The following is a 72,089-nucleotide window of genomic DNA, read 5'->3' as shown; positions in this document are numbered from 1 at the left end:
CTTTCATGTGTCCTTTGGAGTTAACTTGAGTATTTATAATAGTCAAGGTGACCTGGTCACTCAGACTTATCCTCCAAATAATATTGCTGTTCCTGTCTACAATGTTCTCTTGGCTCTGCTCATTTCACTCTTCATTATTTCATGCCAGTCTTTCCATCATTCTCTAATATCACTGAGTTCATCATTTCTTATAACACAGATGTGTCCATCATGATCATATATCACAACTTGTTCAGCCATTCCCCAAGTGTTGGGCATTCCCTCAACTTCTGGTTCTTTGCAACCATAAAAAAAGCTGCTATAAATATTTTAGAACATATAGGTTCTTTTGTTCTTTCCATCATCGTCTTTGGAAATAGACCTAATAGGGATATTGCTGAGTCAAAGGGTATAAGCAGTTTAATAACTCTTTGGGCATAATTCCAGATTGCTCTACAAAAGCATTGGATCTGTTCACAATTCCATCAACAGAGATGAGTGTCCCAATTTTTCCACATCATCTCCAATATTCATTTCTTTTCCCTTCAAATATTTTAGCCAATCTGATAGGTGTAAAATGACATCTCAAGGTTGTTTTAGTTTTCATTTCTCTAATTAATAATGATTCAGAGCATATTTTCATATTACTATGGATTGTTTTGGTTTCTTCATTGAAAAACTGCCTGTTCATATCCTATGACTATTTATCACTTGGGAATGACTCATATTCTTATAGATTTGACAAAGTTCTTCATGCATTTGAGATATGAGACCTTTGTCCAAGAAACCGTCTATTATTTTTCTTAATTTATTTATTTATTCTCTAAATATAGGCTGCCCCAAGTATCTTAGAACATTTATAAGCTTAGAATATATATGTAGATATAGATATACAAGAGATAGATCTGGAGATAAGGATATATCTATCTGTATCTATTAACCTATCTCACTGTATCTCCTCAGACATCTTCCCCTTTAGAATGCAAGTCCTTGTGGATAGGGAGTCTCTTTTTGTGTCTCTGTCTCTCTGTCTCTGTTTCTCAATGCGTAGTACAGTACCTAACACACAGTAGGTGCTAAATAAATATGTGTTCTTTGACTGAATGATATGTTGACTGAATGTTGTTACTTAGGTAGAATCAGAAATGAATGCCTGCTCAGTTCCTCAGAGCACTCACAAGTCACTGGATGAAGAATGAGACTCCCCGGGGCACGGGCCAGTTGGTTTGGTTTGGTTGTGTATCTTCAGCCCCTGACATGGCACATGTTGACAAACTGGAGCATTAATAAACGTTGGTTCCATTGAATTAAATTCTAAATGTAACTGAATTTTCTCTTCCCTCCTTTCCAGACTGCATTCCTGACTCTTCAGGTGTTCTCTGTGATATCACAGAAACCTCTTAAGCCTGGAGGATCACGTCACCTCTAGACTCCTCACACTGGAAGTGCCCCCTTCTTCGTTTCCTCTTTCTCTGCAAGATTCCTCCCAGAACCTGCATTTTAAAAGCACGTTCTGCCTAGTCATGCCTCCATTCTTCTCCAGGTGTCACTCATGACTCAGGACTTTCTTTGCCCTGTCCCTGCCCTAGAATACCCTTCCTATTGGCCCTGGAGAAAGCAAATTCCTTGGAGAAGGAACAGTCTTCTTTTGTAATTTTATTTGTATTACTGAACCCAGCACAGTTCCTGGAACATGGTAGCTATTAACCAATCAATCAATAAACATTTATTAAATACCTAACATGTGCCAGGCACTGGGGATACAAAAAGGGGTGAAAGATAGCCCCTGACTTCAAGCAGTTTGCAGGCTAATTGGGGACAGAAAATGCAAACAAATATATACAAGCAGGATAAATAAGAAATAATTAACAGAGGAAAGATAACCTGAGCAGAGGAAAGGCCCTAGAATTTAAAGGGGCTGGGGAAAGTTTCCTGGAGAAAGTGGGGTTTTAGTTGGGACTTAAAATCAGAGAGGTCAGTAGTCAGAGTGGAGGTAGATGATTGTTCTGTCTGTGGGGGACAACCAGAGAGAATGCCTAGAACAGAGAGGTGGAGTGCCCTGTGTAAAGATCAGGAGGCCAGTGTCACTTCATCCAAAAGCCCATGTCAGGGTATAAGATGGAAGAAGACTGGAAAGCTAAGAGGGAGTGTGTTATGAAGGGCTTTGAATGTTATATGGAGCATTTTGCATTTGACAGGAGAGAGCCCATGGAGCACATTGAGTCTGATATGATCAGATGGGAACTTCAGGAAAACTACTTTGAATGAAGAATGGATCAGAGTGCAGAGAGACTGCTGACCAACCAGCAGACCATTACATTACTGGTGTGATGGGATGAGGATCTGCCCCAAGGTGGAAATGATGTCACTGGACAGCAGGAGATGTATTCAAGTGATGCTGCAGAGGTGAAATTGACAGGCCTTGGCAATAGCTGGGATGTGAAAGGTGAGAGATAGTGGGAAATCCTGGATGACTCCTGGGTTGCTTAGTAAATACTCATTGATTGGCTAACTTGATTTCAGTTTCATTAAGTTGAACAACCACTCAGAATCAGCAGAACAAAAGACTTGGGGGAAAGAGACTTAATAGTCCCCCTTGGATAACTTAAGGTTGTCATTCCCCGAGAGGGTAGAGTCAAGAGCAAAGGGGAGAAGCTACTGTTGTAAGTTGAGGCTGAATGTGGGGGAAAACTTCCCCCTAATCCCAAAGTTGACTGGGTTATCTCAGGAAGTGGTGGCCTTCCTCTCCTTGAAGTTCTTCATAGAGAGACTGGACAGTCACTTGTTAGGAATGTTGTAATAAGGATGGTATGTAGTAACTCAGATATGGATTGGACTCAGTGGCTTCCAAGGAATTCTCCAGCTCTTGTATTCTGTACCTGAAGAGTTCTGCCTCCTCTTCCCCCATAACACAAAGACCACATTGTTCAAAGCCTTGGCAAAGCCAAGACGTGGAGCAGAAGATTTTCATGGCTGATCTTACTCCTCTGTTCAAAACATCCACAAATAAGGCAAGGAGAGGGAAAAGGCCCCCTGACACCTGCCTTGTCCTGTGCATCTCTGCTGAAGACATGGAAGCCTATACACTTTCAACCACAGAACAGGGACTCCTGCTCCAATGAACCACTAGTAGATCCCCTAAGCTGAGCCTGGACAGCCTGGGCAAGTTGACTGTGCAGCCTCAGGTGATATCCTGCCCACAATCCCAAATAATAAAAGAAAATAAGCAGAAAAACCTGATGCTCTTAGGGGGAGAGGTAGGAGTTATAGATAGTGGTTAGCATTCTTATCAGGCATCACTACCCTTGACGTAGTATTAATAATGTAGTTCTGCCCCCAAAAGTAGAGTAGGTGGTTAAAATAAGCTGAGGCAAGTAAGATTTTTATCAGGGTCCTTCGATCCTGCTTCCACCACACCAAGCCACCAACATCCTCTTTCTAACAGAACAGGATGTGTTGCTTCTCCCTTCCCATCTAAACAGGAAACTGAGCAGATGCTCTTGGAATAGAAGAGTTCAACGTCAAGATGCACTCCAGAGCATCCCATTTCCCCAAACTTCCTGGATCTCCAGGGAGCAGCATACACACACACACAAACACACACACACACACACACGCACACACGCACACACGCACACATGCACGCACGCACGCACGCACGATGGTGTTGCTCTTTACATTACCTGGGAAACAAAGTTCAGACTTCCTGGCCCAGGGCTCACATGCCCTGAGGTTACTGCCTGGCATGGATTTCAACCACAATTTCGCCATTTGTTTTCTGTGACCTTGGGCAAATCACTTTACCTCCCTAGCCTTCAGTTTCCTCATCTGTTCAATGAAGGATCTGGACTAAATGATCTCTGAGGTCTTTTCCAACTCTAAATCAATGAACCTTCATAAATTTCATTTATATATAATACTTACATATGTAGCATGATAGGTAGATAGACAAATAGGTGATAGAGAGTGGATATATGGATGGATGGGTGGGCAAATAGATGGTAGAGATTAGATAGATTTTGTTTTGTTGCTGTTCAGTGATATTCAGCTCTTGGCAGATACTGAAGTGGTTGGCCATTTCCTTCTCCAACTCATGTTAAAAATGAGGAACTGTAAAACAGCGTCTTTAAAGTAACTTGCCCAGGGTCACACAACTAGCAAGTATCTGAGGCCAGATTTGAACTCAGAAAGATGAATCTTCCTGACTTCAGATCTAGTGCTCTAATCTACTGTGCCACCTCACTGCTCGGATGGATGGATGGATGGATGGATGGATGGATGGATGGATGGATGGATAGATGGATGGACACACAGGTAGACAGACAGACAGATAGATGATAGATAGATAGATAGATAGATAGATAGATAGATAGATAGATAGATAGATAGATAGATAGATATTGTATCTTACATTTCTGGTATTCTTGCACTTTTCTCCTCTCTACATACTTACAATCCAACGTCACTGACCTTCTTGTGGTTTCTTGAAGTTCTCCCCTTCTCACTGGCTACTCCCATGCATAGAATGTTCTCCCTCATTGTCTGCCTCCCAGCTTTCCTTACATTCAAGACTTAGCTGAAATTATACCTTCTATAGGAGGCCTTTCCTGGCCCCCACCACAACAATAATGACTTTTCTCAAAAATTATTTTCCATCTACTCTGTATATGCCTTGTACTCACCTAGTTATTTACATGTTTTCTCTCCCATTAGAATGGGAGCCTCTTGAGGGTAGAGACTATGTGTGTGCATGTGTTTTTTTCCAGCCTTTCTGTGTATCCTCAGCACTTAGCATATTGCCTAACCCATAGGATGGTCTTAATAAACGGTAGTTCTTACTTGATGGCCATGAACTGTGTTAGGCATGAAGACTATAGAGAGAAAAGGAAAACACTTTCTGCCAGAGAAATTCAGAGCTGGAAGGAAGCTCAGAGATCATCCCTTATTTTGTAGATAAAGAAACTGAGGGAAGCTAGGAGAGAATGAGTGAATTTTCCAAGGTCATGTGATTTCATACCTGTGAACCCAAATGCTGTCAATGTAATGTACACAGATAAGTACACATCAAATATATTCAGAATAAGGACCTGGAGGAAGAGGCATCCCAACTGATCCCCGAAGGCAGGTAGAGATCTCACGGCTACAAGGATGGGGGAAATTATTCCAGACATCATTTCTTAGGGGGCTGGGCTGGTGCCTAGGATGTTCACATAGAGAACACCAGTGAATAGGATGGTAGAGCCTTCACACCAAGGCCAGAGATGTACATGGACACTCTCCTGCCTCCTCACACAGGCACTAGGTCATTAGTCACTGGAATTCTATGATTCAAAGCCCAAGGTCAGGATCCAGAAGATGAAGTGAGGAACAGGGATGAGGGAAGGGGAGAGAAATATAGTTAGAGGTAGAGAGACAGAAAGCTACATTCATACATATAGAAATACATAGATAATAGATACATGCATAAATGCATAGAGAGATGGAGTTAGATACATAGGTACAGAGACATCTAGACAGCAAGACCTTAAGACACATAGATATCCATTGCAAATAGAGGCATAGAGGTTGATGCATATGTAGAAAGCTACATAGAAAAATCATAGATGCATAGGTGCAAAGATATAATTAGATACATAAAAGTACACCTAAGCACATAGATACATAGATAGATGCATAGAATATTTATTAAATGCTTATCACACACCAGGCATTGTATTGAGGGCTATGGATACAAATAAGACAAGGCACCAAGAAATCCCTTAACTTCCTGGGGCTTGTATTCTAGTGGGAAAAGACAACATACAAAAGCAAGTCAGGAAGGAAGAGTTAGAGGAGACCAGGACAAATCGAGGCTGTTCAGAGTCCTGAGGGTGGGTGTGGGGGCTCATTGTGGGTAACATAAAGTGTAAGTTCACTGATCAGGGCAAGGAGAACACCAATGGGGTCTAAGTTACTCCTGGGGAGGCAGTGGAGATGATGGTTTCTCTCTCATGCCAGGTCTTCTTTACGTACAGCTTTTATCATGCTCCTCCTCTATTGAAAATCTTGCAATAGTTCCCACTTTCAAGTGAAATTTGGACTGTGAACATAGCCCTTCAAAGTTCTCCATAATCTGGTAACCTTTCCTACATTTTCAGCTTTGACTCCTCTTAATGCACTTCCATATACCATTCATTTAACAAGCTTTAAGCCTTCACTATGAGCCAGACACTTCTGGTAGACATGAGGAACACAAAGAAATGCTCCCATCCCAAAGTAGTCCTTGACCTTGAGGAGTTTGCATCCTACTGAGGACATTGCCATAATACAGGTAAGTTGACATAATTAATTTAGAACTGGAAGAAATGTCAGAGGTCACCTAATTCAACTGTCTGATTAACCACTGAGGAACTGGGACCCATGGGGGCAAGTAACTGGCCAAAAGTCACAAAGGATTGGGTGTGTGTGGGTGTGTATGTATGTTGGGGAGGGTGTATGCCTGTTTTCAGCAAAGGTGTGGAAAGTCAAGCTGCAGCAGGAACTATGATCTTCCCATGGTCGATCTGGATGAAACCATCCAAAGAGATGGGAAAATTAACTTTCCAAACAGCCATTTTTCCTGGGGGGATTTGAAGAACTGGATAGCAGACCAATGCCAAAGCTCTCTTATATCTCTTTGCCAAAAAGAAAGATAGATTTGAGGGTTTTATAGAAACAAACTGAGTGAAGGAGTGAAGTGAAACCTTATTTCCAGTATTTCTAACGCCTAGCACATAGTTGCTTGATTCTACTTGCAAATTGGACAAGAAGGATCCTGGTCATGTTCCCAGTTCTGGGCAATGTGGAGTAGAATCCTTCCACTGCTGACTCACATGGTTTTTGAGAGGAAGGCAAGAGTGACTGACCCTGTGCTTCATTAAGAGAGATGAGGAATCTCCTTCTGCCAATGCAAACTAGCTCCTTTTCTACAAGTTGCAGGCTTGGAAGTTATCAAGAAGATTAAAAATTTGGAGAGAGAACTAGAACTATGCCCAAAGTTATAAATTACAAATTATGTCCAAAGAGCTATAAAACTGGGTATATACCCTTTGACCCAGCAACACACTACTAAGTCTGTTTCCAAGATGATCAGGGGAAAAGGAGAAGGACCTCTATGTTCTAAAACAATGAAAGCAGCTCTGTTTGTGGTGGCAAAGAATTGAAAATGCCAGGAACGCCCATGAAATGGGGCGTGGCTGAAGCTGTGGTCTATGATCGCGATGCAGTACTACTGGCCTGTAAGAAATGGTGAACTCAGTGAACTTGGAAAAATATGGAAAGACTTCCATGAAAAAATGAAGAGCAGAATGGGAAAAAGCAAGTGAACATTGTCTATAGTAACAACAATATTGCCTTAAGGACAATTTTGAGCCAATAAGTCATTGTGACTGTTATAAATACCCAAATTAACTACAGAGGATCTATGAAGGAAAAAGCTATCTGCATTCAGAGGGGAAAAACCCTGATAAATAGAAGGAGATATAGAATAGATTTACATACATATGTGGGTGAGTGTGTGTGTCTAATGGTAGCCATCTGTAGGGTGTGGGGGGAGGGAAAAACAAAATTAAGTGATAATTTCATTATAAATTTAAAAGGAAAAGCAAGTTGCACGTAATAGATTTGCAGTTTCATGTGCAATTCTCTTTTTCTATTCTAATTTTTCTCTTCTTCTTAAGTTCAGAATAATACAAAACAGAAACAAAATCTTAATTTTAATTTTAACAATCCTGCAGAAGGAGAAAGAATAAGAAAACTGAAAGGTTATGATGGACTTAGGGTTAAACTGCCTCAGGACTTGATGCCAAGTCATCTTGACTCTGGGAGTCACTCTCCATCCATTCTCCATGTTAATTCTCAATTAGATTAAAGTTTTAAATAAATATACAATATTCTTATTTAGAGCACTCAATGCCGGAGGAGACCAGGACACATCCTAAGGGTTTTTGGGGTGAAGAGGAGTAGAAGTGAGTCAAGGAAACATCTCCATACCTTCATCTTTGGGCAAAGGAAATGGGAAGGACAATCACCACTGACATCACCAAAGCTGCCACTACCACTCCACCACCACCACCCCCACCATGGAGAGAACCTTGGTCTGTACCTCTTTGAAAGGTCACAAGGTTTGAGCAGCTCACTTCCTTTCCTGACACCACAACAGGCTGCCTCTGGACACTCTTTCCACCATCCTGATCTCTCCATCCATCACTCCCCTTATTCCTTGGGTTCTCCTCTGGCCAAAACTGGCACAACCAGAATGAATCTCTGCCAAGTGCTTGCTGTGGCTGCCTTCTGGGCCTGTGAGTTAACTTCTCCTCCTCTTCAGATCAGGTGAGAAATGGAAAAAATTCTCAAAAGGACCTTCTCATGTTCCCATGTTCTCTTCTTTTATTTCCAGTTGGACATGCAGCTGTACAACTGACACAGTCTCAGGTCTCCATCTCCAAAGAGCCAGGAAAAACAGCACGTGTGACTTGTCAAGTGTCTAACTTTACAGACTGTTACTCTGGGTACATATACTGGTACCAACAGAAACAAAACCAGTCTTTACACCATCTGCTCTCCGTGCAATCAACCAGCATCCCCAGTAAAATACCCTTAGGTGATGTAAGCAACAAATTTGTGGCAGAAAAGAACGAAAACAGAAGAACTTCATTCCTAGCAATTAATTCCATAACACATGAAGATGAGGCCACCTACTACTGTGCATGCTGGAAAGACCACAGCAATCAAAACCCAATGACAACACCTACAAGAATCCTACCCTCCTCCCTCCCTCCCACATCCTCTTCCCTGGGGGCCACCTCCTCATTTCTCACTCCCATCCACAGCCTACCTGCAGCACTTCCTGCATTTCTTCTCAAGGCCATGTGGCCCATGTCTATACCATGCCCCATTCCTGCTCCAACTCACACAGGTTCCAAGCTCCCTCCATCAGCATCTTAATCACTCACATCTCTACAGGGCTGTAAGGTTTCCATTGGTTTTATGGGTCGGACGAGACAGCTTCTGAGGTCTGTTCCAGTTTTCAAATTCTGTCTTTCACCTTTTTGGCAGAGCCTTACACTATATCATGTTGTCTCACCATCTTCTCCACCCTGTGGAATAGGTTCTCTTTCCATTCCCAGAGGGTGAGATGCTGTGAGATGACTTAAGTGGCTTACCCAGAATCACCAGAGGCAGAATTTAAACCAAATCTGCCACACTCCATGTCTGGCCTCCGGTCCATGGCTCATGCACCAAAGTTGGCACTTGGATCCAATATTCCTCAGGGGAGAATAGGAGAAACATGACACTAATATCATGTCTAAATTCCTTAGATCTCTGAGGAGAGGAGAGGAAAGGAGAGGAGAGTATAGGAGAGGAAAGGAGAGGAGAGTATAGGAGAGGAGAGAAGAGGAGAGGAGAGGAGAGGAGAGGAAAGGAGGGGAGAGGAGGGGAGAGGAGGGGAGGGGAGGTCAGGACTGTGAGAAAGATGAGAGGAGCCCAAGACACGGTTCCCTTTAAGAAACTGCCAAAAGCAATGATTGCTTCAAAGCAATAAGAAGAAAGCAAAACTAGTCCAATAACTTCCCTGAAGTTGTCTCTAACGGCTTTATCACCTGCAGGAATTCCACCAAAAACACCCTATCTGTCTTTACTTCTTATTCTAAAAAATAATAAATATATTATACAATAAAATAATAATACCTATAATATAATAAATGATAATTATGATGTATAATAAATAATATATTATAATCCTCCTTAAGATTGAAGTTTTTTAAAGCCCTTTGTTCATTACTACTCAGCTGCAGAGTCAGATTCCAGCTTGGTGTCCGTCAAAGCATCAGGATCACCAGAGCAGGCCAAGAGTGGAAGGGGCAGGCTCAGGGGATGGGCCACCCACAAGGTAGAGGTCTTCGAGAAAAGGCTGGCCAACCACCCACTGGGCTCAGCCCAGTGGGGATCTGTAATCAGGAATGGGACACACTAGATGACTCCTGAATGCCTGGCCTGCTGGGAGATTCTGTGGTTCATTACAATACTGTGTGGCTTTCTGGAGGACTGCCTCTACACATTTCTGGGCTCTTCAGGACCCAGTGCTTTCCTATAACCAATAATAGCTCTCGACTCTCTTAGAGCTATGTGATCACTTCAAGGCTGAAAGTCCATCAAAGGCACATAAGGGCGATTCATTTTATAAGTTCCATTGTTCCTACCTGAGTCCAAAGGAGAGGATGAGAGTGTGGGCCCTGGTGATACCCTGTAAAAGAGACAGGTCTGGGCATGTGAGTCAACCTTCCTGCAACCCCAAAGCAGCCCACTGCCATGAATTCTGTCAATGGCAGGGATCTCTGGTCATTTTCACATGCCCTCCCTCAAATTATATATGGCAATGACTATCCAGGCACAGGTTGACATAACTAATTTAGGGCTTTAGGAGATGTCAGAGGTCACCTATTTAAACTATGTGATTGACCATGGAGGAACTGGGACCCATGGAGTTCACGTAACTGGTAAAGGTCACACAGGAGTGGGAGGAGGGTGTGGGTGTGTGCACTCTCACATATATATGTGCAACAGAGGCTGACAAAGTTGAGCTGCAGCAGGAACTATGACCTTCCCAGGTTCTCTCTACATGAAACCTTACAAAGAGATGGGAAAATTAACTCTCCAAATGCCCATTTTTGTGGTGGGATTTGAAGAGCAGGAGAGCAGATCAGTGCCAGAGCTCATTTGTTTCTTTTTGCCAAAGGGAAAAAAACGTTCAGGGGTCCTATAGAAACAGTGTGAGTGAAAGACAACACAGAGTGAAAGGTCATCATCATCCCATCACCACTGGGAGACTAACTAATACTTGGGAGTAGCCTGGAGTAAGGAGACAGGGCACTGGACTAGAAGTCAGAGAGACCTGGGTTGAAAGTCAAGTCTTGTCTCCTGTGCTTCTACTGCCTGGCACTTAGTAGGTGTTGAAGTGGCTTTCCTGGCAGCAAATGAGGAGTGATTTTTAACTCTGATATTCCTGACTCCATGTCTGGTCACCCGGCCAAGGTTCATGCACCAAAGATGGCCATTGGATCCAATATTCCTTTTGAGAAAATAAGAGACACAGAAAGAAAGGCAACATTAACATCCTCTCTTATTTCCTTAGTTCTCTGAACCAACACAAATGGTTTTTGGGGTCACATTTGGACTAAGTGACCAGGGCCATGCCTTCCAACACTGAGATGCAATTTCTCATTATTTCTGGTGGTTCCCTATCTTTTTCAGTCAAAAGTGTTGATACACGTGGAGTGTGCCCAGTGCTGTGGGAAAGATGAAAGGAGCCCAAAATATGGTTCCCTTCAAAAGAAATGCTAACCGCCCTGCAGAAATGCTGTGACCAGCCATGAAAAAGAACATGTGTCTGTGGATCAGTGCTTCTTAAGCCATGGGTTGTGACCCCAAATGGGGTCATATAACTGAATGTGGGGGTCAACAGAAATTTGGTAACAGTAAAAGATTCATGAAAATGCAAGGATTAATTAATTCAAAATCAAATATGTAATGAATCTGAGGTGTTTCTGGCAGCAATTGCCCATGTTGCATCACTCAACTTCATTGCAGCCTTGGTTCTGAACACACAGCAATTTGCCAAGTTATCAAGTGACATAGGTTTAAATCTTGAGTTTCCTCAAGAATCATTAAATGAATTTTCCCTTGGGATTAGGACAGAATTTCCAACAATTTCTGAAATGGCCCAAAGTATACTTCTGTCATTCTGTATTACATATTTGTGTGAAGTGTCATTCTCAGCCTTGATGATTATCAAATCAAAATACTGATCAGCTCTGAAAAATGCGAAGATGCTTTATGTACTGCAGAATCAAACATCCCATCAAGATTTAATTCTTTATGTAAAAATAAGCAAGCACATCCATCTCGTGAGTAGGTAAATTTGCTTTCATCTTTAATAAATGGTGAAATCATACGTATACCAAAGAATTGTTTTAAAATAAATTTCTTCATGAGTTGCTATTAATAAATGGTTGAGTGGTATATTGTATACACCTGTATACCCGGGTCTCATGAAAATTTCTCAGGCAATAAAGTGTTGTGAGTGGAAAAAGTTTAAGAAGTCCTGTTATAGAAGACCAGGACCTGAAGTAGGGGCAGGGAGGGAGGAAGATCCATGCTCCTGGGGGCTGGGATGGGCCACTAAGAGTGCTTCATGGAGGGAAAATCCAAGCAAAATGAATGATTTCAGGAGCCAAAGTTAAAATGATAAAAGGATGGGAATTCTATAAATCCTTCCCTTTTTTGTAGAACAGATGTAACTGAAATATTTAAGAATTAAGGAACTTCCTTGAGAAAATGTTCTGTTAGTATTTTCTGTGCAAAATCAGGCTCCAAAAATGATCATCTGTTCTTTTCAAAAGCATTTCTCTAAATTACAAATTTACACAGTTTCCATCTATCAGTAACCATTCATTAGGCATCTTCTGTGCAAATTCTCTCATCCTCTCATTGTCCCAGGTAATGACCTACAATCATAAGTTTCAGAATATGTTCATCTACACTAGTTGAGGGTCTTCTTCACAGGGAGATCCCTACAACAATGACCTCACAGGTCCAGTAGGAAGAAAGTGCCTTCCAGGCATTGGTCTGAGAGATGCAAGAAATAAAAACGTCTCTCCTTTCAATGACCATATGTTTTATAGGTGAAGCAATATGAACACATATATAAGAAAGTCAAAACTATGTCTAAAATATGAGAGGGAAATGAGACTTGTGGTTTCAGTTCTATCAGGAATTCCCAGGTTTGGAAATTCCTTCTATCGACAGAGGCCAGAGCCTTCTCTCAACTTATAGGCTCAGAGGGGTTTTTGAATCACTGAGAACTTCAATCAATTCCCCTGAGTCACATTTTCAAACCCTTGACTTAAACTTGGGCTCTCCTGATTTGAGGTTACCTCTCTATCTCTCACCCAAGCTTCCTTTCCTAAAAAGGAAAAACAACCTAATTTAGGTGGTGGAGGGGAGAGAAAGACTCTGGCAGTGGGAGGGAATTCCTGAAAGCCTGTCAATAGTACAATACAGACAATACCTAGATTACTGAAGAAGGTTAGGAATTCCTAGGGGATCAGGGTGAGAGGGGGTGGTGTTTTCCTCTCATGGCAAACACCTCTGGGATCAAATAGAATATCTTTTCTTTGGTGTTCAAAGCCCTTCCTAAGCTGGATCCTTCCTACCATGCCAGCCATCTTCTATCTTCCATCGTTCTTGACACAGAAACACAAAAACACATCTACATACATACTGACATACAGACAAATGCACATGCACATACACATGCACATAAACATACATGCATGCACACAAACACACACAGACACACATATGCATGTGACTGAAAACAACTGAGCAGAAAGTGTTCATAGACTGTTTTGACTTGTTCCTTTACTTCCTCTGACTCATGAAGACAAAGCTTCTGAAGTATCACATCTCAGTTCCTTCCATCCATCTCAATGGTTCTGATTTTCTACCTTTTAGCCTGTCCTCCCCGGCTCTCTGCTTTGTCCCATTAAAAACATGAGCATCAAATGGGAGCCGCTGTGTGTGGTAGGCCTCATTTGGTGCTCAAAGTCCAGACTCCTGTTCCTGCTCCCTGCCTTTGCCTTGCTATTTTTAAGACAGCCATAGTCAGTCTCTAGTTATACGGCTCCCCTTCTAAAGCCTCCCTTCTAAAACATTCCGGGAGCTGGCTGCCTTTAGACAATCATGCAGCGCTTCTTGGGGGACAGATGGTGTCCAGGAAGGCACAACCTTAGGCAGCCTCCTAAAGTGCAGATCTCCCAAGATGTAATAACAATGGTGATACTACTGATGATGATGATGATGATGATGATGATGATGATGATGATGATGATGATGAGGATGATGATGATGACATACCTGCTATGTGCCAGGCACCATGCTAGTCACTTTACATAGATCTCACTTCTTCCTCATGATGATGCTGAGATGTATCCTACTATTGTCCTCATTTTACAGTTGAATAAACTGAGGCAAACAGAGTTAAGTGACTTGCCCAAGGTCACCCAACTAGGACATGTCTGAGATCACATTCAAGCACAAGTCTTTCTGATTCCAGGTCCAGCCTGGAATCTCCCTGTTGCCACCAAGCTTCCTTGTCCACTAAAAGGTCCCTGTCTCTTAGCACAGATATAAATCTTTTCTCCCTCTGGAATGTGCTTTAGTGGTACCAACAAAGATGCACTTCTTAGAGGAACAACTCCACCTTGAGGTGCCATTCTGGCCCTCGACTCAATTTTTTAGCCTGGAAGAATCTGTTCCCCACGGACTTGGTGGTAGCCAAGCAGCTGCTTCCCTCTGTCCCTCTTCTCCCCCTCCCCATCCATGTCATCTCCCACATTGCTATTCTCACCCCCAACACAGAGCAGCTCACTAATATGGCCTCAGGAGGTTTAGTTCCCTGATTGTCAGGGCTGTCCTTCCCACTGCTTCTCTTCAAATTATTTAAGTTCCCATTAAATATTTAGGTTTTTGAGGGTTTGGTTTTTGTCTTGTGCTCCTTGTTGATCCATCTTTGCTCTATTTAGCCCCATATCTAAGAAGAGGGCGATCAAGTGAGTTAAATTCTGAAGAGAGGCCAATTAGGCTGAGGACTGAGAGGAAAATCCTGAGTTTCACAGCAGAAACATCATTGGTAACATCTAAGAGATAGGTGACAGTAAAGTAGGGGTGGGGTGCGCAATTTGGGGTGAGGGAGCATGTGAGCACTTGCCTTGTGCAATGAGAAACCAAGCAGCCCACATGCATCAGAATTTTGTTCCAGATGTGCTATATTACAAGGCAGATGTTATACCCATGTTCACAATTTCCTGTAAAACTTAGGGACCCATTACAGGAAACTCTCTTTCTTTATAAGAACCCCCTGTTCTAAGGAAGGGCACCTGTGTACAAGGATGCTGTTTGTAAATACCTAAACGATTGAATTCAATGAACTATCACCAATGAATTAACCTAGATCTCTTTCCCCTGTGGGTGGCTGTGCATCTATGGCCAAAAGTACATTTTCTCTGATTAGCTTCCTTCTGGTTAGTCATTTCCTTCCTCTCCAACACAGGTATCACTTCCCTTCTGAAGAAGGTCTTCTGTCTCTCTCCCAGTACGTTATGGGGACCACCAGAGTTTTACTGGTTTGCTTTCTGATCCTGACTTTTCTTGGGACTTGTGAGTTCTTTCTTCTTATCATTTATTTGGTGTCAGTTTGTGGAGGGGGTCAAAAATGGGTGAGGGCGAAAAACCTGATGCTTTCTTCCCAGAGACAACCTGAACTGTGGGATAAAAGACAGAATTTTTAAGGCAACACCACATCTCTTCCTCTGAGATATGCAGCATGGTGTAGTGACCTGAGTCAGAGTCCCTAGGCTGAAATCCTTCCTGAGTTCAGTTACTCAACCAGATGACCCTGGCAAAGGTACTAGCAGGGCCATAATCTCTACCATAAAAGCATTGGCTGTACTAAAGGCTCCCTGAAAGACATTTCCAAGCCTCCATCTGAATGGGTAAATGCATTTGATTAGCCTTGTTTCAGTTACTCTAAAGAGAGAGTAACTCTCTCTTAGCCTTTTCTGCTTACTCTGTCTTTGCTGGAAGGTCAATGTCTCTGTTTCATTCTCTAAATAGATACAAGAAGTCAACAAATTCCTTTATTCATTCAAACAGTGCCTGTACTATGTCATGGAAATGATTGTTTTATTCCATAAATTTAAAAAAATGTAAAAAACAATAAAAACTACTTTAACCCATTAAAAAAAATCAAAAGTCCATCAATAAAGAATTCGTTTATCATCATATCAGTGCTTATTTTATGTATAATGGATGAAAGTACTTAATAACTACCTTAAAAAATTTTTGGACCATTCATCAGTAGCTTTTTACAAGGTCTTTTAAAGACCCTTTTCATTAACTTGTCTTATATCTTGAACTTGAACTATCCACCTCTCAAAGTCCAACTCCAGCCCAAACTGACCAGCCCTATATTTTGAGTTGTTGGGTCTATCTAGCAGTTCAGGATAGATTCTTTTCTCTTGTAGGGGCGAGTATGGAGCCCATAGTGACCCAACGCATACCATCCAACACTAAGAGAAGTGGTAATACTGCCTTTCTTGAATGCCAAGTAAATGTGACTCTTTTTGGGTATGCTTACATTCACTGGTACCGCCAGAAGCCTGGTGGGCGTCTGGAACGGATTCTCTATCTTTCATCCAATGAGAATGTCATTCATGAGGATGGGGTCAGCGAGGAGAGGTATGAGGCCAAAAAACGGGAGAGCGACTTCTCAGCAAGCCTCAGGATCCACCAAGTCACGGAGGCAGATGGGGGGCTATATTACTGTGCCTGCTGGGATGGCACTCTGAGTCAAAACCACAGAGGCTGTGAGCAAAAACTCTAACTCTGTGCATCAATGCACCTGCGAAATCCTCACTGTCAGCCCCAGGTTCCACAGCTAGGTACTGGACTTGGTGGTAATTGTGGTCAGCTCAAAGCTAGGAGGTAGCAGTCTCAGAACTGGCTCTGGGTGTCTCGACCCAACTGTGAGATTTTCTTTCATTTTCTTTCCCTTCTTCCACAGCTGCCCAGGTTCTTGGGAAGTGTCTCTGCTCCACCTCAGCCTCACCAACCAGAGGAAGCATTTGTCAGTGAATGAGAGGGTCACATCTCTCAACCAAGTCCCAAAAAAGGCATTTGGAGGCCCTTGGATGGTGCCTTAGAGGTGAACGCTGTCTGTTTTAAAATTAATATGATCATAGATGTAGAGGTGGAAAGGATGTCAAGAGGAGTCTGGCTCAAAACTTTTAGTTTATAGAGAAGTAAACTGAGGTTCAGAAAGGTTACACTTGTAGGATCCTAGCTTTACCTGAAAGGTACTTTAGAAGTAATCTAGTCCAGCCCCCTCATTTTGCAGGTGAGGAGACTGCATCATGGACACCAAGTGACTTGTCAAATGTCACCCAGGTAGCAGGTGTCAGAGGCAGGATTGGAACCTGCCTCCATGCTCCTCCATGCATTGTTCTCCTTGAAAGATGAAAAGCCAGCCAGGATCTGCTAAACTGCACAATCCTAATTCAGGAGGATTTCCAAAATCTGTTTGTGCGCATGGCACTGGAGGCTGAAGCAGGCCATCCCTGACATCTCTTTCAATTCTGAAGTAAAGTGCTCTAATTTTCCCCCAGACAACAGGCAAAGGTATGTTCCCCAACTTTAGTCTCAAAACTGTGCAAAGAGGGAAGGATGTGTTCTCTCAATTGTGAGTTTTTTTTTATTTTACTGATTTTATTCTGAACTTAAGAAATAAAACCACCATTCCCATAACATGGTAGAATAGGCAAAAGCACACAGGATTGTACATGAAACAGTACATCTATTATGAACAACTTGCTATCGCTTTTAATACATAATAAAATTATCATCTAAATTTATTTTTATCCTTTTTTTCTTCCTTTCTTCTCCTCACCTCAAAGACTAGAGGTGGTCATCATCAGACACAAATATCTGTGTGTGTTTGTGTATGTAAAAAACATTCTATACATTCCTCTATTTCTCAGTTCTTTCTCTGGGTGCTGATAGCGTCTTCCTTCATGTATCCTTTGTAGTTAATGTGGGTATTAATGGTGGTCGAAACGACTTAGTCACTCAAAGTGACTTCAATGTTACTATTATTGTATACAATGTTCTCTTTCTTCCGCTCATTTTGCTCTTCATTATTTTCTGCAAGTCTATCCATGTTTTTTCTAAGATCGTTGAGCTCCTCATTTCTTATAGCACAACAGTTTCCCATCATGATCATATACCACAATTTGTACAGCCATTCCTCACCTGGCAGGCATCCCCATAAATTTCAGCTCTTTTCCACAAAGAGAACTGTTATAAATCTTTTAGAACATAGAGGTTCTTTTTCCTTTTTACCTAGTCTCCTTTGGATAAAGTCCTACTAGTGTTATTACTGAGTCAAAGGGTGTAGGCATTTTCATAACTCTTGGGGCGTAATTCCAGATTGCTCTCCAAAATGGTTGGATCAGTTCACAATTCCACCAAGAGTAAATTAGAGTCTAATTTTTTCCAGAGCATCTCCAACACTTGTTACTTTCCTTTTCAATCATTTTAGCCATTCTGATACTTACACAATGGTATTTCCACATCATTCTAGTTTCCGTTTCCCTAGTCAATAGTGATTTAGAGCATTTTCTCATATAGCTAGAAATCATTTTGATTTCTTTATTTAAAATACTATGTTCATATCCTTTGACCATTTACCAATTGGGGAATGAATAGTTTTTGTAGATCAGATAAAATTCTTTATATGTTTGACATATGAACCTTTATCTAAGAAACTGTCGATAGTTTCCTGTTTTCCTTCTGTATGTTAGCTAACTTTTTTCATTTGTACAAAAATTGTCATTTAATGTAATTGAAATTATCCATTTTATACCTCCCACTGCTCTCTCCTTCTTGTTTATTTATAAATTGTGTGCTTATCCACAAATCTTATAGGTAATATAGAATATTCCATGTTCTAAAAATTTTCTCATAATATCTCTCTGTATATACAGGTTGTGTCCTCTTCAAGGGAAGGTAAATTTGGATGGTCAGAGGATGCCCAGTTAACTTGGCGTTTACTGGCTAGATTTCTTTCTTTTTTCTTTCTGTTTCTTTCTGTCTTTCTTTCTTCCTATCTCTCTTCCTTCCTTCCTTTCTGTCTTTCTGTCTTTCTTTCTTGTCTTCCAGTGCACTCTGAAGCCCATAGATTGGGCAACAGTAGGTCCCTGTCCAGAGTCCCCTCAATGGCTGTTTTCTGGACCCTCCTGTCTTAAGAGTGATCATCAATAGTAACTGTATTTCTTTCTTTCCCAGTTTGATTTTGTTATTTTTTCTTTTGCTCTTTAAAGGAGCCATTCTCTGATTACTTCTTGAAGAGGTCTATTCACTGAATGGGTGGTACCTCACTCTAAGTGAGTCCCTGAATAGACCTTAGTTGGAAAAAGCCAAGTTCTCCCACCGCATCCTGACTTATCTCCAGTCATCCTGATGAATATCTGGTCACTGGATCCAGATGGCTCAAGAGGAGAAAATGAGGCAGGTGACTTGCACAGCCCTCCCTCACTCAAAATAAAATCAAGTGCTAGTCATGTCACCATTTCTCTGATGTCATGGTCTTCTTCAAAAACAAAGGATGAACACAGTCTATTTTGACTTTATCTTGCTACATGGTAGAAGGTTGGCCTATGCTCAGTTTCTGCCAGACTGCTTTCCAGTTTGCCCAGTAGGTTCTACCAAATTATGAATTTTGGTCCCCAAAACTTGGCTTTACACAAATACAATGCTTATATACTGCTGCAAATTGTATGTTTACTCTGCTCCACTCATCTACCTTTTTATCAGGTAGTTTGGTAACTATTGCCTTATAATACAGTTTAAGATCTGATACTACTAAATATCCTTCCTTGACTTTTTGTTCTTCCAACTGAATTTTGTTTTTATTTTAGTTCAGTAAAAAAAAAGGGGGGGGGGGAATCTGTCTCTTGAATCTTTTTATAACTGTCACAAAAGAAATTTAATACTCATGTGATAATATCTAAGATTTACATACAGCCTGTTTTTCATACATATTATCTCATTTGATCCTCTCAACAACCCTGTGAAGGTACTATGAAAATTATTTTAAAAGAAACCCACAATGTATTGGGGCTAAAAAATGTTTTCATTTTTAATTTTGAGAATAATCTGTCTAGTATTGGTAAATAATAGTTCCTTTAAAGCCTGATGAACTTCCCCTGTAAATCCATGAGGACCATGGCTCTTCTCTTGTTAGTTCCTTTAGAGTTCATTCTCTTTCTGGAAAAAGGGACCATAAAATAATTAAGCGACAAAAGCGAATCTGGCCAAAGTCTGAGAATATTTTAGATCAGGTGTCTCTGGTAAAGCACTGTGCTAAGGAGACCAAGGTCACAGGTGTAATGAGCAGTTATGAAAGTTAATTTCATAGAAGAAAAAAGATACCCTTTCCATTGAACCCATTACTGCATCCACCTTTGTTTGAATGTATGTATGCTATTGGTCATACAGGGAAAAATCAGGCTTAAGAATCTTGATAACTTATCACAACCCAGTGCCACAACTAGAAAAACAATGAAAGAAATGATTTCATTGGTAGTAAGTCAGTAAGTATAAAGGATCTTAGTATAAAAGACAAAAATTTCTTATATTTTAAGATCACAGCATTATTTTGCTTTGACAGCATTATATCCTTTTATTCCCGTGACTTGAGGCAATAGAATATTACTTCTTTAGTCCAAAATATGCCTGCACTAATATTAGCATAGAGGTCTTACCCTCCTGATTCCAGAATTGGAGGACCAGGGTGTGATGTCAGTCACTGAACTTTTCTCAGCTTCAGGATGCTCATCTATAAAATGAAGAGGTTGGACAAGATGGCCTCTAAAATCCCTTCCATCTCTAGATCCATGATCCTATGAATTTAAGTGACACTTCATTTCTGAAAAGGCCCAAAGAGCAAAAATTGTATATTTAAATAAATGTTTATAAAATTTATAATTTTGTAGAAGTAATATTTTACCTGGAAGAAATAAGCAATCCATTCTACTCTCGAGAAACAACAAAAATCAAAGCTCTCTCCCCTCTTTTTTCCATCTGTCTTATTTCTTATTTCCTCTAATTTCCTGCTTTCCTATTAAGGAAGACACATGATAAATTGTTTAGGCCATGAAAGATTCTCATTCAGTAATATTAGAAAATCTTAATAACTCTAAATTTAGTTAGCACATATATTTGAAAGACAGAAATTATGAATTATATAGAATCCATTGCAAAAAGGCTCTTTGCTGCTTATTTTTAAGAAAATGACCAAGATATAAGATGAATCATCTTACTTGGTTGTCCTGTTACTGATTAAGGCACTGTGTTGACAAATCTGTAAAATCTCTACTTTTAAATGTTGTAAAGTAAACATGTTAAATAGACATTTTAAAATATCCTTCATGATAGGATTTGTGCTAATGACATATAGAAGAATAACTCAATTATTCAAGTATTCATTGAGGTTGGAATGCCATTCTGATAAGTAAAGTATTATAGGATCAAGATGAATTTTATTGACATATTATTTTTGTTGACTATGTCCAAGGTTCAAGATCAAAACTTCTTCCCGGTGATACAAATCGAAATCACAGATACATACAAAATCCTAACTTTCAACTGCCGAGTATTCACTAATTCAAGGAACTGGTTGGAATTTACAGAAATGAAGTTGGTTTTATCACAAATGTCAACTGGAGAATTAGACACTACAAAACATTTTACGTGGACCTCTACAAGAGTATTCATTTCACCAAGTCTGGATAAGTGGCAGTGTAAAACTCTCAAGATTAGTTTTAAAGCTAACAAGTCAAAGACCCAGTATTAAGAGGTTTAAAATGACTCACACTCATATGACGCCAGGAAGTACTCAAGTTTATAAGTACACAGGACTTAATATTGGTTGATAATTATGGATACTGGAGGTTATGAAAGAAAATGTAGTGAACTAAATAAGTTCCAGAATTAATGAAAAAAGACTAAGAATATATGACACTCTAAAGTCATGCTTATAGGCTCAAATTTGGGTCTGACAATTCAAGCCTTTAAACATCTTTCACATATCTGACAAGTAAGACTAATGCTAATATCCAATATTTTTCAAAAGGAAGGCAAAATGTCCACTTTCCAATGAAGTCTGAAAATAGCAACAAATTCTGAACCAGAAGTAATAGAAGTTAGTCACAAGAATGCTAAAATTCCCTGCAGAAGTATTCCACTAAGCAATTACAAATATGAGGAAACACTTTTAAAATTTCATTTAGTATAAGAAGGTTCTCCTCTTTTGTACACACTTTGCACAAATAAAGATTTTTATTTGCTGCAGGAAACAAAATTGTAAATAACAGTGCATTTTTAGGCATAAATGAGTGTCTGCGTGTGGTTCCAGTACAGTCAGGTTAATACTGAGATTCTTGAGTAGCAGGAGATTCACTTTAGTGGAAAAATCCAAGTTTCTCCCACAACCATTCTTCAGTTGGGTCTTCAGTATTTCTTATTTCAAGAACCTTAGTTAGCTGAGCTCTTTGAACTAGCTTATTCTTACTCCCAGCAGACATCATCTGTTGTTCAGGTTTGCACCCAACAGGACAAGAGAAAGTAAAACACAGAGGGTAAGAAACTCTTCCATCCTCGTGGTGATAGTTATAACTACATACAGTGAAGCGACGTTGTCATTCTGGCAGCTCATCAGCTGAAATACCCTCATGCTCTTCATCCAGGACAACCAGCCATTTATATTGTCAACCTTCGTTAGAAGAGCAGCATTGCTAGTTTCTTTACAAAAATGAAACTTTCTCAATTTCTCCACTGGATCTTCAGCAACATCACAAACCACTAGAGATTCACTCATTTGCTTTCTGGCCCGCCCAAAATCCTGCAGAGCCTTTCCTAGGGCCTGTTCAAGCACGAATTCCATTTGAGCCATTTCTCTCCTACAGCTTCCTCCCTGAGCTCTGGGATATTCTCACAGGTGGATATGTGATCCTCTCACTTTGCTAAGGCAGATCACAGCCATTTCTTGCCTTTTCAGCTCACACAGCACTTATCTGGGTCCTGCCATACATACCCCCTAGGACATTCAGTCAAGAGGTGAGAGACTCTCTTATTCCATGGCTGCTGGTGCAGCCCTTAGAGTGCCCACCTGATGTCCTTCCCGTTCAGAGAGACCTGGGTTGAAAGCCAAGCCTTATTTCCTCTGCTTCAAGTGCTGGCACATAGTAGGTGTTTAGTAAATACTTCTTGCTTTTAACTGTGGGACTCTGGGCAAGTGACTTCAGGTCTCTAAGCCTCAATTCCCTCTTCTGGCCAATGTGCAATAGAATCTTTCTACTGATGACTCATGTGGTTCTTGAGAGGAAGGCAATGGTGACTGGCCCTGTGCTTCATTAGGACAGATGAGGAATCTCCCTCTGCCAATGCCAGCTGTCTCCTCTACAACTTACAGGCTTGGGGTGCAGTCAAAAAGATCGAGAGATTTGGGAACCGATCTGGAACTATGCCCAAAATCATAAATTATAGATTGTGCCCACACTTGTAAACCTGGGTATACCCTTTGAACCAGCAATACCACTACTAGGTCTGTTTCTCAAGATTATCAGAAGAAAAGGGAAAAAACGTCCATGTTCTAAAACTTTGATAGCAGCTCTGTTTGTGGTGGCAAAGAACTGGAAATTGAGGGGAAGCCCATCAGTTGGGGATGGCTGAAACAGTTGTGCTATATGATCATGATGGAATACTACTAGACTATAAGAAACAATGAGCTCAGTGATTTTAGTAAAACATGGAAAGACTTACATGAAATAATGAAAAGTAAGATGAGAACAACAAAGAGAACACTGTATACAGTGACAGAAATATCACTTTAAGACTGACTTTAGGCAAGTAAATCATTTAGAATATCATAAAAACCCAAATTTACTACAGAGATATATAAAGGAATGTGCTATCTGCATCCAGAAAAAGAACTCATAAATAGAAGTAAGGAAGGCATGAATTTACAGAAATATATTGATACAAATATATAATTGTGTCTAATGGTAGTATTTTGTAGCATACAGGGGATGGGAGGGGAAAGAAAGAAAATTAAATTATTACTTTAGTATACAATTAATAGCAAAAGCAAGTTGTACAAAAAACATTTGCAGTTTCATGTGCAACTTTCTTTTCTATTCAACTCTTTCTATTCTTTTTAAGTTCAAAAGAAAACAAAAATTTAATTATAATTTTTAAAAATCCTACAAAAGGAAAAAAAGAAGAAAACTGAAAGGTGATGACAAACCTAGAATTAACGAGCACCAGGACATGAGCCCAGGTCTTCTTCACTCCCTCTCTTTTCACTCTTCTTGTTATCTCTCAGTGAGAATAAAGCTTTAAAAGAATGTACGATCTACGTATTTAGAGGTCTCTGGAGTGTCTGAGGTGTCACCAGCAGATATTCCCAGGGTTTTGGGGGTAGGAGAAGTGGGTCAAGGCAATACCTCCATACTTTCATCTTTGGGCAAAGGAAACAGGAAGGACAATCACCACTGACATCACCAAGCCTGCCACCCCTATGGGGACAGCCCTGGTCTGTACCTCTTAGAAAGGTCACAAGATTCCAGCAGCTCATTTCCTCTGCTGACACCACAACAGGCCACTCTTTCCACCATCCAGATCTCTCTGCCCATCACCCTCCTTGCTTCCTTGGGTTCTCTTCTGGTCAAACAAACTGGCACCTCCAGAATGAACCTCTGCCAAGTGCTTGTTGTGGCTGCCCTCTGGACCCGTGAGTCAACTTCTCCTTCTTTTCAGATCAAGTGAGAAACGGAAGAAATTCGCAAAAGGACCTGCTCACATCTCTGTGTTCTCTTCTTTTATTTCTAGTTGGACATGCAGCCATAGAACTGACACAGCCTGAGGTCTCCATCACCAAAGAGCTAAGAAGAACAGCACGTGTGACTTGTCAAGTGTCCGGCTCCACAAACTTTGCTTCTGAGTACATACACTGGTATCAACAGAAGCCAAACCAGTCTTTGAAGCATCTGCTCTATGTACAATCAACCAGCACCCCCAACAAAATACCCTTAGGTGATGTAAGGAACAAATTTGTGGCAGAAAAGAATGAAGACAGAAGAACTTCATTACTAGCAATTAACTCCATAACACATGAAGATGAGGCCACCTACTACTGTGCATGCTGGGTATACCACAGCAATCAACACTCAATGACAACACCTACAAGAATCCTACCCTCCTCCCTCCCTCCCACATCCTCTTCCCTGGGGGCCACCTCCTCATTTCTCACTCCCATCCTCAGCCTGCCTGTAGCACTTCCTGCATTTCTTCTCAAGGCCATGTGGCCCATGTCTATACCATACCATATTCCTGTTTGAACTCACACAGGTTCCAAGCTCCCTCCATCAGCATCATAATCACTGACATCTCTACAGGGCTGTAAGGTTTCCATTGGTTTTATGGGTTGGATTAGACAGCTTCTGAGGTCACTTCCAATTCTCAAATTTTTGCATTCTGTTTTCTGGCAGCTTTATACTACATCATGTTGTCTCACCCTCTTCTCTCTCTGGAACAGAATCTCCTTCTATTCCCACTTTACAGAAGGTGAGATGATAACAGATGATTTAAGTGGCTTACCAGGAATTCCTTGTCTGAGGCAGAATTGGAACCCAGATTTCCAGATGTCATGTCTGCCACCAGTTCAAGGTTCATGCACCAAAGCTGGCAATTGAATCCTATAGTCCTCAGGAGAAAATAGGAGAAAGAGGAAGAATGAAGACATTAATATCATCTCTTAATTCCTTAGGTCTCTGAAACAATTCAAATGTTTTCTCTGACTAGGGAAGTACCTTCCAGCATTGAGATGCTATTTCTCCTCATTATTCATGGTGGTGGAGGTTATTTATCGTTGTCAGTCAACAAGTTCATATGGAGTGTGCCCAGTGCTGTGGGAAAGAAGTAAGGAGCCCAAGACATAGTCCCCTTTAAGAAACTGGTGCAGTAGTGGTGTGGAAAGTCAAGCTGGAACAGGAGCAATGACCCTCTCTGGTTCTATCTGGATGAAATCTTTCAAACTGACTGGCAAATTAACTCTCCAAATACCCATTTTTCTGGGGGGATTTGAAGAACAGGAGAGCAGATCAAAGCCAGAGCTCACTTGTTTCTTTTGTCAAAGGGAAAGAAAGGTTCAGGGGTCCCATAGAAACAGTATGAGTGAAGGACAACACAAAGTGAAAGGTTATCATCATCCCATCACCTCTGGGAGACAGGCTTGTACTCGGGAGTAGCCTGGAGTCAGGAGACAAGGCACTGGACTGAAAGTCAGAGAGACCTGGGTTGAAAGTCAAGCCTTATGTCCTGTGCTTCTACTGCCTGGCACTTAGTGGGTATTTAAGAAACACTTCTTGCTTGATTCTACCTGTCAACTGTGGGTCCCTGAGCAAGTGACTCCATCTCTAAGGCTCAATTCCCTCATCTGGACAATGTTCAATAGAATCTTTCACTGCTGACTCACATGGTTACGGAATGGAAGGCAAAATTACTGGCCCTGTGCTTCATTAATACAGGTGAGGAATCTCCCCCAACAATGCCAGCTGATGCCTTCTCTACAAACCACAGGCTTGGAGAGTGGTCAAGAAGACTGAGAGGTTTGAAGAGAGATCTGGAACTATGCGTAAAGTTATGAAGTGTAAATTAAAAGAGCTGAACACAGCAGCATGTGTGATTTGTCAAGTGTTTGGTCACTTCACCTTTAAGGATAAGTCCCTATATTGGTGCCAACAAAAGCCAAGCCAGCCTTTGCAAATTTTACTCTTTCTCTCAAAAAGCTGAGTCACTAATAAAGTATCCTTAGGTGATGTAAAAGACAAATTTGGGGCAGAACAGATAGAAGACAAAAGAACTTGACTCCTAGCAATAAATTTCATAACACATGAGGATGAGGCTGCCTACCACTGTGCATGCTGGGAAGACCACAGCAATGAACACCCAATGACAACACCTACAAGAATCCTACCCTCCTCCATCCCTCCCCACATCCTCTTTCCTGGGGGCCACCTCCTCATTTCTCACTCCCATCCTCAGCCCACCTGCAGCACTTCCTGCATTTCTTCCCAAGGCCATGTGGCCCATGTCTATGCTATACCACATTCCTGCTCCAATTCACACAGGTTCCAAACTCCTTCCATCACCATCATCACCACTCATATTTCTATAGAATTGTAAGATTTCCATTGGTTTTGTAAGTTGTACTAGACAGCTCCCAAGGTCCCTTCCAGTTCTCAAATTCTGTCACTCAGTTTTTTGGCAGAGAGCCTTACACTATGTTATGTTGTCTTACCCTCTTCACTCATTATGGTGACTGAAGTGGCTTTCCTAGCATCAAATGAGCAGTGCTTTTTAATTCTGATATTCCTGACTCCATGTCTGGCCACCTGTCCAAGGCTCATGCACCAAAGATGGCCATTGGATTCAATATTACTTTTGAGGAAGTAAGAGACACAGACAGAAAGGCAACATTACTATCCTGTCTTATTTCCTGGGTTCTCTGAACCAACACAAATGCTTTCTGGGGTCACATTAGCACTAAGTGACCAGGACCATGCCTTCCAACACTGAGATGCGATTTCTCATTATTTGCGATGGTGGTTCATTATCTTTTTCAGTCAACAAATGTTGATTCACATAGAGGGTGCCCAGTGCTGTGGGACAGATGAAAGGAGTCCAAAATATGGTTTCTTTCGAAAGAAATGCCAATAGCCTTGCAGAAATGCTATGACCAGCCATGGAAGAGAATATGGATCAGTGCAGAGCAGAGTGGCCCTGCCATGGCAGATACCTCTGGGATCAAATAGAAAATCCTTTCTTTGGTGTTCAAAGCCCTTCGTAAACTGGACCCTTCCTACCATGCCAGACATCTTCTATGTTCCCCTGTGTTTCATACAGACACAGAAAAACACACCTACACATACCCACATACAGACACACACATGCATATACACATGCACATAAACATACATGCATGCACACAAACACACATATAAACACACACAAACATGCACACACATACACACTTAGATCAAGGCACATTCACTGGCTGTGCCCTCTACCTGGGACTCTCTCCTTCAACTCTGCCTTCTGCATTCCCTTGGTTCCTCCAAGTGTCAGTTAAAATTTCATTTTCCACTGGAAATCTTTCCTGATTCCACTTAATAATGAGAAGGTTTTGCCTCTATTAAATATTTCCAACTCATCCTGTCCAAACATTGTTGGTACTTTGTTTGTCTGTGGTCTCCCCCATTACCCTATGAGCTCCTTGAGAGCAGGAACAGTTGTTTTTTGGGAAGGGGGAGCAGGAGGGCACTTCTTTGTATCCCCAGCACTTAGCAGAACAACTAAAACACAGTGGTGCTTAATAAATGTTTGGGGCAGCTAGTGGATAGGATAGGATAGAGTGCAGAGGACAGAGTGCTAGGCCAGGAGTCAGCAAGACTCATCTTCCTGAATTCAAATTTGACCTCAGACACTTACTAGTTATGTGACCCTGGGTAAGTTACTTAACCTTGTTTTCCTCATCTGTAAAATGAACTGGAGCAGGAAATGGCAAATCACTCCATACCTTGGCCAAGAAAGCCCCAAATGGAGTCAGGAAGGGTCAGATGTGACTGAAAACAACTGAGCAGAAAGTGTTCACAGACTATTTTGACTTGTTCCTTGACTTCCTCTGACTCATGAAGTCAAAGTTTCTGAAGCATCACCTCAGTTCCTTCCATCCATCTCAATGGTACTGATTTTGTACCTCTTTGCCTGTCCTCCCGGCTCTCTGCTTTGTCCCATTAAAAATAAGAGCATCAGATGGGAGCAGATGTGTTTGGTGGGCCTCATTGGCTGCTCAAAGTCCACAGTCCTGTTCCTGCTCCCTGCCTTTGACTTGCTATTTTTAAGACAGCCATAGTCAGTGTCTAGTCATATGGCTCCCCTTCTAAAGCCTCCCTTCTAAAACATTCCGGGAGCTGGCTGCCTTTAGACAATCATGCAGCGCTTCTTGGGGCACAGATGGTGTCCAAGAAGGCACAACCTTAGGTAGCCTCCTAAAGTGCAGATCTCCCAAGAGGTAATAACAATGGTAGTACTATTGATGATGATGATGATGATGATGATGATGATGATGATGATGATGATGATGATGATGATGATGGTGATGATGATGATGATGATGATGATGATGATGATGATGATGATGACATACCTGCTATGTACCAGGCACCATACTAGTCACTTTACATAGATCTCACTTGCTCCTCACGATGATGCTGAGATGTATCCTACTATTGTCCTCATTTTACAGTTGAAAAAATGAGGCAAACAGGGTTAAGTGACTTGCCCAAGGTCACCCAACTAGGACATGTTTGAGATCACATTCAAGCACAAGTCTTTCTGATTCCAGGTCCAGCCTGGAGTCTCCCTGGTGCCACTGAGCTTCCTTGTCCACTAAACTGTCCCTGTCTCTTGACAGAGATATAAATCTCTTCTCCCACTGGAATGTGTTTTAGTGGTACCAACAAGGATGCACTTCTTAGAGGAACAACTCCACCTTGAGGTACCATCCAGGCCCTCAACTCGATTTTTTAGCCTATTTTCCCATGGCTTTCATTGTTGTTCAGAGCCTAGAAGAATCTGTTCCCCATGGACTTGGTGGTAGCCCAGCAGCTGCTTCCCTCTGTCCCTCTTCTCCCCCTCCCCATCCATGACATCTCCCACATTGCTATTCTCACCCACAACATAGAGCAGCTCACTAATATGGCCTCAGGAGGTTTAGTTCCCTGATTGTCAGGGCTGTCCTTCCTACTGCTTCTCTCCAAATTATTTAAGTTCCCATTAACTATTTAGGCTTTTGAGGGTTTGGTTTTTGTCTTGTGCTCCTTGTTGATCCATCTTTGCTCTGTTTAACCCCATATCTAAGAAGAGGGTGGTCAACAGAGTTAAATTCTGAAGAGAGGCCATTGAGGTTGAGGACTGAGAGGAAAACCCTGAATTTCACAGAAGAGATATCATTGGTAACATTTAAGAGATACGTTCCAGTAAAGTAGGGGTGGGGTGCGCAATTTGGGGTGAGGGAGTGTGTGAGCACTTGCCATGTGCAATGAGAAGCCAAGCAGCCCACATGCATCAGAACTGTGATCCAGATGTGCTATATTACAAGGCAGATATTATACCCATGTTCACAATTTCTTGTGAAACCTAGGGACCCGTTACAGGAACCTCATATTCTTTATAAGGACCCCCTTTTCTAAGGAAGGGCACCTGTGGACAAGGATGCTGCTTGTAAATACCTAAACGATTGAATTCAATGAACTGTCACCAATGAATTAGCCTAGATCTCTTTCCCCTGTGGGTGGCTGTGCATCTATGGCCAAAAGGACATTTTCTATGATTAGCTTCCTTCTGGATAGAGTCATTTCCTTCTTCTCCAATACAGGCATCACTTCCCTTCTGAAGAATGTCTTCTGCCTCTCTCCCAAAACATTATGGAGACCACCAGAGTGTGACTGGTTTGTTTTCTGATCCTGAGTCTTGAGACTTGTGAGGTCTTTCTTCTTATCATTTATTGGGTATCAATTTGTGGAGGGGGTCACAAAATGGGTGAGGGCAAAAAACCTGATGCTTTCTTCCCAGAGACAACTATGAACTATGGGATAAAAGACTGAATCTGAGGTTTCTTTTTAAGGCAACACCACATCTCTTCCTCTGAAAGATGCAGCATTATGTAGTGATCTCAGAGTCAAGAGTCCCTGGGCTGAAATCCTATCTGAGGTCACTTACCCAGCAGGACGACCCTGGCAAAGGTACTACCAGGGCCATAACCTCTACCATAAGAGCACTGGCTGTACTAAAGGCTCCCTGAAAGACATTTCCAAGCCTCCATCTGAATGGGCAAATGCATTTGATTAGCCTTGTTTCAGTTACTCTAAAGAGAGAGACAGAAACTTTCATACCGTTTCCGCTCCCTCTGACCTTGCTCGAAGGTTGATGTCTCTGTTTCATTCTCTAAGTAGATACAAGAAGTCAAACTCGCCCAACAAATTCCTTTATTCATTCAAACAGTGACTGTGCTATGCCATGTAAAGGCCAGTTTTATTCCATAAATTAAAAAAAGTTTAAAAGACAATGAAAACTCCTTTAACCCATTAAAAAAAGTCAAGTCAGTCAATAAGGAATTCGTTTATCATCAGATCAGCGCTTATTTTATGTATAATTGATTAAAGTACTTAGTAACGACTTTGAAAGAATTTTTGGACCATTCATCAGTAGCTTTTTAAAAGATCCTTTCAAAACCGCTTTCATTAACTTGTCTTATGTCCTAAACTTGAACTATTCACCTCTCAAAGTTCAAGTCCAGCCCAAATTCATCAGCCCTATATTTTGAGTTGTTGGGTATCTGGCAGTTCAGGATAGATTCTTTTCTCTTGTAGGGGCAAGTATGGAGCCCATAGTGACCCAACACATACTGTCTAACACTACGAGAACTGGTAACACTGCCTTTCTTGAATGCCAAGTAAAGGTGTCTCCTTTTGGGTATGCTTACATTCACTGGTACCGCCAGAAGCCCGGTGGGCGTCTGGAATGGATTCTCTATCTTTCATCCAATGAGAATGTCATTCATGAGGATGGGGTCAGTGAGGAGAGGTAGGAGGCCAAGAAATGGGAGAGCGACTTCTCAGCAAGCCTCAGGGTCCACTAAGTCACGGAGGCAGATGGGGGGCTATACTACTGTGCCTGCTGGGATGGCACTCTGAGCCAAAACTACAGAGGCTGTGAACAAAAACTCTCACTCTGTGCATCCATGCAACTGGGAAATCCTCACTGTCAACCTCAGGTCCCACAGCTAGATAGCGGGCATGGTGGTAATCTTGCCTGTGGTCGACTCAAAACTAGGAGGGGGAAGTCTCAGAAGTGGGTCTGGGCATCTTGACCCAACTGTGAGATTTTCTTTCATTTCCTTTCCCTTCTCCCACAGCTGCCCAGGTTCTTGGAAAGTGTCTCTGCTGCAACTCAGCCTCACCAACGTGAGGAAGCCTCTGTCAGTGAATGAGAGGGTCACATCGCTCAACCAAGTTCCAAAAAAAAAAAAAGGCATTTGGAGGCCCTTGGATGTTGCCATAGAGGTGAACACTTAATATGATCATAGACATAGGGGTGGAAAGGACCTCAAGAGGAATCTGACCCAAGACCTTTAGTTTATAGAGAAGTAAACTGAGGCCCAGAAATGTTATACTTGTAGGATCCTAGCTTTTCCTGAAAGGCACTTTAGCAGCAATCTAGATCAGACGCCTCATTTTGCAGACAGATGAGGAGACTTCATCATGGACAGCAAATGACTTGTCCAATGTCACATGGGTTGCAGGTGTCAGAGGCAGGATTGGAACCTAACTCCATGCTCCCCCATGCATTGTTCTCCTTGAAAGATGAAGAGCCAGCCAGGATCTGCTAAATTGCACAATCCTAATTCAGGGGGATTTCCAAGGTGTGTTTGTGTGCATGGCACTGGAGGCTGGAACAGGCCATCTTTGACATCTCTTTCAATTCTGAGGTACTCAAGTGCTCTAATTTTCCCCCAGACAACAGGCAAAGGTATGTTCCCCAACTTTAGTCTCAAAACTGTCCAAAGAGGAAAGGATTGTGAGACATTTTATTTTACTCATTTTATTCTGAACTTAAGAAAGAAAACAATCATTCCAATAATATAGTAGAATAGGAAAAAACACAGAGGATTGCATATGAAACAGCACATGTATTGTGACCAACTTGCTATCACTTTTAATACATAATAAAATTATCATCTAAATATATTTTTATCCTTTTTTCTTCCTTTCTTCTTCTCACCCCAAACCCTAGAGGTAGTGACCATTAGACACAAATATCTGTGTATGTTTGTGTATGTAAAAAACATACAATACATACCTCTATTTCTCAGTTTTTTCTCTGGATGTTGATAGCGTCTTCCTTCATGTATCCTTTGTAGTTAACGTGGATATTAGTAGTGGTCGAAATGACTTAGTCACTCAAAGTTATTCTTGAAACAATGTTACTATTATTGTATACAATGTTCTCTTCCTTCTCCTCATTTTGCTCTTCATTATTTGTGCAAGTCTATCCATGTTTTTTCTAAGATCATTGAGCTCGTCATTTCTTATAGCACAACAGTTTTCCATCATGATCATATACCACAATTTGTTCAGCAAGTCCTCACCTGGTGGGCATCCCCATAAATTCCAGTTCTTTGCCACAAAGAGATCTGTTATAAATCTTTTAGAACACAGAGGTTCCTTTCCTTTTTACTTAATCTTCTTTTGAAAGAGTCCTACTAGTGGTATTACTAAGTCAAAGGGTAGAGGCATTTTAATAACTCTTTGGGTATAATTCCAAAATGCTCTCCAAAATGGTTCAATCAGTTCACAATTCCACCAAGTGTAAATGAGTGTCCATTTTTTTCCATATCACCTTCAACATTTGTTGCTTTCCCTTTCAATCATTTTAGCCAATCTGATAGGTATACAGTGGTAGTTCCACATCGTTCTAATTTCCAATTCCCTGGTCAATAGTGATTTAGAGCATTTTCTCATATAGCTATAAATCATTTTGATTTCTTTATTTAAAAACAATCTTTTCATATCCTTTGACCATTTACCAATTGGGGAATGACTTTTTTGTAGACTAGAAAAAATTCTTTATATATTTGACATATGAAACCTTTATCTAAGAAACTGTCTATAGTTTCCTGTTTTCCTTCTGTATATTAGCTACCTTTTTTCATTTGTACAAAAATTTTCATTTAATGTAACTGAAATTATCAGTTTTTAGAACATGAAAGTTCTTTCCTTTTCCTCCTGATAATCTTGAGAAACAGACCTAGTAGTGGTATTGCTGGTTCAAAGGGTATACCTAGGTTTATAAGTATGGGCACAATCTATAATTTATGATTTTGGGCATAGTTCCAGATCAGTTCCCAAATCTCTCGATCTTTTTGACTGCACCCCAAGCCTGTAAGTTGTAGAGGAGACAGCTGGCATTGGCAGAGGAAGATTCCTCATCTGTCCTAATGAAGCAGAGGGCTAGTGACTATTGCCTTCCTCTCAAGAACCACGTGAGTCAGCAGTGGAAAGATTCTATTGCACATTGGCCGGAAGAGGGATCTGAGGCTTAGAGACCTGAAGTCACTTGCCCAGAGTCCCATAGTTAAAAGCAAGAAGCATTTATTAAACACCTACTATGTGCCAGCTCTTGAAGCACAAGAAATAAGGCTTGGCTTTCAACCCAGGTCTCTCTGAAGGGGAAGGACAGCAGGTGGGCACTCTAAGGGCTGCACCAGCAGCCATGGAATAAGAGAGTCTCTCACCTCTTGATTGAATGTCTTAAGGGGTAGGTATGTCAGGACCCAGATAAGTGCTGTGTGAGCTGAAAAGGCAAGAAGCGGTTGTGTTGCGCCTCAGTAAAGTGAGAGGATCACATATCCACCTGGAAGAATATTCCAGAGCTCAGAGGATCTTTGAGGAAGCCTAGGAATTCCTAGAAGAGGCGGTGGGAGGAAGTTGTCCTGGAGCACAGTTAGTGTAAAGGCATGGAGGTGGGAGGTGGATTTTCTGGGTGAGAAAGCTCAGTAGGAAGGCCACTTTGCCTGGATTTTCAAACGCATGAAGACAAATACATTGGTGTGTGATATGCCTGCAAAAGCAGGCTTAGCTCAAGCAATGATGGGTTTTAAATGCCAAAAAAAGGCATTTTAATTTTATTTTAGAAGAGACAGGGAGTTACTGGAGCTCTTTAAAGAGGGGGCTTAACATGATCCCAACTGAGTTTTGGGAACACCACTGGTGTCCTTAATGTTCCTTCAACAAGACACTCCAAATCCCTACTATGACCATTTTCTCTGGCTGTCCATCTCCCTACCCCACCCCCATTCCTGGAGTGCTCCTCCTCCTCATCTTCCCCTCTTGGATTCCCTGGTTTCATCCAAGTGCCAACTGTGATGCCATCTTCTACCAACCCATCGCCAGCCTCTCTTAATTTTAGTGCCTTCCTTCTGTGGGTCATTTCCTATTCATCCTGTAGAAAGCAGGTACTTACCCAGTTATTTGCTCAGCACAATGCCTTGCACCTAGTAGGTGTTTTGTTGTTCGGTCATTTGCAGTCTTGTGCAGCTCTCTGTGACCCCACTTGATGTTTTCTTGGCAAAGGTACTGACCTTCTACAGCTCTTTTTACAGATTAGGAAACTGAGGCAAACAGGGTGAAGTGACTTGTCCAGGATCACACAGCTAGTGAGTGTCTGAGGCTAGATTTGAACCCCGGAGGAAAAGTCTTCCTGACTTTAGGCCCAGGGCTCTGTGCACTATGTACCACCTTGATGCCCTAGATGTTTCATAAATCTTTATTGACTCACTGGCTGACTGGTCCCCATCACACACACACACACACACACACACACACACACACACACACGCTACAAATGCTTTCCCTCTGACACAACCTTCAACTTATTCAACATGTGTGTTGTGTGTACACAGTTAGTTGAACAGCGTCTCTCTATTAGGATGTGAGCTCCTAGAGAATCAGGATAATGCATTTAGGCCACGGCATGGACTATGCTTATTGATTGGCAAAATGAATGAATTATAATAGTGATTTGTTGAGTCCTCATTTATTAAAAATGTTTTGCTAATGCTCTACTTTTGAAATCACTCAGACTTCACAATGACTCTCCTCTTCAAAAACACCTGACCTTGTGTTTTTTTAACACAAGATACAATTAAGGAAAATTGGATTAGTTTGACAGTGTATATCTCACTCTGCACCAGTAATCCACCACCTCTCAAATGAGAGGTAGGAGGTGTGCTTTACCCATCTGTCCTCTGAAGCCATGATCGGTAAATACATTGATAAGAATTCTGAAAGTTTTGCATTACATTTTCCTTTGTTATTCCAATATTCCATTATGTTACTAGAGGCATTGTAGAAACTGTTCGAATCCCATCTTCTGTGAAAGAACATTTTATTTTCTTTATCTGAATGAGGTACAAATTCCAGGCCTCAAATCTCTCACCCAAAGATTTCTTTAAAAGAGAAGTAAATTTTCTGTGTGTGGTCAGCCTAGTGACTGTGTATTCACATTCAAATGGGTCACTTCCATGTGCCAAATGTGGACAAGGTCCTTTTGAGAAGAGTAAAGAGGGAAAGACCTGTAATGAGGTAGCTATCTATTGAAGATGCTCAAGGACCAGATCAGTTTGTGGTGATGGGAAGAGGGAGGAAGGAGTAGATGGACAGAGGAGAAATCATGGAACTGAAATGAGCCCAACTTGGTAACCGACCATATGTGGGAGCACACACGTCAAGAGTCTGCTTCCAGAGAGCCACAAACAGTACACTTCCTGTTAAACTGTCAACTCAACAGAACAAAAAATCAACTTGACTGCAGGTACAGCTTCCTATTTGGCCATGCACTGAGAAAAGGAACAGGAGTACTTGAGTCTACAGTGACCCTGCCACCATTTCCCATCATGTAAATACCTTCTTCTTTCTGTGTGGCCATGCCCCACGTTGGCTGTGGCTAAGAGCGGATGCGGTCTCCTCTCCTCTGCTCTAAAGTTCTTTGTGGTGTCTTTCTGTCTCTCCCCCATACTCCCACCTTACACACACACACACACACACACACACACACACACACACACACACACACACACACACAATGGCTCTGCTTATGTACTGCCAGGGTGAAGATTGAGTGTCATTTAGTGAGCTCATACCCTGACTGCCACTCATCATCTATATAACTTTGGGCAAGCCCCTTCACCTCCGGGCTTCAGTTTACGCCTTGTGAAATGAGTAGATGCTTTATTGTTTCTTCCTCAGACATCCTGGGATCTTCAGTCTATTTCATTTTCATATTTTATTCAGTTTCTATTTTATTCAAATTCATTTTTTTTTCTATTATCTCCCTCATCCCTGCAGATCCCATTAAGGGAAGTCTTTACTGTGCACCATATGAGGACACTGTGACCTTGCTCATTTATTGAGGAGTGTGCAGTTCATTCAGTGCCTCTCGGGAAGGCTCGCCTGCCATCACAGAGACTCCAAGGGACAGTAAATCTCTGGACTTGCCCAATGATCAAGTAGTCGCATTACAAATGTGAGGATGTTGGGGAAATCTGTCTACTTAGTTGTTTTTATTCCTAGATGTTCACATCCCAGATTAAGTCTTGTGGCGCTCATGGAGGTTTTTGTTTAGCAGGTGATCAGTGTGATAGCTCAGACTGGATCAAAATCTTCGCAGAAGGAACTCAGCTCATAGTTCTTGGGAGTGGTAAGTGCTTTTTCCTTCTTTTTTGCCCATATCTGGGGGAATTCAAACCAATTCAATGCATCTTTAGGAAGCACCTACTATGTGCTAGCACTGAGTCAGGTGGAAGGATATAAAGACAACCACCTTACAGGAGCTTCTTCCTGGAGCTTTCATTCAAGGGGACATAACCATACAGTGGGGAAAATTCTGGTTTTGGAGTCCTGAGATCTGGGTTTGAATTAGGGCTTTGCAACTTTTCATTTGGGTCATTTTGGACGTCGGGTCACCTCTTTGAGCTTCAGTTTCCTCCTATGTAAAATAAGAAGGTGGGTTTAAGTGACTTCTGAGATCCCTGCCAGCTCTAAACTTTTAAAACACTTTTCAGAAGAAAGGCCTTCACCTAGATGGATTCACATACACACACACACACACACACACACACACACACACACACACACACACACACACACACACACTGTATTTGTGAGAAATGATGCTGCTGAGGGTAGGCTGCCAGACTCCATTCTCTTTCCAATGGTACCTGCAGAGCTCATGGCGTGGGAGGAAACAGAGTGGGGTGGAGGGAGGGAACCAGCATGGGGCTCTGACCAAGCCCAGCCAGACTTCCTGTTGAGCTGCAGAGGCTTCAGCCACCCTGCCCTGGAAAGGAGAATGGCAATTTCAGAATACAAGGATAAGTGTCATTTTAGAGCTAGCAAATGCATTTTCCATGGAGGATAATAGCCACTGTAGCAGCATCTTGACTGGATTACAACTGTGGCCAGGGAAGAACTAGATTCAGAGTAAAGTCCCTTCATTGCCTCAAACTACAATATCCAGTCTTCAAGACTGAGGGTCGATAGACACTTGTGCAAAGGTGTCATGGTCAGAATGCTGGGGTTGGAGTCAAGAAACCCTGAATCCCACCTGACACTAAATGGCTGTGTGACCCTGACTAAGTCATCTAATCTCTCTGAGCCTCAGTTTCCTGACCTGTAAAATGTGGTTAAAGACAACACACTTCCCAAGGTTTCTGTGAAGTCACCTGAGCTAATGAAAGAAAAGAGCTCCAAATGTAAAGACTATTTAAATGTGAGCTTTTGTTATTAGAAATAATTATTTTTTATACCTAATTGTATGAATAGGTCCCTCTCACTCTTTTCTTTTCAAAAACTTCATTGATCTGTCTTATCTTTACATCACTTTCCTTTCTAAATATCCGTCCACATCCCCTTTCCAGAGCAACATCCCTGGTAATAGGAGAGGAGGGGAAGGGAAAGGGCAGGATGGGGAGAGAGGATTTAGCCCAACAAATCAGCACAGTAACCCAGCTGGAAAATGTACACAATGTTCCACACCCATAATCTCCTACCTCTTCAAAGAAGGGAGGGAAGTTCTGTATACCTCTCGTTTTTAAATATAATTTCTGAAACTCAGAATCTAACTTTTGAAGTAGGAGTCATATTTTAACCAAATAAGTTACTAGTGAGGGAATTCTATTCTAGTAATAACACCTATGATGTGATCTTTAATCCAATCAGGAAAGCAAGCTACTTAAGTCTTGGAGCTGTTTGCTCATGCCCATCAGAACACCCAAATGTCCTGGAATCATTTAGGTAACAAGGTACAGAGAAATCCAGGGGTGGTTCCTTAAGAAATGAAGAGCCACCATAAAGATGATTCAGGCAGTAACAGAAGAAATATTCAGTTTGGGAGCACAGATCTCAGCTCTCCTTGGCATGCTGTAATGGTGTAGGAAATATCCCAGGAATGGATCACTGACTGACTGCATGGATGAATCAGTGAATAAAGCCAGAAATTCTCAAACTTTTAGATCCCTGTAATCGCTACACTCCTAAAACTTTTTGAGGACCACACCTCCAAATATTTTTTTATTTGTGTGGGTTCTACCTACTATTTATCCTGCTGGAAATGAAATCATCTTAGTATTATCGTAAAAATAGTTTTGACCTTGTAGACCCCCTGAAACAGTCTTGGGGACCCCCAAGGATCCCTAGAACACACTTTGAACATAGTTGATTTAGACAATCAATGAAAAGTAGTAGAGCAGACATGAATGACAGAAGAGTTGTTCCAAGAGAAAATGGAAGATATAATGTGGGGAGGAAGGAATGTTGAACAGCTTTACAGCGCTCTTAGATTCAGAGATTTTGTAAAGGGCTCAGACATTGTGCGGGCACAATAAACGTCAAAGTATTTGGCTCTGGGACAAAACTCATTGTGACAGGTATGTTGCATGACAACTAGGTCACTGTGCTTTGTGTGCTGATAGTCAGACAGGACTCGATATGGGGATTCTGAACACAGTCTTATAAAAAGGAGTTTATGTTCGGAGAACCTGTATCCAAAGGCCAGCTCTGCTAACCTTTAGATCCTTGGGGCGAGTCACTGAAACATTCTCTGGGTCTCAATTGTATCATCTATAAAATAAGGAAACTGGACCAGGTAATCCCTTTCAGGTCTGACTTCCGTGAAAATGATAACTAACATTTGTAGAGGGAATGGTGAAGGGCTGTGTCAAATATTTTAGATACAATTTTACATTTGCTCATTTCAACGGTGAAACAGTTTCTACCATTTCCATTGTTCAGATGAGGAAACTGAGTCCTGGAAGGGCAAAGGAAGAGCCCACAGTCATATAACTGGTATGTCTTTTAGGCTGGGTTTGAGTCTGGGTCTCTCCTAATTCTGGTCCAAAGCTTTTTCCAGTTGACAGCACCCTCCTCTTGAATACAAGCTAATGTTCACACTTCCAGAATTCTCTGGAACATTCAGGGACGGCCGAAATGCTCAAATGGAGAATCATTTCACACACATGAAATTTAGTGCTGAATTGGCCACCAGATCCCTGTGACCTCAGGGAATAGCTGGAAGGACAATGTAGCTTGATTTTTTTTCTCTAAGCTGTATCCTTGATTATTTTTCTTCGCACAAAAAGACAAAATTTTAAACAGTTACTGTGACAAAAATTCAACTTCCTTCCAAGGTTTTTCACACCTCAAAAAAATGGAAATTTTCCCTAATTCACAATTAATAAGTAATCAAAGAAATTAGGAAAACATTTGTGGAGCTGGAAAGAATGTTTTTAGAGGAGGAATGAGAGAATAAAGGGGCAAAGGAAAAGAGAAGAAATAGGGAGAATTCAATGCAAATGTTTAGGTTGGATAACTATGGTTCAGTGAAAACTCTGCTCAGATTTGGTAAATTTATGGAGAACAAACACACAAGAAAAAATACCATAAAGACAAACCCTTTGACCCCACATTTCACCTTGATTCTATCTCTGGCTGTGGGTGAGCTCCTTAGATGGTTTTTGTAGCTGGATGCCCCACAGTGGGACCTGGTAAAGTCTTTGGTGAAGGGACAAAGCTCATTGTGACAAGTAAGTGCTTCAGTCATGTTTCCATCAGTTTCCAGTAATCCCAGATAAAAAGTAAGGCTAGATCCATTTGGGATGTTTGCAAACTAAGTGGGACATTTTCTGGTGGGATGGCAGTGAGTATTTGATTGAAGTTAGCGGCAGCGGGGAAATCATTTTGCTCTGGAGAGAATGGTTGCAATGCACCAAGGCTCAGGGGAGATGCTGGGTTACTTCAAAGGATTTTATCCGTCATTTTTGTTGTCATTCTATTTTATTTTTGGAAATATGCCTGATAAAATCCTCTGGGCAAATGCTGCCTGAGGTGCAAAACAAACTTTTCATTTTTACACCTATGATTCCTCCAAAGTCCCTTTGACTTCACTCTGGCTTCATACTGATTGCATAAGTTTCTATCATATGAAGGAAAAGTTAGGGAAATATCAGCATCCATTAAAATCTCAGTAATAGTTAAAACAAGACAGCAAGCAACTAACTGCATCACATTTTACCTATGACTTTTTTATTATTTAAAGTTCTCTTTTATTTAAAAGGTCATTCACAAAATACCATATCCATAAATTTACTTCCTGTCATACCTATGACTATTCAAGAGGGATCGAACTCATTCTGCTTAGCCCCAGCAGGCACAGCAGGAAGCTATGGGAAAAGTTGTTTGCAAAGAGGCCACCTTGGTCTGGAGGTTGGGATGAATTTCCTCCTGAGAACTGCTCCAAAGGGGAGGAGGTAGGAGTGAGCTCCCCATTCACTAGACATCATCAGAGAAAAAGCTGGATGGCCAGCTGATGGCTCTGTTCTAATGGGAATTCTTAGAGAAGACATGGGTTAGCCTAGATTTACATAAATGTAAAAACCATTCTTAGCTCCAGACCATACAAAAACAGGTAGGGTGGTAGGTGGGAGCCATAGTTTGCCAACTCCAAGTCAAGTGGTCTTGAAGGGCCCTTTAATCTAGGGATCAGTGAGTGCCTCTGTGGGGATGTCTTCTGTGTTAAAGTTAAACTTCATAGTTTGGCAATCAGGTATGATCCATTAAGAGGAGTCTCTTGGATATCTTCTAAAAATTGCTGGGAGTCAGGGGACCTGAATTCAGATCACAACTCTATCTCTTATTCCTCTCTTTGTGTGATTTTGAGTAGGTTATCTCTGTTAACTCATCTATAAAATGGAGGAATTTTAGAGTTAGGGGTTCTAAGCACTGTGAACTTTATATATACATACAGAGATATAGACATATACATGTATCTAGCTACCTGTGTGTGTATGCATATGATTGCATTGCAATGCATTTAGTTTCCTTGTACTCCTATGCATTTTACTTTATACATTTAAAAGCTTTATCCCAAGAAGGGACCTATAGACTTCACTGACCTGCTGCCAAAGGCATCCAGAACACAAAACCACAAAACAAATGTTAAGAAATCCTGGTCTAGACAGCTACAAAGATCCGTTCCAGGTCTAAATTTCATGATAACAACAAGAAAGCTTACTTTTATATAGGTAAAAAGCAGAATTGGAACCTGAGTCTCTTCAGTCCAGGTCCCCAACTCTTTTCCATCTCTATCACACTGACTCATGTTATGCATCAGGAATTCCCCAGAGGATTCAGGGACAACCTCACTTCAAATGGAGAAGTGAAAAAGAAAGTCACTCAGATGATAGCCACTCTGGAAATTATTCAACCACTTGCAAGGAAACAACGTCTAAAGAATTTTTCGAGAGGATTCCGGGAAAATGGCGGAGTAGGTCAGAAAATTCTGAGCTCTCAAGATTTTCCCCCACAAGAGTTCAAATAGCACCTTAGGGAGGGAGATAAGTAAGGATAGGATCATGATCCGGGTCTTCCTGGGACAATTTGAGAAGATCAGAAGCAAAATCTCAGGCCAAGGTTTGGCCCCATGAAGAGCAAACACCTCCAGACTAGCTGCAAGCCCTGGGGTTGGTTGGTTTGGGAGGCTGAATCCGCTCCAGCAACTTAAATTTTCACCCCCTGGATAGTGAATGAGCCCAGGAAGATTGGGGGAATCTTTGCTGATAAGGAATGCCAGACCCAGCTGTATGGCGAAGAGCTGGGGGCCAGAAGGAACCAGTGCCTGACTGGTGAGTGCAAAAGCGGGTGTTGAAAGCCTCTGGCTGCTGGCACTTACTGGAGGTTGGAGGTTTGGCTTTGGTTCCAAGTTAGAGGCAGCACTGAAGCTCTGGGGCAAGATGCACCATTTCCCAATACCTCCGGGTTACAGGAGATTACAAAAATTAAGCTATTACCACAAAAAAATATACAGGCAAAGGAGAAAGAATCCAATGATAGAAAGCTATTATGGGAATAGAGATGACTGTAGATCATGTTCACAGGAGGATATTGAACCACCACCACCCCCAAAGAGTAACCTGCCCCAAAAGAATTTCTAGAAGATCTTAACAAAGACTTTAAAAATCAAAATGACAGAGATGGAGGAAAAGCTAAAAAAAAAATAAGAATAATCCAAGAGAAACCAGAAGGTTATGAAAGGAAAAGGAAATCCAGACTCTTAAGGAAGAAAAAGACACCTTGAAAATTAGAATTGGGCAAAGGGAAGAGAGTGAAATTATAAGAGATCACAAAATAATTATAGAAGAGAAAGTGAAACATTTTATAAGAAAAACAACAGATCTGGAGAATAGATAAAAAGAGAAAATAGAAAAATAATTGAACTAACTTAAAGTTATGATCCGACAAAAAGAATCTTGATACAAACATTCAAGAAATAGTTAAAGAAAATTGTCCTGAAGCATTAGAACAAGGGGGAAAGTAGAAATGGAAAAAAGTCCTTCAACCACCACTTTAAAAAGATCCTATGAGGAAAACTCATAGGAATGTCATAGTCAAATTCTGAAATCCCCACCTCAAGAATAAAATATTAAAAGAATCAAAATGAAAACAATTTAAATATGATGGATCCACAATTAGAACCACACAAGACCTAGAAGCAGAGACATTAAAGGACTGCAAGTCTTGGAACACAAGAAGAAGAGTAAAAGAAACTGGGGTTCCAGACAAGTTAAGTATTATTCTGAATGAAAAAAAAAATATGGACATTCGATCAACTCTCAGACTTTCAAAACTTCATTAAAAAAATCTTGAACTTAATAGAAGATTTGACATATAAGAACCAAAAAAATATAAAGTATATTTATACCAATGACTGATTATGAGGGACTCACAAGGCTAAGCTGTTTACATTTTATACGTGTAAAATGTATGTCTAAGATTCTTATTAATAATTAGTTAGCTTTTAACAAAGATTGGGGTAAACCTAATTACGATATTAATTTAAAAAGTAAAATCATTTAGGAACAATTAAAACTGAGTAATTATTTTATAAAAATGAGGCACAAGAGGAAGAACTGATACAGAGGAATTAGATGGGGAAGAGGGTTAGTAGTTCTAGTAACCTGCTTTCATGGGGAATAGGCTTAAGAAGGAGCAACAAATGTATGTTTAGAAGAATGTAAAAATCTTCTAAATTCAGAGGAAATAAAATGGTAGCAGCATAGGGAGGGGGAGAGGACAAGGAAGGGATCTTTAGAGGGAAGGGTGAGGGAATACATAAATAGGGGGGTACGAAAAGGTGTTTGGATTTATGGGAATGGGAGGATATGGGGAGGGATCCATGAAGGGGGGTAGGCAAGTAATAAATGGGAGGGCAAGGTAGTGGGTAGAAGTAAAGTAGAGGAGGTAGGAGGGATAGGAAACAAGAGATATGCACAAACATAAAAACAAAGACCAGGAATAGAATATTTGGGGGAAAGTATATGTCTACATATATATATAAATATATATGTATATATGTGAATGTATATATCTATAGCTATAGAGAAACATATCTAAACTTTATTGTCGCTTTCTGGGGGTGTGGGGGGAAGGGAAAAAGAACAAAAAAGCTCATGGCAGAGAACAAAAGAAAACTCACAGGGAAGCAAAGATCGATGGACAATTTTGTTACATATTTTCAATCCTCTCTTACATTCTGCTCTGCATACAACATGCTTTTTTCCTTTCTTACTTTGTATTGAATTTTCATTATTTAAGTTTATGATATGTTTTTGTTTCTTTTCTGTTTTGTATTTGTGTTTTGGCCCTTGAATCCAAAGTTAAAAAATAAAAAGATGGAAGTACTCACCTGGGAGACCCAGGAACCTGCTTCTGGGAGAAGGTATTTTCCTAGAAGTGTTTGTATATTTGTTAATGTTATGTCACTGAAGTAAATATTACTTTGTAAATGTTCAAAACAACAATTTTTCTAAGTACCCCAGGTGTCACTGGTGTTTTCTCACCACCAAGAAATAAAGGTCAGAACATTTGCTGTGACTGACATATGATAGTCTTCGGAGGTTCTTTACAAAAGCGGACATGTTCTCTAACCAATCAAATAAATTAGAAAAATTGTCACAAAATCAAAACGAGTATTTTGAGAGGAGTAACAAAAGGAATGAGGGTAAAAAGAGAAGAAAAGCAAAATTTACAGAGAATCAACTCTAATGTGTAAGTTGGAGAACTAATGTTAATTGAAAACATGGATGAGTTTTGGTAAATTTATTTTGTGGAGTTGAAATGACTATTTTTAGAGGAGCAATGAGAGAATAAAGGGGCAAAAGAGAAGAAAAGAAATAGGAAGAATTCAACGCAAATGACTGAGTTGGATAACTAAGGTTGATTGAAAGCTTGGCTGAGGTTTGGTATATTTATGAATAATATACACACAGGAAAAAATACCATGGAGACAAACCCTTTGGCCCCACAGTGTGCCTTGATTCTGTCTCTGGCTCTGAGTGAGCTCCTTAGATGGTTTTTGTAGCTGGATGCCCCACGGTGGGACCTGCTAAAGTCTTTGGTGAAGGGACAAAGCTCATTGTGACAAGTAAGTGTTTCAGTTATGTTTCCATCAATTTCTAGGCATCCCAGCCATAAAACGAGGTTTAATGCATTTGGGAAAGCAAAAACCCACAGCTGTTGAAGGTCTGTGAGAAAAGTAGGCTATTTTCCAGTAGGGGTGGCTGTGAGGATATGGCTGGAATTAGTGGGAACTGGGAAATCACCTTGTTCTGAAGGGGGTGGATACACGTAGTAAAGGACTATGGCTGGAGGGAAGAGAGCTCCTGCTATTTTGCTGTATCTTTTCATTATTTTAGCATATTGGAAAATGAAACTAATGAACTCCTCTGGATAAAAACAAAAAAAAAACTCAAAAAAACTGACTAAGGTGAAAAATCAAACTTCACTGATTCCTCCAGTCCCTTTGTCTCTGGTATGTCTTTACAGTGTATGTGACTTACGAGTTTCTGCAGTCCTCACCATCAAATCAGCAACTTATGAGGAGCTTCACCAAACATAGCTCAGCTGATTTGGGGATGGTGGACACACAGCGTGCAGCCCATTTTGGAGGAACATACCAGAGCTTGTGACTCATTGGCACAAATTTTAAGAAGCCAAATTCCTCCCAAGAAATGAGGAGGCATCAGTGTAGGATCTTAGTGGAAGAATTTAATGAAATATTGGTGAATGCATTGGCTATTTTTACCCTTCTGGCAGCAGCTCCGTTAAGATGTCACATTCAGTCCTAATGATATAGTAAGTTCTTACAAGAAGCCCTCAGGGCATCAGATCCATCAGCCTCTTCACAGTTCATCATTCCCAATGTAGGTTGTAATTAGTAGGGATCTGGAACAATCCTATTGCCAGCTGGATAGACAAAACAATGGAGAAGGTGGGCATTGAAGGGTAAAGTAAGTGATTAAATGTATTTGTATTTGAAAGATGCTGAAATATGTAGAAAATTCCCAATTATTAGTGAAGTTCAACCTAGGAAAAGGCATGAAAAATCTATAACTCACATAAAACTCACATAAAACTTCAGAAAGCAAAGGCCATTTTGAAAAGACCAACAGAATCATTTCTTCAAAATGCTTTGGATAAGGCACAATACGTTATTACTGGTAAATGTATATCTTGAAATACAAGGTAATGATATACAAAATAAAGTCAACCCCTCTTCTGGAAAACAACTGGTGGGAGGAAAGAGCATCCTTTATCAAGAGAAGGCAGCTTTTCAAACTTAAGACATAATTTATACTTTTGGAAGGAGTATGAGGTAATATGCTCCTGAATAACCTAATGATTTTCTTGAGAATAATTAGGAAAAATGTAAACTTAGAAATTGAGCAGAATTTTTAAGAAAATATTTTATATTCTCCTCAATTACAGTAAAAACCATTTTTAACATTTGGGTTTTTTTTTAAAGTTTTCAATTACAAATTCTAACCCTACCTCCCTTTCTTACCCCCCTACCTGAGATGGTAAGCAATCCAATATAGGTTACACATGTGCAATTATCTAAAACATTTCCACATTAATCATATTGTATAAGAAAATTCAAATAGAAGAAAGTGAAAAATAGTATGCTTTGGTATGTATTCAGATAATATCAGTACTTTCTCTGGAGGTGGATAGCATTTTTCATCGGAACTCCTTTGGGATTGTCTTGATTTACTGTGTTTCTGACAATAGCCAAGTCATTCACAGATCTTCGTCGTACAGTATCATTATTCATACAATGTTCTTCTGATTCTGCTTCACTTTGTATCAGTTCCTGTAAGTTTTTCCAGGTTCTTCTGAAATCATTCTACTTGTCATTTCTTATAACACAATAATATTCCATTAAAATCACATACTTCTTCAGCCATTCCCCAATTGATGGGCATCCTCTCAATGTCCAATTCTTTGCCACCACAGAAAGAGCTGCTATAAATATTTTTCTGACCAGCATTTTTGAGAATTTGAAAGCTCTCTATTCATGTTTGAAAGCAAAAGTTGCTGTCTGATTTACTTCCATGGAACACTGATGTGAATGTGGTTTGTTAAAACTTTCCCAAGCATTTGATCCTGTATAAAACTGAATAAATCAGGTGACATTTGAATTAGGTCTAGGGAGAGAAAAACTGGTTTCAGTATCACCTAGAAAAAACATCTGGATGAATTCTAAAGAAATACACAAGCCAGTCAGTTCACAAGAATGGCCCTTCTGAATATCATCTCCCATCCTGAAGGCCAGATTTCCTATACAATTTCCTATTCATCAAAACTGGCGAATATCCAGAAATAATGTGGTAAAAGTTTATAACGGGTTGTCATCTGGAAGAGAGTTTTGCCTTGTTCTGCTGCTTGACCCAATATGGCAAAACTGAGTTGGAAAGAGGCAAATTTCCACCCAAGATAAGGAAGATCTTTCTAACAACTCAAACCATCCAAAAGTAGATGGAACTGCCTTCAGAAGTAGTGGCTGCCTCAGCTGGATGTCCATTTGGGTATGGTATATAGGGAACAGTTTTTCAGTTTGGGGTTCAACTAGATGACTACTGTGGTCTTTTTCAACCTTGAAATTCTGTGAGTCTAAAACAAATGGTGCCCCAAGAAGCCTAAGGGGCATCTTTCCTTGTCCAGGATAGTATTGAGCTTCAGAACTTTCTTAGACCAGCATTAGTGGCACCAAATCAGTTTTTCCAATAAATATCTTTTTGTTCTTTGATTTTCTCTGTAGGTACTGCTATTGAAAAGAAAGCACCAAAATCCATAGTTTTTCTCCCTACTTTGGAAGAAGTGAAGAAGAAAAAATCTGGGACTTACATTTGCCTGCTGGAGGATTTTTTCCCCAATGTCGTTAAAACATATTGGAAAGATGAGCAGTCACGCTCGCTGGATGCACAGCTTGGACCTGTCACTAAGGTCAATGGTTCATACTCGCAGGTCAGTTGGCTGACTGTGCAAGAAGACACCCAGCCTAAAAATCTTATCTACTACTTCCAACATGAGGAATCGGGCATAGAACCTGTGGCAGTTCGTCTTCCTTCAATTTCGGAAGGTATGTACCCTGATCTCAGGAGCAGGGAAACAAAGTTCCATATTTCTGCATGTTGACTCTTCTCTCTCTCCAAGAGCTTTCCATTAGCAGAATCAAGAATTGGCCTCACTGTCATTCAAAGTTCTGCCCAGCCTCCCAAAGTCAATCACCAATAATGCATTAAATACTTACAGTATGCCAAGCATACTAAATACTGCAGTTACAAATTAGAAATTCAAAGAGCCCCTGCCTTCAAAGAGTTTATATTTTCATGGGGGAATTTAGACAGAAAGTGAGAGAGAGAATAGGAAGGAGGGAGGGAGGGAAGAAAGGAGGGAGAAAAGAGGGGGAGGAGATAGGGGAAAGAAAGAGAGACAAAGAGAAACAAAAACAGAGACAGTGAGAGACAGAGAGAGAGAAAGTAAAACATACAGATAAGCCCCCTAATTGTTATAACTGAATTACCTGGTCAATAACGATACTGAAAGGACCAGACAGGACTGGGACAGTTACATCAAAAGACATAGGTAGACCACAGAGTCCTATACCAAAGTAAGTTCTTTTATTTCTTTCAAAAAAGAGTGACTTTTGATAAGTCTTCCCTCCTTTTAGTCCATGAACATATCCAACTCTTTTTCCCACACGTTACATTTCATCTTCCATCCAAACAAACCACTAAGAGAAAAGCAGAGACATCTAAGATTCACATAACGATAGGTTAAATCCTTTCATCTGGTATGTGAGCTCAGCACAAAGATCTCATATCAAATATTTGCACATCAAGCTAGTGGGGCTGAGATTCTGTCCTCCCATTGTGTTTCAGTAAATTCTGGGGGAGGCAAAGGCAAAATCCTCTGTGTACACAGGACTTCATCTACATCTACATCTACATCTACATCTACATCTACATCTACATCTACATCTACATCTACATCTACATCTACATCTACATCTACATCCATAGAAAGACCAAAGGGCACTGGACTCAGCACCCAGCTCTAGCACTTACTCATTATATGCTCCTCTCCAGACCTTCGTATCCTCATCTGCAGATTGTAGAGGGATGTAACATCTTCTCTACCTTTTCAAGGAACAAAGGGCCCTTTGGGATGTCAAATTTTTTGAGACCTCTATATGAGAGTCATTTTATTATTAATATCAATTCACAGGTTTAAAAAAATCAACAATTACAAAGCACTTATTATTTCCCAGGTACTGTTCTAAGAGCTGCAAAATATAGAATAAGTAAAAGCTCTGAATTCAGTGACATTTAAGTGAATTTGTATATCATTGTATTTATTAACTGTGAGACCAACTGTTCATTTAGTCTACGGAAGGTGTATTGAGTACACATTTGGGTTTGCAGACCACTCAGAAGAACTCCAAGTTTGCTCATGTCTTTGGAGCCTGCCTTCCGGGAACCACTAGACAAGGCAATCTCCCAAGGTGCTTCCTGCTCACAATCACCGATTACATGGACACTTATACACCAAAGAGAAAGTGAAAAAAATGTAGAAATATATCTTCGCTAGGAGATCACATGGATGTCTTGGCAGATCTCACAATCCCACCCACAGGGAATCAACCATTAGAATTTGCTGACTGGAATGTCTCGTACTCCCAGCTGCTTTGCAGTTGTTGCTCCAAACCCTCAACTCATAATATCAGAAGAAGTTCAGTCCACTTCAATCCAAAAGCAATCTATCAAACTACTATGAATCAGACACTTTGCAAAGTACTGGAGATACAAAGACAACATGGAGAATAGCCCTTGTCCTCAAGGGGCTTATGTTCTGTGGAAGGGAGGCTATAAGTATATGCCTACTCACTAGGGAAGGGAGAGAACCCCAACAGTGAGGGAGACCGAGGAAGGTTTTAATACAAAAATTCAAAGGGTGAGGTGGGAGTCCGTTTCAGTCACGAGGGGCAGCTGATGCACAAGTAGGAAGATGGAGATGTGAGTTCATGGAACAATAAGCAGGGAGTTTGGGTCCTGGTACATAGCATGCAAGCCTTTCTTTGGTACCTCCCTCCACTGGAAAAAAATCTCTACATTGGACCTATCACTATATATACACACATATATGTCTACGTCTGTGTGTATACATATATAATATGCACATACATAATATATATAACAGATATAATATATATATAATATACATACGCATATATTTGAGAGAGAGTGGCTTCATGGTAGACTTAGCCTTGGAAGCCAGGAAGATTTGAACTCAGTGTTGCCTCTCACCTTTACTGACTATGTGACTCTGGACAAATCAATTAACTTCTAAAACTGTAAGTTTCAGAGGGGAGCCAGCCTGCTCTGGCAGGGGAAACTTCCTTCCCTGGGCATTTTCCTGTCAATAATATCACAGGTCCAATCCCTGTCCTTATACTGGTTTCTATCTCTTCTGGTCATAAAATTCCTACAATTCTCAGTAACAAACCCCAAGACCTGGTGATGGTGTGGCTCATGCATCATCACCAGTCAGTTTTAATTGGTTGATCCCCTGGTGTGAGATCTGTCAAAGTGGGTATTTGGGATCATAAACAAAATACAACTTTTAAATGTTGCTTCTCAGATAAATAACAAGCTCCTGGGGAGCCTGATTTCCCTTCTGTCTCTACATCTCTGGTGCCCAGTAGAGTGAACAGGCATAGAATAGATGTTTTATAAATGCTTGTTAATGGATTGGTGGCCCTTTTCCACACCAGACAGGATACCACCACCTTATCCTATGTTAGAGACATCCAAGGAGTGCAGATGGTTTCCAGCTCCCATTGTATCACAATCTACTTTTTGAAATGAATGTGACAATAGCTTAATCATAGCAGAGAGATGGAGTCTTTCTTTACACTTTTACCAGCTTTTGTCAGACTTGGACAGACGTCTTAGGAGAAAAGTGTCTAGGTATGGAGGGGAAGAGGGACTAGAAATGGTCTGCTGAATCTGTGTCTGCTTTTGAAGGGATGAGACAATGTGGAAGAAAGTCCATTGGGTCTGAGGTCAGAGGACCTGAGCTTGAATTCCGTCTCTGTCACTACCAGTATTACTTGACACAAGAGGTTTATCTCTGGACCTCAGTTTTCTTATCTATAAAATGGAGGCATGAGGTCCCTCCCAGTTCTAAATCCATGCTCCATATCCAAAATCCTATTTTTAACAGAACTTCATATTTTCCCCCATGATACCTTCTCTTGCTATGTTTGCCCAGATGCAAAGTGAAGGGAAGAAATCTAGGTGTTTCACACCCACATGGATCCCTCAAGTTGCTCAAGGCCTTTGACCTCAAATTAACCTCAGTCCTTGGGCTTGGGAGGGTTGGAATTTTTTTTTACCATCATGTTGGGTTTTGTCTTTTTGCCTGAATAATACTCTCATGTCTGCTCTTCATTCCATTGCATTAAACTGAGCTTTATTCAAGGTCTGCATTAGGTGGTTCAGTTTTGTCTGATTACTGACTAGTTAGCTAATAAAATGAATCCGATGGCTTTTTTCTATCGACACAGTCTATGAGCCCCAGAGGCAGGAGGAGTTTGCAGTAGAGATGAGGAAAGGAGAGGGGCAATGCTGGTCATTTCCCCGAATACTGGCTCAGAATTGGGTTCTCTCCTTTGGGTTCCAGTGACTCATTCTTGTAAATGTACTTACCACTTTGGTTTTCATAGGTGTCCATTTTTTACATAGATGTGACTTTCAGAAACAACAAGGAAACCAACCCTGAGTGTCCCTTATACAAGGAAGTTGTTTTTAATGAAAACATCCAAAGAATCCCCAGACATTGCTTTTAAATGCATCTCATTTGTCACTTCAATGAATTGACTGATAAAAAGGTCACAAGAAACTCCCTAAAAAACAAAGAAATTTAGTAGAAAATCATGTTTAGTTGAAGTTGGTCAAGGGAAACCTCTCTTCCAGACCATTCTTGGTAAACAAATGGCTTCCTTATCAAGTTTGATTTTTTTAATCTGATCTGTACCAGGACAATTTCTTCCATTTGTCCTTTGTTGTTCATTCTTGTCACTCTGCTGTTCGCTACTTTCCAAGCGTAGAGACACAAAATTCCATAAGCATGCCCAGCACGCAGGACAGGATGATGGGGAGGATGCTTGATTTGCTAGCAGAAGACCCGGGTTCAAATCCTGGCTCTGTCACTTGTGACCTGGGACAATTTGCTTCACTTGTCTGGACCTTGGTTTCTTTGTCCATAACATAAATAGGTTGGGTTACTGCGGTTCTAATTTATTTTTATTCATGGACCCCTTTGGCAGCCTGGTGAAGGCTATGGACCATTTCTGAAAATTATGTTGTTAAGTGCCTGAAATGGAACACATAGGATTACAAAGTAAAGCAACTGTACTGAAATATACTTCTTTGACAAAATAAGTTCACAGATCCCAGGTTAAGACCACTGTTCTAGATGAATGTTAAGGCCTCCCTTTAGTACAAGTGGCCATGTCAGCTTGGTGGAGTGTACTGGCCAAATATTGAAATGAAGGATGCATGCTTCAGCATTTTCCCAATGAAATGTCTGCCTCAGTTGACCTCTAGCCGCCCAATGGCATGTAACAATGCAATGAAGATTTGTTCATTTGAATTGTTAAATTAGGTTGGGAGATTAAATTCTAAGAAAACAACAGTCATTTAATGATCATGTAAGAGTGAAAAAGGGTACCCATCAGTTTACTCCCTTCAAGAGTGATTTGATCAGGGACTGTGGGCACGAAGACTGAACAATCCCTGCCCTAAAGAAGCTTACATCCCACAGGAGCAACGTACACAGATAAGTCAATGCCAGGGGCATAAACCATCATGCAAAGTCATTTCAAAGGGAAGTTTCATGGTGTCAGTATCATGGAGCCCACACGAACCGAACCAGGGCTAGTGACTTTCCACTTAAGAAATCCATTGTTTTAATGGTTGAGTCCAACCCTTGAAGGGAGGATCCCATGCGTGGTGTCCTAGCATCTGGCAGGAATCCTGTTTACTCAGGAGACAAGCACTTTGTTGTTCTGACTGGGCCAATTGATCTCCAAGCTCTCTTCCAACTCAACACGTAGCACATGGCAGGCACTTAGTAAATGTGTAGTGATTGACTGATTCTACCATTCCCTGAATGAATGATTTTTTTTTGATTCAAACACTCAGACCATCCGTGCATGTAGCTAACACAAAGTCCTTGAAGGAGACACCAATTTGTCTGTTTAATTATCTGATAAAATATTTCCTGCTTGGCACATCAGTCCCACCATGTGTCCAAAACCCAATGGAACTGAATATAATGAAGGAATGAATGAGAATAGAAAAAAAATCACCTGATAAGAATCTTGCCAGAATCCTGTGGTTTTCTCTGAATGGATGTTTTTCTATTAGAATAAACATATGTGTGTAGCTAACTAAATAGAAATTTTTTCTGATTTTTCTCCTTTTTCTAGTTTTCAAAGAAAATCACTCTTCAGATCACTGTAACAAAACTGACGGTAGGAGAGGTAAGTTTCCCATTAACTTGTTTTCTGGGCTGTAGGGAGTCTTTATCATGATCAGCTCAGCTTTGTACTTCTGGTGATTGGGGGAGGAATGGAAGCTTCCTGGGATCCAGAACAAGACACCCGATGCTGCAGGGAAATGTGGAAGACTGGCTTGTCCATGTAAGGACACTTCCTTCCTATCATAATCTAACTGTGCAAAGTCTGGAATCTAGGGCTTCTGGAGCCAGAAAGATTGGAAGTGTTTGACTGATGGGAGCTTGGGAAGCAGCTGGCCTGGGAGGTCCAGGATGGAAGGCATCCTAGACCTTTCCCCGAGAATCACCCCAGGTGTTGGTCAACCCAAAGCAACAAAGTTGAGTTAATGACCTCGTTTCCCAGCTGTAGCACTGACTAATGGTGTGTGAATATGGTTGAGTCACTGAAGCCCTCTGGGTCTCCACTTCTTAGTGGAGAAAATGTCGTGCTTGTAGTCAGGAAAATGCAGTCATATCCTGGACAAGACTAACAGCTTGATGCTTGTCAGGCTGCTTAGCTTTTCTGAATGTCAGTTTTCCCTTCTATCCAATCAGGACATCGATACCTGGTCTCACAGGGATTTTTAGGAAAGCATTTTATAAACCTCATTTCCTCTCTGTAGGACATTGGTTAGGTCCCTTCCTTTGCCTAGGTCTCCATTTCCTCATTGTAAAATGGGGGAGAAGGTGAAGGGGATGATATCTAAGATTCCCTCTAGATCTGAATCCAATGAAAACAGTCTGGCTCTATTTGCCTTCATGCACTTGTTTATGGGGCGGTATCTCTGTCACATCAGCCAAGTGACATAGAATCATGGGCCATTAGAGGGGGACGGGATTCAGAATCATCCTGGTACAAATCCTCATTTTATGGGTGAAGTCACAGACCCAGAGATGAGAAGTGACTTAGTCATGCAACAATGTCACAGAATGAAAGCTTCCACAGAAACTTTGGCTCGGGGTCAATAAAAACTTTTGGTCGAGGGGCACAATTCAATCTACGCCAGACTGACAATGATAACGATAAAAATGCCTCCCATTTGTATTTTCCAATGGGTTTTCTGAGTTTTAGTCAGGATTGGTCCTCACAGCAATCCCATCTGGGCAACAAGTCAGCCTCAGGTGAGAGATGAGGAGGGAATCGGCCAAAGCCCTGGCAGGATCAGCAGCTGGGGATGATCCACAACTACTGACCCCGCAGGGACAGCTCTGAGATTAAAGTTTTGCACTTGCAGCACTGTCTTCTCTCCAGACCTCTGGTTTCAAAGTCAAATACGGAGGCACTAACCCAAGGCTGAAAATCTCTTGGGGCTACATTTTGAGTTAGGTTTTAAATGTATCACCATTTTTGTTTTACTGAATTTTTATTTATTTTCTTAAATATTTCCCACTTACATTTTAACCTGATGTCTTTAGGAAGCGTTGGGGAGTGTTGTGGGCTACTGGCCACAGATTTGACCCCTCCACGCCAGACCATAGTGCTGTGTATTCAAGAATCCATAGGATTTTAGGGGCAGTCCCTTGCAATTACATGATCCTTTCCCAATGCAGTGGACAAATCTGTCTTAAGCAGACACATGCAACTTCTGATTGTCTCTGAGGAGAATAACTCCCATTTCCATGGACTTGTTATATCTCAGTTAGACATCGTTCTTTCCTTGCAATAATCCAATGAGGTGAGAAGCAAAGGTATCGTCATCCCCATTTTACAGATGCAGAAGGTAAGGTTCAGAAGAGTTAGAGCTGACTGTGGTCATAAAGTTAGCAAGTGCAAAGGTGCAGTCTGAGATCTTTAGAGCCTAGATCAGGGCTCTTTCCTCCTCACCTGTTCCTCAGTTTCTAATTAGGGGCTCAGATTGGTGAAAACTGAGATTGTCTGTAGTATTTTTCTCTTGGGAGGTAGTGGATTCACCTTTACTGGGGTCTTCAGGCAAAGGCTGGATTACCATTTGATGGGAATGATGTAGATTAAGGGCTCTTTACCATTTTTGCACTGTGGGCAGGCTGGTAAAGGTTTGGGGTCCCTTCTCAGAAGCATGTTTTTAAATGCATAAATTAATAAATAATAACTCGTTATGTGCCAGGCATTGTGCTAACCATTTTATAATGATCTCAGTTGACCCTCACAACCACCCTAGGATGTAGGTGCTACTGCTATCCCCATTTCACAGATAAGAAAACTGAGACACATTCAGTGACTTACCTGCCCACGATCACACAGCTAATAAGTGTGCGAGGCTGAGTTACAAAGGAAACGAATGTGTTGAAATGCAGTTATCAATTTAAAAAAAAACTAAGTTCATGGCTTAATAACTGCAAGACTTTAGGGACTCCTGTTCAAGGAAGGGTTTCCCTAGGTGGCCTCTGAGGCCCCTCCCAGCTCTGACATAGGAATTCTCTAGAAGATCTGGAAGGATGACTCCATCCACTAGTATTGCTTTTATTATTAACGATAAAAAGCATAATAGCCCCTACTTATGCAGTACTTCAGGGTTTATAAAACATGATATAAATGCTAGTTTTTTATTAACATTATTATTATATTGCTGTATGCTTCCGAATTAGACCCAGTGAGGAAAAGAGAATCCAACAAATGGTAGCATAAAGAAGTGTTCTGAGCAAATATACAAGCACACTGGTAGCCTAGCATATCCTGCTTTCTCCAGTCTCCTTTCACGGCTCACTTTCGTTGGTGCTGTCCCTGCCAGAGCCCAGGGTCAGGGGCTTCTGCTCCCAATGCTTGTGCTCCTATATCTCCTAAAGGGCCACACAGCACTAACCACGCTCTCTCATTTTAGAGCTCCAGGAGCTGCATTTTGCCAACACTTCAGCCTTTTATACCTATATGATCCTGCTTGTGAAGAGTACCATCTACTTCACCATTACCCTCTTCTTCCTCTACCAGAAGAGAGTGGCTTGGAACCAAGGCACAAAGTAGGCACGCTGAGGTGCCCTTCAGCTCTCACAGAGGAGAGAGCTTATCTGCGTGTTCTGTGTTATCTTCTGCAGGTGGCCAGTGGCCACATTATAGATTCTCATCATTTTCTTTTTGCTTAGCAATGCATCTTTGTTGTAACTTGGAAAATACAAGATGGTTTCTTTTAATCTGTTGGACAAAGAGGAAACTTTAGGTTGTAAAAATTTTGTTCTTTTGTGTGCTTTGCTCTAGATATCTAGGCACCTCCTTACTGATAGACCTCTCCGCAATAAAAAAGTCGCTAAATTTCCCTCTTTTCTGTGTCATCTCTGTTGGTCCGACCTAGTCCGATGCTACCCAGTGATGGGATGATGACATCTCACCTCTGTGGAGCACGTTCAGGGGTGCAAAGTACTTGACACACAATACTGCCTTGGAGTCTCACAACAACCCAGTGAGGGAGGTATTGTGAGTATAATTCACCCCAATTTGCAGATGAGAAAAGACTCCCAGATCATCAATGACTTAGTCAGTCACACAGCTAGAAAGTAATGGGGGCAGAGTCTGATCTTGTGTCTTCCTATCTCCAAGTCTCATTCTTTCCTGTATTATTCTTCATATGAAATTGGAGCTGGAATTGGCTGATGTGGTTTCTTCTGCTTGTACATCTGGATACAGATGGCACCCATTTATTTGGTTCCTCTGGGTACAGCCAGGGGAATGAAGGAGGGCCTTTGTGAGTTTCTCAAGGGCACCAGCTAGAAAGCCAGTAGGGAATGAGTTAGTTAGACAGTCATTAAACATCTGTTAAGTGCCTAATATGTGCCAGCACCTGTGCTATGTACTGGGGATACAAACAAAGGGGGGAAAAAACAAACCAGCTCCTCTCCACAAGGAGCTCACATTCCAAAGGGGAGACAACTATGTACAAACAAGAAACAAACAGGATAAATCAGAGTTAAGAGGGACCAGGAGGCTTCTTGTAGAAGGTGGGATTTTAGCTGGAACTTGAAGAAAGCCAAAAAGCCGCAACGGGAGGACAGTATTCCAGCATTCTAGGAGCACAGCGAGGGAAAATGCCCAGTCTGGAGATGGAATATCTTATATGTGGAACAGCCAGAAGGTCAGTGTCACTGGGCTGTAGAATACACAGGGAAGGAGGCGGACTCCAAGTCTGGGTGAATGCAACATCATACCCAAACTAAGGCCTGAAGGAGCTAACGAGAGTAACCATGGTGAATGTGTATAATCTCATGTTGCCCTTACAACCCTGGGAAGCAGGTGCTATTATTATCATCTCTACTTTACAAATAGGAAACTGTGGCAGAAAGGGGGTGACTTGCCCAGAGTCACGCTAAGTTTCTCATGTGCAATATGAGCTGTGGTCTTCCTTCCTCCAGTTCTAGCACCCTCTCTACTATCCTTCCTAGCTGCTGAGCCTCACTGGTGACTTACTTCATTCATGATGCCTATGATAAAGCCCATGCTTTAGGATACAGATTCCTTCCCTCATCAATAGAAGCTGTGAGTTGAATTTTCTTAAAAGCATGATGGGAAATTACAACAAGAATTGCCTTTCTTCCAAAATGGCAGCTTCTTTGAAATGGCATCAGATGAACTGTGCTGCCTACTGTCTGTGATCCTGGAACTCTAATTTCTCTGTTTTCTCATCTCTAGAATGAGCAGGGTCCTGGATAGCCTCTTAGGCCCCTTTCAGTTCTAAAGCAGGCCTGCATGGTTCTAACCATCTTGGTCTCAACTTCTTCCTCTACAAAGTGAGAGGGTTAGACAAGGCTACTTCTAAGGTTTCTTCTGGTTGCAAATTGGTCATGTCATGATCCTATAAGTGATTTTAACTCTCTGGGTTTCTCATTGGATTAGCACATCTCCAATAGCTCTTCTGGCTCTGAAGGATGAGCCCACCATATTTGTCTTATTTAGTGACATGAAGGTTTAAGATCTATTCATTGTTATGGTGCACAGCATCAAGACAGAGAGATGATGGGTAAAATCTGGAGAAGTTAGTTATAAGGCTGGTGCTCTCAATCTTCTGGTGGCTTGGACACAACACTCAAAGCCAAATGCACTAGCATCAGGCATTCTCCATTCCCAGGATCCCCATGATTTTGGAAGGGATACTCCCAAGGTATAAGAAAATCCCAGGTGGAACCAAGGCTTTATCAAAGTTGTGCAGAAAGTTAAATCAGAGAGTGAACTTGACAAAGTCAACATAAAATCTTGGCATCACCAGCAATGGAACAGTCCTGACGTTGCTTTCCCTTTAACTCTCATAAGCTCATAGAAGATTGGAGAGAATTTTCTATCTATTTAACCCAATGCCTAGCTGCCAGCACCTCCACGTACTTTGGGGGAAGCTGAGTCACACTAGTATTGAGGTCAGAAACATGAAATATATTCAGTGAGTGAGCATAACAAATCAGGGGATTCCAGATTTGGAGCTGGAAAGAGTCTCTCAGTTCTCAGCTCAGTGTGCTTGCTTTATAGATGAGGGAACAAAGACCCAGAGATGGTGGTGACTTGTCCCAGGCCACCCAGTGACTCAGTCAGGATCATGTATCTAGAGCATCTTATTTAGTCCATCCTCATTATACAAATTAAATGACTTCCCCTTGGTCACTGGGCTAGTGGTAGGGTCAGGGATTCAATCTTCCAGTGCTTAGCATCCTTTTCTGTATGAGAGCTGACTTGATGATGGCTAAGGTCCCTTCCCTACCTTAGCATTATATAATTATCATCCAAATGAAGGATAAAAGAGGCAAATAACAGCCTTAAAGGTGGTAGGGCATGCTTGTGCTAAAGTACATGCAGAACTACTTCAAAATCTTGGGGTCTAGGGTGTGAGACTGATACCTCTTGTATGCTTCTGGAGACAAAGAGAGAAGGTCCACACTCCTCCATCTGTTACTGGCTCACTTCCTTATTAATTCTCTCTCTGGGTCCAAAGACCATCTAGTAGAAATGTATTGATATGTCCTCAGAAAATACTTCTAAAATTTCTCAGTCACACATTCACATTCTCTTTCACTGTCTCTGAGCTACAATCAGTTATCATGAGATTCCTGCCATCACATAATTCACGTTGGCACAATCAGTTCTTTGCAGGTCCCCCTGCCACCAACAAGTTTTTAGGAACAAATATCCCTGGCACAAAATTTGTAGGTTTGCAAGGCTATATCGACCAGTGCTGGGCACAGTAGCTTGAGCGTTGGGAATATTTAATATGTACGTGAACAATCATACAGAACCTACACAATTACATATTTTCTATCAGCATAAGAGGAAGAAGGGAAAAGGGAAAGAGGGAAGAAAGCATGAGAAGAAGGCAGACTTTAGAACAAATAACCCCAATAATTCCAAAGCATTGAGAGTACCATCAACATCCCAGAGGAACAGAGAGGCATCCAGGAAACCTCCCAGAGTTCTTATTTTTTCTTAAAGAGCAGGGGAGAACAAAGAGTTGGAAAAAAAAAGAATCATTTTTTTTTTTTCAGATTTTAGAGCTGCTAGCTTATGCTCCTAGGGGTGCCCAGATCTTGTCACTCATTTCTTGTTTTTGCTTATTGGTGATAAACAAACAGTGAAATGAGCATTTTCACTCAAGTCAATAAATAGTATTGTGTTGATTGCACAAATTAGCATCATTCTCTTGGGCTTGATTAGAAAGGCTGGAGGTAGAGGGGAAAGGAGAGTGAACCAGTGAGTCCCCTTTCCCACACCCCTCCTGAGGTTTGATTTGGGCTTCCAAAGGGGTGGTGGCCTCAGCAGCGGATGTGTGGATCATGGCTTCCTTAGGCTTTGCTTTGTCTTTGAGGTGGGCTGGGGAAAATGCTTGAGTCAAACAAGCCTCTTCCAGTTGAGGCTGGGGGATGGGCAGAGGGGCTAGGGTATTAAGTGACAAAATAGGGCAGTTAAACCACAGCTCAGCCTGCACCTTCTCAAAGGCCACAGTTAGTGGTAGATAAAAAGCAGCCTGCATCAAGGGGCCGTGCAAAGGGGCTGTGGCTGCCCTCTCTGGGCCTCACACAAGGAGTCCTTCATTGTACTTCTGCCTTAGGTTAAGGATAGGAACCATGCACACAGTATTAAGTCTGATGAAAATGATCAACAGGCCCTGCAGGCCCATCCACCCTTCGATGTAATGCTGTGATAGGACACAGCTTACATGTCTCTGTGTGCTGCCTCCTGAGGCCTCTTAGCAGATGACGTTCCCAGGGTTTGTTGAATGAATATTAGACTCGAGACAGTGTGCCATCTTTTGGCTCACACTGTGCATGCCAGTCCTAGCTACAGTTGGCCATTTGTCAATGCCCAGTCAGTTCCCATGCCTGCTGCCCCACACAGGAATGCCTGGATGGAAAGGCAGGGACAGTGATACTGAGCACCTGCTGCCTGACTCAGGGACCACTCAAGTAAAAGGTCAGAGCCAAAGGTTGAGATGTTGCCTTTTATTAATGATTTTAAACTGTACAAAGAGCTCATATGCATGAATTAAAAAACACACAAGGACATGTTATTCTTTTAAAAAGAAATATAAAATAAATCTGAGACAAATAAAACAATTCCATTTTGTGAGTCAGAAAAAAAAATCCATGTACTTTTGTGTTGTAGAAGATGTGTTAGGTGGCTATACTACCATGGTGTCTATTGATTAGGAATACAGCACGAGGCTTTCCCAGAGCTCCCTCCCTTTAGACGAGGCTCAGCAGCAGAGAACAGCATGGGCTGTTCTGGGACATTCTCACCAGTCCCAGGCAGGCAAACAGATATGTGTGGGTGGGGGACAATCTTCTGTGAGGTATCACAATAAATAAACCCTTGATTAAAACAGGTGGGCACGGCTTCCTGGGCAGAGACCACGATGCTGGGGGCCTTCACACTCCCAGCTCAGACAGACAGACAGATGGACGGACAGTGAAGATTCAGAGACGGGACAGGCTGGGGTGGACATAAGAAGCAGACAGGTTCAACATTCATCATTCCTGTTGTTCCCTGCACTTTTCTGAAGTTCTTATGTTTTTCTGCAAGATTTTATTTCCCCCCCAATTACATGCTACAACCATTTTTTACAATTTTTTCTTTGGGGGTTGCAATTTTTATCCCTCCCTTCCTCCCCTCCCCCTCCCTAAGACAGTAAACATCCAGTGCAGGTTGTACATGGGCAATCATCCCATACATTTTGGCATCAGAACCTATCTAACAAATACAACAGGAAGAGCAAGGGCCTTAGAGGGGCTGGTTGAGAATGAAGCCTGTGGTTATTCCGATTTTGTAAGGCAGCTTGTCCTTTGAGAGTTACATGATGAGGCCAAGCTGGAGCCTGAAAAGCAGCTCTGCCTCTTCAGCTTATGTGGCTTTTGGGGGCTCTGAGAGGGCCTAGCCTAGCCTGCCTGTCAGGGATGCCTAGAGCAGAGCTGGGGCAGTGAATCAGTGCCTGCTCTTCCATCTTAGAAATTTCCATGTCCTCGATCTACTGACCGTGGCAGTAGGAGATAGACCAGCCCCACTTTACAGGTGGAGAGCTTGCAGCAAACAGAATTGTTTTACCCAAGGCATACTCTTGGTAAGGAAGCCTGGCCCAGACTGGGCATGCCAGCCTTGCCATCAGCACGGCTCCCTTCCCCACTGTCCTGCCTGCCTCTCCACGCACAAACTGGGCACAAATGGCAAACAATATACAGAGTGCTGGCCCACTTAATAAAGACTCATGTCACCTCATGGGATCAGGGCCTCACAAGTGCCTGGAGACTCCCACTCACAATGCTTTCCCAAGCACACACGTAGACAAATATTAAGGTATTTCACTCCCTGAATATCAAGGCAATTTGCTGACTGACTAAAGGATACATCTAAGGAAGGCTGTGCTGGTCACCTCAGTGAAAACCCTCCCAGAGACAGCATTTGTACTTTGGGGCTCTCATCTTTTGTTTCCAACACTTACTTTCCTCAAAATTCTCACAGCTACAGGACTGGCTTTTCACTATCCTGCTTTTCTTCTGCTTCTTCATCAGAACCTATGTGGGAGAAAGGAAGAGAAAGGGATCAAGCATTTATGAAGGGCCTACTATGTGCAAGACACTGTGCTAGGCCTCCTACGTTCATGATCCTCACGACAACCCTGTGAGGTTGTTGCTGAGATTAGCCCCACTTTTCAGATGCAAAAATGGAGGCTCTGGAAGTTGAAGTAACCAGACAAGGATGAGGGAGGTATGACTGCATGGCCTCACCAAGGCTGCACCCAACTAACCTTGTTAGCCATCTTTGGCAGGGTTACTAACATAGGGAACCCAGTGAATGCTGCTGATCTGATGTAAACAGAGTTCAGCAAAACTTTTAGTAAAGCATCTCATAACATACTTAGAAAAAGAAGATGGAGAATTGTGGCTCAGATGGTTCAGCTAGGAACAGGGAGCCGTTCTTACTGGCTCCAGGGTAGCTCAGCCAGTCTTCAGTGCTGTGGCCCAGGAATCTGGCGTGGGCCTCAGGCTGCTTATCATTTTTATGCACTTGAGCCAAGAAGGAAGAGACAGTCTGGTTGGAAAGTTTACAGACAGAATAAAGCTGAAAAGGAGAGTGCAGAAATCAGTGGACAGTCAGGCCCCAAGCACTACTGACCAGCTCTAGCCCTCTAGAGCTCTCCTTTTTTGATTTTGAAGCATTCTGACACCTGTGCAGAGTCGCTCAATGAGCCTCCTTCTTTTGTCTGAGCTGCCCCCTCCCTGGGGCAGGCCCTCCAGAGCTTTTGGGTTCCATGATTCTGTGACTTGAAGAGAAGGCTAGGTAGGAAGAGCCAGGAGTGGGATGCGTGCCCACGAGCAGGGGATGACAGGGCTGGGGCTCTATCCACTTCAACACACTGCCAACAATGCCCTTGTAGGAGAAATTCAGTTCTTACTGGTAACCAAGCAGTCCACCAATCCACAAGGCTCCAGGGGACCCTGACTCAGCCAGACTCACCACGACAGATAGGGTCCAGGCAGGGATTCAAACCTCAGTCTCCTGAGTCTGAGATTCAGGGCTCTTCCCACTGGGCAGCCCTGCTACTGCATTAGAACACCTTTCATCAGGGTAGGGACTTTCTGGGGAGGAAATTCCATTCACCAACATAGAGCTACCCACAGCATAAAAAGCATGTGACTTGCCCAGGGTCACACAGTCAGTATGTGTCAGACAGGACTTGAGCTGGAAGGGGACAATCTATTAAGTGCCTTTTTCCCCCTAAGCCATGACGCTGAGCTAAATGCTTTCCAAATACTGATCCTCACAATGCCCTGGAAGGAAGGCACTATTTATGATGATGCCCATTTTATAGATGAGGAGACTGAGGCAAACAAAGAAAAAGTGACTTGCCCAGGGTCACACAGCTAAGTCTCAAGGTCAGATGTGAGCTCTCCAGTATCTCTCAGTGACTGAATTATGAGCTGCCCACCTCACCAAAAGCCTGTCGCCTTCAAGTGATATCAGAGTGAAGCTGAGAGCACCCCAAAGCAGTCTAGAATCAGGCCTGAAAAGCCACTTCCATGTTCATACCTCTGACCTCCAGGCACAGGACCAAGAAGGGCACACCTCACACAGCTGGCCTGCCCAAAGGCTCTGGACCCAAGCAGATGCCTGCTGCCCACAGAGTGGGCAGCCAAACAAATTGTGGCCAGTAGATATTGGGTGACAGTGGAGACTTCCAAAGCCTGAGCAGATGCAGATGAATGGGGAGTGAAGAAGGATGAGGAAAACAACCTTTACAATCGTGCCAATGGAAGAGAAACATGAGCACCACAAGGACCCTCTACACAGTGCTTCACGTAGAAGCACAAGTCACAGCCATCTTTAGCAGATGATGGAGGGGGCTGGGTGGGGTTCGGGGGCGATGGGATGGTGCACTGCACACACTGTCAGGCCAGGCCACGGTTTTGCTGAACTGCCGGCTTCTTCCTCTGTTGTATTGTTTGTTACAAAGGATGGACCACTGGGCAGGGGAGGAGGAGGGATAAATGAGGTAAAAACAAAAAGTACTGATAAAAATGAAACAGTTATTAAAATTTTATCATAGAAAAATCACATAAAAGTAGAAATCCCAGCCTTATAACAGAGCAGGACACACTGGGGAAAACCAGAAAGGTCAGTGTGGGCCAAGACTTTATAATGCATGTTTATTCCTGGTTCCTCTCTCTCATTCTCCCTTGCAATATGCACACAAGCCCACACATGTAGATGTCTGAATCTTTGTGTACAGTACATATGTCTACATTCATGTGTGTTAACCACTGACCTGCCCTGGCTCCACAGACTGCCTTGCCTGGGCCCATCTGCCCCCAGCAGCAAGTGAGAAGAGGCTGGTTACCAGGGCATGCTGCCCCCAGAACAGCTGCCTGCCCCCTCCACTGTGAGAAGGCTACAACTCAATTGGGGGCCTGCTTCCTGATTAAAGCGGCTGGGGTGGGAGCTTTAGCCAAGATGGAGGATCTGGAGCAGAGTTCTGCCTCACACATTCACTCGGGCCACGGTGTGTGCCTCAGCTCAGAAACCATGTCTTTGATGTGAAATTAGTGGTTTAAAAAAAATCCCCCACAGGACGCAATGAGCAGGAAGCTTTGTTTCTCAGCTATACAGTCACAAATCACACAATCCTTGCTGTGGTTTAACCGCTTTCTTCTCTGGACACTGCTTTTTAAGGTAACACTACCAATGCCTCAGGCTCATTCAGCACCAATAACCTCATCTGGCCTTTGACAAACACCCTTAATTAAGCCTGCGCTGTTCTAAAGCCTTCCAACTGTGCTCTCTCCAAAATGTGGCTGGGTATTTTTCAGCATCCGTGGGTGTCAGCTGAAGGAGAACAAAAACAGTCCCTCCACCATGTCTGGTCACCTCTCCCAAATGAGACCCAACTCCAAGGCTGCCACAATGGTGCCCGAGCTCACTCAGATGGTCTACACCAAGAGGCACACAGATTTCCATGACAGACTTTGCTTTCCCAGAACCAGCCCAGCTGAGTGCAGGGAGGTTCATCACAGAGAAGCTGGTGGGGAGGGGATGAATCCAGTGTTTCCATGGCAGAGAAACAGAGTAGCCATGGCAACAGAGGGACCAAAGCTTTTCACCATGTCATTAGCTGGTGCTTCACAGATCCCAGAGCGGTTCACACCACACCCCAACAGTGATCCGTTTCCACACAGTCTTTGGTGACAACAGAGGCAGCGTTTCTTCACCAACACCATGGGTCTCTCAGGAGAGAAATCTTCATACAATTTCTGAAACCCAGTGGCCAAAGGTCTGTCCGCCTTTCCCACTGAACAGACTCATCAGACACCACCCCTCTCCATTACATCTCCACACACCTTTGCACACACAACCAAGCCACCATGGATAACCAGGCACTGGACTTGTAATCAGCATGCCCTGGATTCAGACCTGCTGCTACCTGGGGGACCCTGGGCACATTACTGACCTTCCCCCTGCACCCCCAGCTCTGTACCGGCTCTCCAAAGCCCAGGGATGGCAGTCTGAGAATTCCAGACCAATTTCAGAAGGCCCCCTTTCTGGATGTGCAAAGGAGATCATCTACTTCCTTCTGATTCTAAGGAACATTTACATTTTAATGTGTTTCCTGCACTGGAAACTCAAGAGGTGACAATGACAAAGAAATACAGAATTACCCAGCCTGGCCCCACCCCTCCCTCCTTCCTCAAAGCCCCGCCCGGCTGCCTGGCTATGGTGCCAAGGACACTCCCCAACACCACCAGGTGGCACCATGAGCAAAGAAAGCATAGCCAGTCAGAGGCCAAATCCTACCATTCCTCCCTTTTGGGGCAGTCACCTGGAACTCAGAAGCATTGAGGACACCTATCAAGAGAATTTGTGTGGATCCAGAACCTCCTCCTTGCCTCCTCGGGAGGGGACCATGAAGAGTAGCAGGCAAGTGGAAGTACCAAGCCGGGGTGGGGGTGGGGGAGTGGTTCCCAATACAGCAGGGAACAAAGCAACAGCCAAATGCCCTTTACCTGCTTCAGACTCAGGAGGAGAATAAAACTGCCCATTTGAGAGACCTCCAGGAGGCTGGATGAAGGCTGCCCTCTCCAAAGCATCCTGAACCAACAGAAGTCCTGGAAGAGAAGGGATTGAGAGCCTGGGCATTAGTCTCCCACATCAGGACAGAGGGCTAGCACCATCTAAAGATGCTTGTCAGCAGGTGCTCACACCCATGCATATGGCGGTGAAAGTGGTGACTTTGAAAATCTCTGGAACACCACAACAGCGGCAATGCCCCTCTTCTCACCCCACCCCAATACAGGACACAGCTGGCCTGTGGGACCAGAGTGCCCAGGGCTGCCACTGGACTTTTCCTTCTATCAGTCCCCTGAGAACATCCTGTTCCCTTCAACAACAAATGGGTCGCACCAGCAGATAAGAGACTTGCAGCATCTCTTGAAAGAGAAGGCATTTGAACCAGCCACACCTGGTACCTTGATGGACCATCAAAATAATAATGTGGGGCAAGAAAGAAGCTACTGTACGTGACTGGCCTCCCTCTCAGCAATGGCAGCATCTGCTAGAGCACAAGGTGATGCATGCACCAGCTCCTTGGGAGCACTGTGCCATACCCTGGCATCAAGGAGGGCATGAAGAGAGTGAGGCCTCACCTCTGCTGATGCTGGTCAGTCATGTGCTCTCATGCCCCATTGTTCTCAAGCAGTCTAATCATCTGTATCTCTTACTTGAGGTGAAGCCTTGTTCCTCCTGGCATCTCCCTCATCCAACTGGCTGAAAACAAACTGCAGGGGTGTATCCAGAATGACTCAGGAGGCAGAGGATGGACCCACAGAGCAGCCACAGGAGGGAGGAGTGCCTGACACGTGGCTTCTTTCCCCACCCCCCCAACTCACTCCTATACTGTCTTTTCTTATATTTTAATTTCATTGCCTTATTTTAAAATTCCCTGAAAATGGGTACAGAGAAACAAAGCCGTGTGCCAGGACTTCCCTAGGCATCCTCCCTCCCTTTTATTCAGTGTGTTACAGTAACATTCAGCTCCAGACTGAACATGCAAATCCAAGAAGTGCTTTAATGATTAGTGCTGGTACTGCTTGATGGCTAGGCCTGAGCACAGAACTTCCTAAGCATTTAATGAGCTAACACAAAGGGGGACCAAAGGGTATCTAAAGGTGGAAATGGTGCCCTTCCTACTGCTTGGAATTTGCTACTTTTAGACTAAGTGCCCTGAGAGGAAAGGACATCTAAAGTTTGCAACAACAGCGTCAGAAAGAAAAGTCCAGTATCTGACCTGTGGCTCCATGAATCATTTGGGCTTCTACTCCAAGCCATCCTCTGCAAAGACAGCCCTGGGGCCCAGCGGTCAGAGCGGTGGCTTTGACGTGACTCGACGGTGAGACACACCAGGCCTTAGACACCGGGATCTCATCACCTCCTGATCCTCCACTCAGCTCTGAAAGGTGTTGTTTACAGGTCCTCTATCAGTCAGACTCAGTCCCCTTCCCTCCAGACTCTGCTCTCAGGGCAGGACCAAGATCCATCTCATATGTTTATTTCTATAATGTCCACTATATTATACATATAGATGCAGGTCCTATCGTTCCTGCAGTGTGACAAGGTCTATGTTTTATTGACCCTGGTACCTCCTCAAGCACTTAACCAACTTAGAAGAGACAGAATGACTGAGTCAACCCTGCAAAGTCACTGTGGTCCACCCCCAGCAGCCTCTGCATGGCCAAGGAGGTTCCCAGGGACCTTCCTGGGGCCCTCCCCCACCCAAGGCAAGCCCTTGAGCTGTGAGAGGGGAACTCACTGTTGTCCTCCTCAGCTTCTTGAGGCAGTACTTTGAAATCTAGGAGCCAGGTTTCAACCCACGCCAGGATGAAGGAGATGATGGACAGCATATATCCAAAGGCGCCCTGAGAGAAGAGCTGAAAGATGGAGGGGGAGGGGAAGGGTCAGCCTTTGGCTGTTGGCAGGCAGAGTGCCCAGGAGACGTCCCTGGGGAGGGAAGAGGGCCTCTTACCTTGGACAGGATGACTTTGACTAATAAAAAGGCACTCGTCACAGCTGTCGTCAACTGAAAGACAAAGGAGTTCAATGCAGATGCCAATAACAGTCTCATCATAGGCTCAAGTTCTGTAGGAAGCGACATGCCAGCCACAGCAGCTCTGGCTCCCCAGAGAGGGAACAGAGGCCCCTGCAATGCCCCTGGACCAGGCCTGAAGCCTTGGGCCTGCTCCTCACTTACTAGGCATCCAGGTGTGTGCTGGGAAGTGATGCCTTGATCGTGACCACGGGGTGATCTCTGGGGTCCCAGATCCAAATTCACCACTTCCACCACCCAAGAGTCAGAGAATTCTTGGAGGGAAGAGAGCAGACCCACAGAGCCAGCATTGCATGGCCCTCTCTCTGCTCTCATCCTTCTTTAATATTTGAATATGGACAAATGTTGGTAAGGGTCCATCAAATGATCCCTTATTCACGTAACTTACCTGAACAGTGAGTGAGCAGCAAGTCAGTCAAAGGCCTTGGGGAGCAGCTTCACTCACAGACAATCACTGCCCAGAGGAGTTTTGTCCACTCTCTGGACAGCACTACCCCTCCCCAGACCCCTGTCCACCTGGAGATGCCACCCCTCCTTTCCTCTCTGGCTTGAGCCTCACATTTTGTCTCCCCACTAGAATGAGAAGAGGGGTCACTTTGTTTGCTTGTTCTTGAACCCCATGATACCTGGCTTAATAAATGCTTTATTTCTCTATTTCTCTAAAGAACCAAAGAATTCAGATGGATGGCATTATAGAGATCCCCTAAACCAATACACTCTTTCTACAGCTAGGGAAACTGATGATCAGGGAGGTAAAGTCACTCAGGTTCAGAATGGCTTAGGTGGCTGGCCAGATGGCAGAGGGGGCCAAATAAATGACCAATTTGGACTCCAGAGTACCCAAGTTCAAATCCTGCCTCAGATGCTGGCTGGCCCTATGACCATGGGCAAGTCACTTACCCCTCAATTCTCTCATCTGTAAAGTGGGGTAGCGAGAGTACCTGCTTCCCAAAGTAAAGCCCTCTAAATTCACTTACTGTGGGTCAGCCTCCCTCATTTGGCCCAGAGGTGGATCAGGTACCATTTTAGGCTCCTTCTGCAGGAGGGCATGGTGGGAAGGGGGCTACCAGCTCCTATGTCATATTTCCCGACACCGTGTTTTCCAGCCCCAGGGAAGGCAATCTCACCTCCCTCCCATCTGCCAGGGCCTCTGCCCTCCTCTGACTTGTGTCCTTGTCCTCAAATCCCCATAAGAAAGTAAAAGCTCCCTGGGAACAAGGTCTTGATCATATTTACAATTCCTTGCCTGCAACAGGCAATGCATAAGTGTTTGTTGAATAAGTGTCCACAGAGCTGGACCTTGACTCAGGAATCAGGCCACCCAATTGCCACTACAAAATGTCCAGGGAAGGCTTCTGAGCCTCCATTTTACCATCTGTAAAATGGGATAAGAGGATCTGACAACCTTAAAGGGTTGCTGTGTGGACCGAAAGAGATTATAGCTGTAAAGCAAGTCTTAATAAAGCTTTTGAGGCCACACAGACCTGAGCTGCTATCACATGCTACCTACTAGGAATGGCTGGGTACATCAAGTCAACAGCACTTCTGTGCTTAGCACTGTGCTAAGGGTGGAGAAGCTGCAGATGGGATGGAAGGGGGCCAGCATCTTGCAGAAGGTGGAAGGTTGTCTGGGATCCAAAGAAAGCTGGGGAAGATAGAAGGGAGAGATGAGGAGGGAGAGGACCAGGCATTTAGGAAAGAAGATCCCCTGAGCCTTGCCTGTCAGTGACACCCTTGGCGATCCAGGCCCCGGGACAGCCCAATCCCTGCCCCCCAAGCAGCCCTGAATTAGAAGACATCACCACAGACACCAGGGTTTTCCTAAGAAAGGGACATCATCACTCCCTTCACAGCAAGGGAGATCCCTGCCTCCAGACATTAATGCTTCCTCCTCCCTGGGCCAACACAAACAACAGAAAGCACAGAGTTGTCTGCAGCTGGGTCCAGGACACGAATGCCCAGTTACACAGCAGTTTGTTCCCCAAATGAGACACTGATTGGGATAACCCTGGCCTCAGGAGAGCATCAGAAATGCACCCAGAAATAAATGGAAGAAAAAAGAAAGATGGAAAGATGTCTATTTAGAATCACAGAATAATATGAATGAGGGTAACAGCTAATATTTCTATGGCACTGACTACATGCCAGGCACTCTGCTTTACAATTACGATCTCAGTAAAGGCTCAGAAAGGCCCAGGGAATCTCTTTTTAATAACTGAGGAAACTGAGGTCCAGAGTGGTCACCTGCCCAAAGGCCTACAGCCACTTTGCTTTCCCTTTCCTAAATTCAAGATTCCCCCTTTTCTTCCCTGTATTTATTTCACTTAAAGCTGCTGCCCCAAAAGTGGACTGGCTGACCAAATCCTTGCCTCCAATTTCTCCTTTCACTTTTTCTCACTTCCCCCACCTCTAGATTTCAGGTTACTGGCTGGGAGTACTTTCAGTCCTGGGTCTTCAGGTGCTTCATTGACAGAACAATCTCATGACTGCACAGATTTTCATTCCTTGGTCCCTTCAGGTATGTGCAGCATGAGGAAGGGAAGGGTGTGTCCCCTTGGCAGTGACCTATGTGGCCTTGTGATCCACAGGATGAATCCTGTTATCTTCTCATTAGTAGGTAAAGGAAGAGCCTCGAGAGCTAAACCAACCCTGAGTGTGCTGAAATGCCCACAAACGGGTTGGACGGCACATCGATGTCAGAGCTCTGTCGAAAGGCAAACTGGGCCTCTGCTGTCTCAAACAAGAGACCCTGAGGTATGAAGAAGGAATTCCAGGGGTCTCAGCGCCCAGCTAGGCTCATTCATCACTGTCAGCATAAAGAGCTGTTTTGAGGATTTGGCACACAGCACTGCATTTGCTCATCTGCGCCAGAACACTCACAAACACCAAGACTAGTTTGATGAAAATGATAGGGAAATTCAGAAGCTGCTAAATGAAAAACGTGAACTCCACAGGATTTACCAGCAGGATAGGTCATCCACCTCTATGATGGCAGCATTTAATTCCATCAAAAGCAAAGTACAAGCAAGGCTTAGAGAGATGAAAAAATCCTGGCTCAGTAAGAAGGCAGATGAAGTTCAGTTTTATGCTGTTAGTAACAATTCAAAACATTTTTATGATTCCCTGAAACTTGTTTATGGACCAAAAATCTATGGTGCATCACAACTATTCAGTGCTGATGGAGCCATGTTGATTACTGTTAAGGACATGATCCTAGAGAGATGGGCTGAATACTTCCATAGTGTTCTCAACAGACCATTGCTGAGGGTATTCATCATTTACCTCAGGTTGAAGTCAATTCCTCCTTAGC

General features: G+C 42.5%; 1 long non-coding RNA gene, 1 pseudogene and 1 gene segment (V, D, J or C); 1 reads left to right on the top strand and 2 right to left on the bottom strand.

Annotated features, from left to right (window-relative positions):
* Positions 1-20,926: 20,926 nt before the first annotated feature.
* LOC140497749 (glia maturation factor beta pseudogene) lies at positions 20,927-23,528 on the bottom strand (annotated as a pseudogene).
* Positions 23,529-31,114: 7,586 nt separating this feature from the next.
* Positions 31,115-56,977, top strand: LOC140532311 (T-cell receptor gamma chain C region C7.5-like). The segment is given in 7 exon segments: positions 31,115-31,320; positions 31,652-31,748; positions 36,807-36,819; positions 36,922-36,993; positions 47,947-48,267; positions 53,683-53,736; positions 56,549-56,977. Coding segments are annotated over 7 exon segments (903 nt in total).
* Positions 56,978-62,626: 5,649 nt separating this feature from the next.
* On the bottom strand, positions 62,627-66,816 carry LOC140497753 (uncharacterized). The gene is made up of 2 exons (XR_011964836.1): positions 66,684-66,816; positions 62,627-62,699 (listed from the first exon to the last, which is right to left on the bottom strand). It is a non-coding gene; the product is annotated as an uncharacterized lncRNA (long non-coding RNA).
* Between the last annotated feature and the right edge of the window lie 5,273 nt (positions 66,817-72,089).

The sequence above is a fragment of the Notamacropus eugenii genome, chromosome 3, assembly GCF_028372415.1.
Source record: "Notamacropus eugenii isolate mMacEug1 chromosome 3, mMacEug1.pri_v2, whole genome shotgun sequence".
Classification (NCBI taxonomy): domain Eukaryota; kingdom Metazoa; phylum Chordata; class Mammalia; order Diprotodontia; family Macropodidae; genus Notamacropus; species Notamacropus eugenii.
The sequence above is the reverse complement of the archived record's forward strand: the minus strand, read 5'-3'. Positions and strand labels throughout refer to the sequence as shown.